Raw genomic sequence first — 72,089 nt, forward strand, 5'->3', positions numbered from 1 at the left:
ACCCTGTGTGCACTCCTGCAGACTACTCTGTACTCTGTGAGACATGTACCTTTGAAGCGCTTCAAATAAATAACCAACGAAAGACAACGCTGCTTGCTTTCACCAGTTTATTATTGATTACTCTCATTGTACATCTTTACAGTATTGACGAGTTTAAAATATCCACGACAATTTGGTGTCAGAAGAGTGGGATCTCTGAAAGCTCCATCGGGGACACCTACGGACGCTGGTGGTCGCTCCGGGATCCTCGGATTCTCCTCTACCTCGACAGAAAACGTACGGGACGAGAGGACCAGCGCCGGGATGAAACCGATTGACTTCACAAGATCCAATGAACTCAAAAGGCCTTCAATGCTCTGTGAGATGTACAATTTATAATTGTTTAAAAGTAAAACGTAATTAACCTCCATGACATTTATAAGGCGGGCTGCTCAAAAGTAGGATATTTGGTATATCCGTCGTAAAAGGTTTTACGATCAGTTTTTGTGTGATTTGTACTGGGGAACAAATATCACATCACCGACGGGTGAAAAATAGTGTTTTGGTAACACTTAAAGACTTTCTCCATGGGGAAAAAGCAGAGTAGGGGGGCAGGCCAACCTCCTGAGGGCCCAATTGTAGATGTCATGCGAGCAAAATATGGTGAAGACAGCTTATCAGAGTTGGAAATATGGACAGAAATATGACAGGAACGGATTTCCAAAGGGAGGTTCTTTGAGTAAAAAGTAGAAATGAAAGACCTAAAGGAAAAATTACAAGTTCATGAGGATGGTATGAGGAAGAAAAATAAAGTTGAAGTAAAAGAGTTCGATAAAATAGAAAGTCACAGAAAGTGTTTGAAATATTGGGAGGATGAAGCAGAATGTCGCAAAAGGAGGCAATAGCCTCAGTGTCAAAGAAAATATTAAGGTTGAAGATGAATGTGAAGAAAAGGAGGAAAAGAAAGAATTTCCAAAAACATGTAAACCCCAGACATCTCTGTATCTTTCCATTGCAGGCCTGAATGACCCTCTCCTCGACTCTGGGTATCCTTTCCCTCCCCCGGCGTACAACCCTGGCAATCCGGCTGGCCCACCTCCCCCGCCACTACAAGCCCCAGCCATGCAGTCAGCAGACTCCAAGCTCGTCCACCCCCATCAGGCCCAAGTATTCCGGGACAACAGCGGGATAAACAAACCTGATGCCCTAGGGGACCAAGCGGTCGTTTGGGAGACACACCTCAGTAATGCCTTCCTTAACGGACTCACAGCCACAGCGCAAGCCGCACAGAATGCTGGCCGCTCACAATACCGAGGGAGAGGCAGAGGAGGTTTTCCGAGGCAGAGGACGAGAAGCAAGACCTTCAAACGACGAAAGAAGTTTCAAGTGTGGCAGTGTTGAACATTGGATCCGGGACTGCCCACAGAACACTGGCAGCGGAGGCAGAGGGGGACAGCAAGGACGGGGTCATTCACAATCAGACTGACCTACACCAGAAAAGGGAGGAAGGAGCCCAATCGAGCGAGACGGAAATTCAGCCTGCAGCTTCAAAAAAGGGAAGTGATACACACACACATTATGCAAGCTATTGATAGAGTAGAGTGCGCACCTACACCCACTGTAAGCACATATGTAAATTATGACGAAGCCTCATTTAAGAAATGTCCTACACTCACACTGACAATTATGGGCACTGATTTAACTTGTCTGGTTGACTCAGGGGCCACACACTCCGTGATAAAAATGGCAGATTTGCCAAATTGTAAATTTAGTAGTATTTATCCACTCAATAGGAGCAAGGTGTAAGCGGCAGGTGTAACCATAAAGGAGAAGTTTTCAGTACCAGTCCAGTGTAAAGATAACGGTGATGACAGCCACCCATTTCCCACATCAGTCAAACACAGTTTCCTTCTGTCATCTGTCTGCCCTATACATTTACTGGGCAGAGATCTGATCCTCCGGTTTGGCCTTGACCTTATTTCTACAAATTAGGGTCTAAAAGTCAGACGACCATCTCCCACGTTGGTCCAAAAACTCTCCTTTGACGAAGAATTGTTGTATGTGTATCAATGGCTTGCAACATTTCCTGATTCTCAGAAACTGTTGTGTTTGGCCCTTCAGCGTGTCTCCTCACTGGCTGTATTCATGGAGGCTTCTCATTTACATTGCACTGCTAGCGTTTCTGATGATACATGCAAATACTATGATGAACAGTTTCTGTTGGAATGTGTAAATGATAACATCATGCTTGAAACAATGTATTGGAGCTCCCTGCGCAGCGCTATTTCTGTCACACTCACACCCACACAACACAAGCTGTATCAAATCCCAGGGGCGGTCCCGCACATTTCACTAGCAAGGGGTCCCACTGATAGATGGAGGGATTGGGGTCCACCCGTTAAAGTTTGGGAGTCAGTCACTGATTGGGCACCTACACACACAGAATATGTCATGTACTCTATGTCACGTGACGTGTACAAAATGAAAATTTGCACGAAAGTAGCCGTTCTGCACACATTGCTGTTGGTTGAGGATGATGACGTTGGTGATGCCACTTTTCCCACCTTTACGGGTATTTCTCATATTTCTGAGCTTCCTGCCACGCTTTCAGATGTGCCTCCCACACTCTGGGCAGCTCACAAATATGAAGTAGGTTTAATCCGCTCTCCCGAACCTGTTGTAATCACTCCAAAGTCTACGTACCGTCCCAACCAACCCCAGTACCCATTAAAAACGTGAAGCCATTGATAGCATTCGTCCAGTTTTTACCTCTCTGCTTAAACAAGGGGTCATTGTTGCATGTAATGATTCTCAAGTCCGCACTCCTGTTTTTCCGGTTAAAAAGATCCGTGACAAACTCCCTGACGGATGGAGATTTGTGCAGGATTTACGAGCTGTAAATGAAGCTGTACATGCACGCGCGCCGCTCGTTCCAAATCCTTATCTCATTCTTTCTCAGGTTCCAGGCTCTGCAGCATTTTTCACTGTTGTAGACCTCTCAAATGCATTTTTCAGTGTCCCTGTACACAAAGACAGCCAATTTTGGTTCGCATTTGAATATGATGATAAGCCATACACATTCACACGTTTGTGTCAAGGCTACTGTGAATCTCCCACTGTGTACAACCAAGCATTGTGTACAAGTTTGGCCTCTCTACAAGTTTCCAAAGGCACCGCTCTCATACAATATGTTGATGACCTCATAATTTGCGCACCCACGGCAGAACAATGTGAAGCTGATACCATTTCCTTGTTAAAACACCTCACAGCCGAGGGCCACAAGGCCAGTTTGTCTAAACTTCAGTATGTGCAAAAGACAGTTACATTTCCGGGTCACATCATTTCAGGAGAGGGAAAAACGTTTTCAGATAAGCGTATTGCATCATTGGCTGCCCTGCCAAAACCTGTCACTAAGCGACAGATGATGTTATTTTTGGGTAGGTGTTAATACTGCAGGTCATTCATTTCTAACTATTCTCCGCTCGAACAGCCACTCCGTACAATCACGCATGTCACCGGTTTGAAACCTGCAGATCGCCTTGTATGGACGCCGGAAGCAGACGAAGCCTTCATTAAAATGAAGCTGGCTCTCCAATCCCCGCCGACGCTAGGTCTACCTGATCCTACCAAGCCTTTTACACAGGCAGTGGATGAACATCGCGATGGGTGTATGACCTCAGTTCTCCTTCAGGATCATGGGGGAAAACAGAGGCCTGTTGCCTATTTTTCCTCCAAGCTAGACCCTGTAGCTGCTGGCCTGCCAAAATGTCTCTGTGCAGTTGCTGCAGCTGAAAAAGCTCTCAACTCCTCACGTGACATTGTAGGTTATGCACCTTTAACGCTGTTGGTTCCACATGCTGTTTCTCTCATCCTCTGTGAACAAAGAACATCACACCTCTCTGCTGCACGTTGTCTTAGGTATCACACATGCCTGTTAGACATGCCTAATGTTGAAGTCAAACGCTGTACCACTCTGAACCCAGCATCTCTTATGCCACTCCCAGAAGACGGTGACGAACATGACTGTGTTGCCGAGCTTCTTATTGTATGTACTCCCAGACCTGACTTAAAAGATGTACCCCTGACCAACCCTGACCTCATTTTGTATGTTGATGGGTCCGCCTCTCGTGACCCTGTGGGCACTAATCGGGTGGGTTTCTCTGTTTTTTTTCAGATTCCGCTGTGCTCTGTTCCGGACCGCTCCCATGCCACCTCTCAGCACAAGCAGCAGAGCTCGAAGCACTCACTGAGGCCTGCACTTTTGCAAAAGGCAAATCTGTAAATATCTACACTGACTCACGTTATGACTTCGGGGTAGTACATGATTTTGGGGCTATCTAGAAGTGTAGACAATTCCTGAAATCTGACGGTAAGCCAGTGCTTAACCATGTCCTAGTTGTAAGCTTATTGGACGCCATTCTGCTCCCGTCTGAGGTTGCAGTATGTAAATGTGCTGCACACACCAGCAACACTGACCCCGTTTCATTAGGAAATGCTGCTGCTGACTCAGCTGCAAAGGCAGCCACTCTGATTCCTCTCGCACCACACGCACACTCGTTTGTTAACATCCCTGTTTCCTCCTGGATTTCATCGAACTTAGTCCATCAGAGGGTAAGAAACACTGTCTTGTAATGGTTGACATGTGGTCCAAATGGGCTGAAGCATTTCCGGTAAACGCACAGACAGCAAATGCTGTGGCTAAAGCTTTACTAAGGGAAATTATTCCTAGATGAGGGATACCAAGCAAGATCTCTAGCGACAATGGTTCACATTTAGCTAATGAGGCCATTGCACAGATAGGAGAATACCTTGGCATGGACATCAGAAAGCATTGTGCTTACCATCCACAGAGTGGTGGTGCGGTGGAAAGAGAAAACGGTACAATCAAAAACAAGCTAGCAAAATGCTGCGCAGACACAGGTTCATCCTGGACACAAGCCCTGCCCATTGTGCTGATGCACATGAGAATGCGGAAACGAACAAGGAGTCAACTCAGCCCTTTTGAGATCCTTTTTGCAGCTCCTCCACAGATTGGGATCAAGGCGCCAGGATGTCCTCTCCCCTCCACAACTTTGTGTGAGGATGCTATGTTGTCATATTGTGTTAACCTGTCATCCAATTTAGCAGATATCAGACGCCAGGTAGCGGCAGCTCTACCTACCGCTGCTACTGGTCCACTCCACCGTATCCAACCAGGCGACTTCGTGCTGGTCAAGGACTTCCGGAGAAAGAGCTGGAGATCCAGCCGTTGGCAAGGTCCCTACCAGGTGCTTCTCGTCACCCAGACAGCGGTCAAGGTCGCCGAGAGAGCCACGTGGGTCCACGCGAGCCACTGCAAAGCTGTCATCTCCGCCCCAGTCTAGCCGGTCCAGTAGAAACAGACAACGACAAGTGACGTGCCAAGTCACCACCAGCACCAGACACGCAGCACATACACCCTAGTACCACACACAAGACTCATGGGCGACGGCCAGCTGTGCTTTTTCATATGCCTCTGGTTCCTCGTCTGTGCCGTCATGGTGTGGGGTTTAATTGACATGGTCATGAAGGCACGGGCTCAGTCAGACTAGACTAATCCACGAAGCAGACGACAACACCAAGAACATAAACTTTGTGCCTGATCACTGGCGAGTGATTGAAGATGGAGCCCCTTGGACAAGAATTAGCTAACGCCCACCTGGAAAGTATGATCTCCTCTGCAGTTGTACAATACACCGCTCTCCTTCAAACAACTGACAATGTTACGACCAACCCACAATCAGCCCCCACTGATTCCGACACTGAAGAGTCAGACACCGAACTGTAAAATTGTGTGTAAAATTGCCATTCCCGCGTTTCAGTATTCTTTTGCTTTCCACATACAGAGTCTGTCCTCCACAAAAACAGCCACTTTCCATGATATGTTTATTTAAACCAGGTTGTATTCATTGATGTGTTATATTAGTCTATCCTGTCATTTGTTTTATTTTCATGATTGATCAGAGTATGATCAAAAGGGGGGAATGTAGTGGCCATTTCTTATATTACTTTATATAGTAAAACCAAATGATGATATTATGCTTAGAAATTGTTTGGTCAACTCGACCTGTTGTACCACACGGTAGCTTCCCGCTAAGGTCGTATCTGGAGGATGTTGCCCTCCCTATGAGAGCATTGTAAGATAACAGTTTTCTAAGGAAAGTCTTATCTCTTTTACTTCCTGCACAGCAACAGTCCTCTATAAAACACACACACACACACACATTATACCCTGTGTGCAATCCTGCAGACTACTCTGTACTCTGTGAGACATGTACCTTTGAAGCGCTTCAAATAAAGAACCAACGAAAGACAACGCTGCTTGCTTTCACCGGTTTATTATTGATTACTTTCATTGTACATCTTTACAGTATTGACGAGTTTAAAATATCCACAACACCCTCGAAAGGGTTTTGGAGGTTGATGCCTCGGTGAACGTGAGTTGAATGGCTTTCTTGTCCGCAGCAGCAGAAAGCATTTTCGAATGTTTGAATGAATCAAAGTGGGTCGCCACCGTCGATTTTCTCTTATGCTACAACACACAGTTGCACGGGGTGCAGAATAGTTTCCCCCCACTTTTTGCCCGGTCTTTAGTAGAAATGTTCGTCGGTAAATGAGATGGATTAGATTTTTTCATCTTGGTGTTTTCTTCGTGTGAGCTCCACACGTTCACTCTATACAGTGTTGTTTACATTCTGTGATGCGCGAGCTGATGACGTCACGTCAAGACTAGTTACCTTTTTTTTCTTCTCAACTTTGTGTGGAAAAATGCGGGGATTATGCGGCCTTTTGATAAATATGCGGCCTTTTCAAAATCTGCGCCATTTTGCTGATTTGGTCAATTCTGCGATCGCAGAATCGCGTTTTTCTGGAGGGTCTATACCTCGTTGGGCTGCATGCTCTGTAAACAGAGGAAAGTATTCTTCTCTTCACAACTTATATGTTTAAGAATACAAAACTAACGGAGCTGTAAGTATCCGTGCATCTTACTTTGAGGGTGCGTCTCATGTTCTCGCTCTCTAACTCACGCGAGAACAGCATAACGAGACGTGAGCTTGAGCTTCAAAATAAAAGACGAAATATGGCACGCATGAAACATTACGACAATAATAATTATTACACTTAGAAAATACACATTACAGTTAAATTATGAACATGTAAAGGCTGCACTTACAATATCCGTATTTATTTATTTCTCCCAGTTATGTTTTTGTGTGCACTGAGGAGTCTCAAACAGGCGTTTGTTAAATCATTTTAAAATTGGCTTTAACCAATGTTTGAAAATGAATTTTTCATATATGATAATTGAGAGGTAACATTTTATTTATGGTATTATTTCCACATATTTCTCTCCATTCTTCCTTCTGCCAACGGTGTCGCAGTTTCTCGTCTCTCCCGTTTTTGTGCTTAGTGCGTACGCATGGGTTAGTTTGCGTGGAGGACCGCACGTTTTCCAGTTAGTATTTTATAAATCGCAAACATTGCGTAAAAACTGCCGCACGCCATTTTTTGAGCGTATATCCCTTTATAAATGAGGCCCCTGGGCATTCTGATGAGAGTGATAGATGCAAGTATGTATTAAGGTAGATATGGTGCAAAATGCGAGAGCGTGTAAAACCTGATTTGAGCACTTGCAGAAAAAAAATCGGAGTTTGTGTGCATACATTTACACTTGTATAAAATATCCACGTAACTGTGAACCAAATGTACACTTGTATAAAATATCCACGTGACTTTGAACCAAATCTGAAGTCACAGAAGCTTGTAGAAAAAAAATGAACTTAGTGATGAAATATTCACTTGCAGAAAAATACATATTTTTTAAATATATTTTCCATTACAACTGCAACTTGGTTATTACAACCTCTCAAATCAGTCATTACAACTTGACGAAACTTCTTGCGATAAATGTGTCGCAAAAATCATTTTCACCTGTAGATCAGCTGTAGATGTGGGGGGAGGGAGGGAGGTTGGAGCGAAGGGGCGGAGCTAACGGTTCGTGTCGCTACCTTTATACAGTCTATGGTCGCTACCAGTCCGCTGACATGGCGCGTCAATCAACGGTAAATGTTGCCCATTACTTGCCCAGTATTACTTCAAATATTATTATTGTGATTGAGGATTAAATCTGCTTTGAAAACCACCGTTTTATATCGTGCAGTTTAGCGGCAAAATAACGTCAGTTAGCCAGCTAATGCTAGCTTTGTTGGGTTTATGCTAGCTAAACAAATAGTGGTTGTAGTCTACAGCAGTAATTAATATATTATAGCCTACTGCTTTGGCACTAACGGTTGATAACTGTTTATGAAAATAAAATCAATTGAACTGTAGTGAAATAATGACACTTTTTATAATTGTCTTGGGCTCCTGCTGTGTTTTTAAAGCCTTTGTAAATTATCCATGCTATTTTCTATTTAGAACGAAGACTTCAGAATCTTAAAATCCCTTGACGTTTGTATGCAATTGTGCTAAATTCAACTCTGGAATCAAGTACATATTCATATGTTTGCTTGACATTAGTTATTTATATTTTGCCATCACTTAATTATACGTTTAATACATTTAAGTCAAGCTAAGGTACATGTGATGGTAGCTAGTTAGTGCTCTTACCTGTGAGGCCTCCTCCAAACAGCATAATAACCAGACTGTATCATTAAAACTAAGTACCAGTTCTAGATCCTTGACTTTAGACAAACAATTCAAGAGACAACATGTATTTAAAGACCAATCTTTATTTGAAGGTTTGGTTCACAGTTACGTGGATATTTTTATACAAGTGTACATTTGGTTCACAGTTACGTGGATATTTTATACAAGTGTAAATGTATGCACACAAACTCAGATTTTTTTTCTGCAAGTGCTCACATCAGGTTTTACACGCTCTCGCATTTTGCACCATATCTACCTTCATAGTATGCCAGGAGGTTGCAGTTTCAACGAGCGTTGGCTAGCAGAAGATAATACATTCAAGCCATGGCTAAAACGAGGGTCAAGCCCACGAGTCCTGCAAAGTTTGCAACAAATAACGATGGGAGAGTCTGCGCTGACGAGCCACACGAAAGGTACGCCGTAGTAGAGCATTTTAGATTACGCTAACGTTGCATGTTACGTTTGTTTTTTGTTGTTTGTTTAAATTACAGTCGCCATCCTGTGGTGTTCAGAGGATGAAGCACTCACTGTTGTAATTCAACCCAGTCTCGCGACATTTCGTGTACGTCACGAAATATAATCTATTGATTAGACACAGAGCGATTTTGAAAGCAATGTATTTTCTACTTGTAGTATGTTTCGTGCCTAAACCAAATGTGACTTGCTCTATTGAAATCAGTCACATTGACCCGAAGAAACATTTTCGTTTGTATTACTGGTATGGGGGAAGCTCGCAAGTGTGTGTTTGTGTATTTTTGCGTTTGTGTGTATTGTGTTTGTGGGGAAACACTCACAAGAAACACAGGCTGTTGTTATGCCTGCTGTGACGTTAATTTACTCCGTTCTCTGCTTGTAATTATGCCGTTACAAGCTTCAAAGTTGTATTTATCATCTGATTTTGCCAAACAAGTTTAATATTCTGAAAGCCAATACTTTGTTTATTTGAAAACAAACTGTCCCGGACCCTGCCGTGTTATCTATGATTACTATACGCCTTTACTTCATGATTTCAGCGGAGGGAGGGGTGCGGGTGAGGAGGTGCTGCGGAAGAGCAGGGTGCGAATTGAGAGGTGCCTCTTCTTTCCTTTAAAAGCTTTAAAAAAAAATATTTATCGTGAGATTTTGGCCATAACAGTTTCATATTCTGAAAGCCAAGACTTTGTTTATTTAAAATCAAACAAAAGACCCGATTCCTGAAAAACTAGTTTTTTTACACAAATCCAAGTTTATTTTTTAAATGAGCCGTTGCGACTTTTGACTGATTTCGATAGAGCGGGTCACAAATAATAACAAATTAGAAGGAACAAAAAAAATACAGATTTCAGTATTCTGAGGCTCTGAGTCCCATTTATTTTTCTCACAGAGGGCAAAAAAAAGCCCGACATTATAAGATTTAAAATAAAAACAATAATTGTGGCTTGATATTGAGTAAGAATATGTTTTTATGAACCCCACAGCTTCCGGTCTTCCAAGACCCGAACGGACAACATTGTTTTTAAAATCGTTGTGTGACACGAAAAAAAGGGGAAAATCGTGTTGGTGAACACGAATCAATAGATTACATTTATTTCGTGACTATAACACGAAATGCCGTGAGACTTGGTTGCGTAATTATGTTGTTATAAATCATAAACTGAGGATTTGACCGGGTCGCTATGGTTGATACTTTTAGAAACAGGCTTTCATATGAAATCTTGAAGTATTATACAAGTAAAACTACATTTTGCTTTAATCCCATGTAATTGTAGAATGAACACAGCCTTCCTTTGAAGATGTATAAGTCAGGTTTCTTGAGTAGTCTAAATGAACTACAAATCATTGTACACATTTGTAAATATTATTTTCCACTTACCATTGTGAGTCTATTTTTATGCAGCTCTGCGTGATTTTGTGGCTACAATTCAGGCTAATACCTACCAGAAGTGGACTAAGTACTCAGATATTGTACTTGAGTAAAAGTAGAAGTACTCAGATCTTGTAGTGAAAGTAGAAGTACTCAGATGTTGTACTTGAGTAAATGTAAAAGTACCAGAGTGTAGGAATACTCTGTTACAGTAAAAGTCCTGCATTCAAAATGTTCCTCAAGTAAAAGTAGAAAAGTATTATCATCAAAATATAGTGAAAGTAGCAACAGTAAAAGTAGTGATTGTGCAGATTGGTCCATTTCAGAATAATATATATGATATGTTTTATAATGATTGATCATTAAAGTGTTCTCAAAGCTGGTAAAGGTGCAGCTAGTTTGAATGACTTTGTATACTGCAGGGTAGCTTGTGAATTTATTCCAGGTGGAACTAAAGTCTGATTTAAGATTTGATTATATTTCACATCATTCATCCACATCTGTAGAGTTACTAAAGGGATTAAATACATGTAGTGGAGTAAAAGTACACCATTTACCTCTGACTTATGTTTACTGCCAACCTAAAAGTACCTCAAAAATAATCAATAATGTATTGAAAAGTTATTTGGCTGATTATTTTATATTGGCTCAGCCAGGTTATATGGGATGCCCAGTCTACTTACAGATGGTTTACTCAATTTTAAATTATTAAACTTAGTTTTATTTTCTTTAATTTCTCATCCTCATGTAGAATGCTATTATGAAACACACATTTGGTTGTTTATAGCATAAAGAACATCTGATTTAATGTGAGGTAGGGAAATAATAATTTGAGTATAAGTATGTGTATATAAATATGTAATTTACAACTGCTGTAAGATGCTTGAAAAGCTTGAACCTTGAAAAAGCTTGAAAAGAGCCTGAATTTGACTTTGGAAAAGGTGTAAGAACCCTGATAATAGGTAGTAGAAAATATACAGAAAAACGACATAGTAATATTCCCAAAACATTTTTAAAACAGTATAGTATGTCGAAAATATGCAAAATAAGACATGGTATAGGATGTCGAAAAAATACATAAAACAGACATAGTATAGTATGTCGAAAACATTCGGAAATATATACACAAACGACATAGTATGTAAAAAGAGTGTCGAAAATATGCTAAGAAAATATTTGTTAAAAGGACTTAGTATAGTGCGTCCAAAATATGCACAAACTACATAGTATGTCAAAAAATATAAAAAATAACGACGTAGTATGTCCAAAATATAACAATTTTTTTTAATATGTCGAAAATATGCCCAAAAAAACCTAGTATAGTATGTCGAAAATGGAAGACATACATATCCAGAAATAGTATAGTATGTCAAAAAATATTTTTAAAAGACATAGTATAATATGCTGAAAATATTTGAAAATGTACAAAAACAACATATGTAGAAAATATGCAAAAAAAACTACATAGTATAGTGTGTCCAAAATATGCAAAATATGACATATTGTAGTATGTTGATAATATTTTACAAAAATGAAATAGTATAGTATGTCCAAAAATATTTTAAAAAAACAACATAGTATAGTTTGTTGAAAATATGCAAAAAAACTACATGGGATAGTATGTCAAATATTTTCGAAAATATACAAAAACCACATAGAAAATATGCAAAAAGTGACACAGTGTAGTACGTCGAAAAATACTGCAAAAGAACCCAATATATTATAATGTAGTGTGTGGAAATGTAAACAATGGAGACAAACATTAATAGCAAAACAAGCTGCACTACACAGAGGGTGCAGCAGGTGGAGGTGCATAACAGCACATGATGCAGCAATTGAGGACAGAGCAGGGAATAATGGCAGTATTTTTCATGCACACATTACTCTATAATGAGCCTCTCAAACAACTATTGCCATTTATATAGTGCTCTCCACAGTGGGGACAACAAGTGTGTAGAACTCAATACCTCTGAGTCACGAGGCTCTGCTTTCTGCTGCAGACTTCATTAGTAATTGATTGTCTCGTGGTAAGTGTGTCTGGCAGCAAAAGCTTATGTGTCTTTGTTGTCTTTATCTTTGCTCACACTTACAATTCAAACCTACATAGAACATATGCAAGAAGTATGTATGGGGAGCTTTGACTTTTAAACAGAGAAATTAGAAATACTTAAGTAATGTGCTAGAGAACATCAAAAGAATAAACTATAAGGCCCGTCAGTTATGTTTGATCGTGGAGGCCCAGCATGTCCGTCGTGGATCGGCCCTCTGTTGTGAATGTGTAGGTGCCGAGTTGTGCCTGTCAAAACAGCTGGCAGCCGCTCACGCCGCTCGCTTATCCTGACAGGATCTTTTTCATCCAGAAACACGACTCTCATCCAGCAATGATTCATTCAAACAATGTGCTGTTAGCAGGCCAGAGGCTCACTCGTGCATTCAATATGTGATCCAGCCATTGTCTTGGAACAGCCCAAATGTTGATATGACTTATCATCATGCAGTATACATTCATTCATGTGGATAAAACTAATTTGTATATTTTGGCTTGTCTCATTGCACTGTTTGTCTAGCATCACTGAATAGAAGTTTAACATTTCTTATCTTCAAACAAAGAAAGGTATCAGCAGTGTCATACAATATTGAAAAATAAGTGCATTGATTTAAGACATGAAGCAAAAACAAACACCAATTGCATGCAGCATAAAGGGTGTCCAATCATCAAATGCTAGCAAACATATGTGTACCACCAGTCAAATAAAAACTGGACATTGTCGCCCGCAGAACCTTCAAAGGACAGTGAGGCAAGCCCCCAACATTTAGTTCGTTTTATATTTATATATATACATATAAATATTCGTTAGCTTAGTCGGGCGAATGTGGCTCAGTAGTAGTAGTAGTAGTGTGCTCATCTTCAGATCAGGAGAGCGCTGGTTCAATCCCACCTTGACACCCACTGCAGTAAGTATTTCTCTTGGGAAGACTTCACCCCAAATTGCCCACAGTATTGAGTGTATGTAAGTCGCTTTGATTACAAGTAACATGTTATGCAATGTCAAGTTTCAAGGTCCTTCTCTCAGATTAATTCTGTAATTCAAGGTTCATGCAGTGTCATTCCTGGTAACTTTGAAGATCTTTTAAAATAAGCATCATTACTAAACCTGCAGCACGCATCACAGCCATAACAACAACAAAAACGCAGAATTTTGAACGATCTCAACTTGCCATGAAGGTTAAGCTCCCATGTGTCAAGGTTAAAGGCAGATCCCATGTGTTGAGGTTAAAGAGACACAGTGTCCCTCTGGTCAGGGTGTCCTTTAGGGGATTAGCTGGTGTTGATCCTAAACTGACAGTTAATCAGACGTGGAATCAATTAAACAGCGTTCGGATTAGGTTGCTGCTCCACTGCTCTGGACGTTTTGTGCACCGCTGACCCCCGTGACTCAAACACACACACTGTCATGGCGGGCAGCCGGTGCCAAGTTAACCACTGCGCCACTCTGGACCGCTCCCCCTGCGAGGTGACACTCAATTATGGAGGACCATCATTAGAAACCAGAGCCGCCGGAACACAGGCTCGCCCAGACTGACACACACACAAACACTGTGATGGGCACAGCGATTATTCCCAGAGACACCCAAGACTATTGAAGTGCTAATGGAGTAACACCATCCATTTCATTACATAACCACTGCACCTGTAACCCCTGTAGCCTCCAGGTGACCAGCAGCATGCATTTTCCATATCAGTATAATTATTAGCAAATTGAAATCAGTGTCAAATTATGATGGTATCTGGAACTTGATGTTGGACGCAGCTGCATATTCGTCCTTCCTTGTGTCTCGGCTATCATAATCCTTCATTTGTTCTATGAAAAAGTGAACACAAAGCACACATCTCTCATCAGTCATTAACACAGGGATTAAGCTGTAATAACAACGGGGCCATCAGATGACGGTCATACACACAAAAAGAAGGTTTCAGCTTTCACTTTAATCTATGGCTATGTCAGTTTTCTCCATCCACGTCTCAATTATCTCTAGTCATTTTAAGCCTGACAATGGCGAAATGATCTCAAAAACTCTGGATAGATTGCCCAGACATTTTATACAGACATAGTGTAGCCTACACGTCTTGCTCAGAATTCATTCCTTTCAATTTGATAATCGCAAAACCTTTCATCTACCAGCATCAAGTAACTTTTTTCAAGTGGTTGAATACCTTGGATTATGAATACAAATAATTAAATACCTGCCAAAGTAGCAGCACTCTGTGGTTAGTGCTAACTAGCAATTGTTATAATGCTATAATGCTAAACGAAGATGGTACATATGATAAAACAGTGAATGCATTGTTAGCATTAGCATGTTGATCTTGTATAGAAAGTCAGTTTGACACAAAATCATGGGACAATCAGCCACTAGCAGCTAAGTATTGATTTAGGAGTTTTCACTTCACAAAACAATGAGGCTAACATCTTTAGCATTAGCTAGATTAGCATAGTTGTTGCTAATGTCTGTACTTTTGGTGGATTGGCTGTTTGGGGAGAAAAGTGTTGTCACATAAATGACAACACTTTCTCCCTGAACACAGCTTCCTGCTGTGTGAATACAACATCAAGGGGTGTACAGCAAGTGCACATACAGTACATACTTTTGAAAGAAGAACGTTGATTTACAATCCCATGTAAAGACAGAGAAAGTCTGTGTGGCAGTGGCGGTTCTAGACCAATTTGACTGGGGGGGGCCACTGGGGGGCCAGTTATTTTCTGAGGGGGCACAATAAATGCCGGACGAAAAAGAGAACTAGACAGTATGAAGTAATTGCGCATAAGAAAACAATGCAATACAGTTATTGGTATTTGTTTCAGTACACTTATTTATTTCAGATATATCTTATAGTTATTACTGTTAGCTTCAGCTTAAGTTATAGTACCATTTTTGCACTAACACCATATCATATTTATATAAAAATAAAGGCAATGAACAGTTACATCTCTACTTTACATCTACAATTACACGGATACAGTAGTTAGACCCTCCAGAAAAACGCGATTCTGTGATCGCAGAATTTACCGCAAAATGGCGCAGATTTTTAAAAGGCCGCATATTTATCAAAAGGCCGCATAATCCCCGCATTTTTCCACACAAAGTTGAGGGGAAAAAAAGTTAACTCGTCTTGACGTGACGTCATCAGCTCGCGCATCACAGAATGTAAACAACACTGTAGAGAGTGAACGTGTGGAGCTCACACGATAGAGAAAACACCAAGATGAAAAAATCTAATCTATCTCATTTACCGACGAACATTTCTACTAAAGACCGGGCAAAAAGTGGGGGGAAACTATTCTGCACCCCGTGCAACTGTATGTTGGAGCCATAGACTGTATATTGGTTGGAGCATAAGAGAAAATCGACGGTGAGCATCAACCTCCAAAACCCTTTCGAGGGCTACAAGAAACGAAGTGAGTAGCCTACAAGATTGAAGCTGGTCAGATAACGAATGAGTAAATGACAACAGAATGAGGCGGAGAAGTGTGTGTGTGTGTGTGTGTGTGTGTGTGTGTGTGTGTGTGTGTGTGTGTGTGAGATTAAAATAGCCCAATTGCTTTTACAATAAATAAACATTGAATGTGTTTAATTGAATAGTAAAGGGGTTTAACGTTAGTGGCAGGTTGTGTGTGAGAGAGAATAAATAAGACAGCCCAATATTTAAAAAAATTGTTATTCTTTTTCCCCGCATATTTAGCATATTTCGCAACTTTCCGCATATTTCGCAACATCCCGCAATTTCACCGCATAAAATCACATAAAAACCCCGCATGTTTAATCGCATAATCAAGGATTTTAGCCCGCATAATCAAGGATTTTTGCCCGCGTTTTTCTGGAGGGTCTAAATAGTTTAACTCACCTTCAATTATCGTGGTAGGCTCTCGAAACGTAGGTTTCAATCAGTCTTTCTTGGATGCAACAGCCTCTGATGATCCGAGATGAAAACTGTTTCTTTTTCGCGCTTCAGCCAGACAGTGAAAGTGAGTGCACCGCTCTAATGAATGGGTCCTGAGTGCACCGCTCTAATGGGTCCGACTAGAATGATGAATAACGTTAGTTCCGCCTATTCCGTCATTCAATATATCGTGTAATAAATCATACATTTTTCATTTTTTCACTTTTCATTTTTAGGGGGGCCACAGGGGGGTCAGAGGTCAGTGTTAGGGGGGCACTGCCCCCCCCCCCCTGGCCCCCCCTAGAACCACCCCTGCTGTGTGGCCTTTCTAATGAGTAACTAACTAAATCCCAAAATGACAAACATCAGAGGAAGCAGCGCAGACATGTCCAGGCATGTTAGTTTCTTTAACAAAGTCAAACCAATTTAAACACACAGATTAATGACTACCCTCTATTGACCACAACTGTCTGTATCTATAGCTTCTCACCAAACGGGGCATGACCATGGCTGAAGCTTGAATGCAACTACATTCTTACGCAATCAAAACTGAGGGAGGGAGAAACTGAGCCGAGTTACGTGGAGGGAAGATGTCAGCATAGCCAAAGGAGAGAGGTGAGAAAGGATCTTAGAATGAAAGAGTAGAAAATAGGTGGAGAAGTGTGCTGAGGTAAATAGTGATGCTGTTACAAGTTATTGAATCATCTTTTTAAATACATTTGAGTTGGTATAAGAAAACTGATTCAGGCTTCAGCCTCAAAAGAACAATGTTATAGTGCTGAAGATTTCAAGATTTAAAACGTTATTACAGGGATAAAGTCGACCCAGTACGTATCATATGTCCCTTGTGAATTGCTTCCTCTATAAAGCCAGAAATGGATGGACGGGAAAGGAAAAAGCCTCAAAATAAAATGAGTTTTTGAGTCATTTAGGACAACTACCTGTCTCAAGACTTATGGATAATTGCGTTAGAGAAGAAAATTGGGTCTTCCAGGTCTCTAAATGTGTGACAGGGACTCAAACTCAAGTGTTAGGACTTCCTTTTTGTGGCTTAAGTTTGACTGGAGTGCAAGTCTCAAGCCTTCCACTGTTTGAAAATCTCTTCGTTTCTAGGACAACCGTAAATAATTGGTTGAACTGACTCGCAAACTATGGATAGACTTTCACTTTGCTTTTGGCTCTGATTTGTTGGGGTCTTTCAGAGCGAGGTCACTACACAAACGTTCGTGAATCCTTGGTCACTGATTCAAGGAAACATGTTTTCAGAATCAGAAACTGGTTTTAAGTCCATTTGATGATACTGTTACAAGATCATGCGCTTCTGGCGGAACAATGGTCAGTGTAGCATGTGTACGCAACATTTCAGCAGCCATGGATACATCCTTATGTGCAACATGCATAATTAATCACTTTTCCATGCCATGTTTGTCCAATTCTTACGTGCATGCACTATTCATATACAGTAAGAAGTGGTAGTAGATGCTGTTCAGACCCGAACAAATCTCCCAAATATTTTGTAGTGATACACTGCATCTGTATTAGTGCTTGTGTTTTTTTTTTAGAGAGCTATACGTCACAGGATTACACAGATATTGCCAAAATTGGTTGTTGGATAAGAACAAGAGCCTTTGTATGTGGCTAGTTGACCATTAACCAGCCATTCTTGTTTAGTGTACTGCCATTGAGCAGTGTGAATGCGTTTGTCTGATACAGTATCAGAGCTTACTGGTTCATATCACGGTTAAGTAGCAAGAAAGGTAACTGAGTGGGGGATGTATCCATCTCAGTGGGTTCAATCTGTCCTCATTGGGCAGAAAGAACATGGGCCATACCCCAACACACACACACACACACGAAGAGTATCAGGTAACAGATACTCAATTTTTTAGCAGCTACGAAGAGCGTAGGGAAGCAGCAACCAGATTCCTCCACCTCTCTGCAGCACATCAGAATATTAATGATCCAGAGAAAGAAGAATGCAGAGACGATGGCGTGTGAGGGCTAAAATACTTGTCACAGATTTTGGGGGAAAGATTGTTCAAGATTAAATTAGTTTAGCAGGAGTATGACAAATCACATCGATACGCAGTAATCCAGTTTTGTGTAGTGAAAAGCTAAATACATAAAGATGGAAATTCAAAACTGTTGTTTTACTGGAGTTGGCCTAATAAAGTAAATATTAAAAAGTGATACAATTTAATGAAACATTAAAAAATGGTTTCCAAGTTTAGGTAACTGCCATGATTTGACCTTGAAGCTATTATGGTTTGTGTCCATACCACAAAACACTATAAGAGTCATCCCAAACAGTTTTGGTAATACTAATAAAATCCTGAATAGATATCCATCATCAGAAATGTTTTAAAGGTCCCATGTCATGCTTTTTCGGTTATTACCCGTCCCCTTGTGTGTTATGAAGGTTTTTCTGTATGTAAACAGTCTGCAGAGTCAAAACCCTCAAAGTACACCCTGTAGCGAGTAAAACTCTAACACAGAAAATACCTCCCCAAAACGCCTCGTTGGAGATACGTCACTGTCCATTGATTCTTCCGGGTACCGCATGATGTCATGCGTTTCCCGGAACCAAATGGACCAATCCGTGGAGCCGTTACGTTACGTCCGCGGAGCCGTTACGTTAAGCCACCGCTGATTGGTCCAAATTGACCAATCCACGGACTTCCTCACACACACACTCAGTGCAGGCAACTCTGCTGATCTCTCCTCCCTGGCTGCAGGCTGATAACAGACAGTTGGGATCGCGGCGAAATTCTCTCTGCAGACCCATTCTCACGGCGTTTATCAACCTTTTTCTTACTCAATATCAAGCCACACTTATAGTTTTTACTTCGGCTGTGACTTTGTGTGTGCTCAGGGTGAGTTTGGCTGTGTTTCGCTGTCGCTAAACAAGGAAACCACACCTCCACGGAGCTCAGCGCGATTCACAACGTCACAGGGAGGGTGGGGGCTGGAGCTATTGGAGCTACAACGAGCCGTTAAAGGCAGAGAGTGAAATTCAGTGAATACATGTAGTTTACAGAGATGCTGTATGAGAAACCAAAGTGGTTTTGGAAAATTGCACAATATACATATATTCTAGTAGACCTCAACAATAAAATTATGATCAGTGGAAATGGCCATGAAATGGGACCTTTAAATGTATCTGAATCAAAGTATTTGATCCATTAAGCTAACCTTTTTTTTTCTAACTCTGCCAATGTCATATGAAATAAAAGGAAATTACCTGACCACAGAGAAATTAATACATAATAGATGCTATGATTAGTTAGTCAGTCAGGACTCATTACCCCCACGAATGTTTGCTTTCATTTTGGCTTATTGGTCTGATTTTCATTAATTTGTTGGAAGGGTAAAGCACTGGCCAAAGAAGAAACCTTTAAATCTTTGAGCAGATTTGAATCAGGGAGATTCATATTAACAAATCGCTGCAGTTGAATGTTAGCTTGCACTAACACTGTTACATTGCAGAAATGTTGATTAATGTGCATAAGGTAATGAAGCCTGAAAACTCGGAACATTTCTAGTTTGGTGGTCAACATATCATTAAAATATCCAAAGTGTGTATGTTTGGTCATATTGTGAGGAAGTTGATACCCCAGTTGAGCATAAAAGGTAGAGAAAGTAAACAAACCCCTGTTTTCAACTTGAGGAACTTTGCAAACAACCAGCAATGAAAACGGTTACAGTAGAATTGATACTTTTTTTACTTTGACTTTAAATGTCAGTACAAAAATGGGTTCAGGAGCAGTGAATACAAATAGATCCATACGTCTACATTAAACATGAAATGGTTTAGACCAGGGGTGTCAAACTCAAGGCCCACTTCATTTTATGTTGCCCGCAAGAACTTTGAAAGAATATAATACGTTTATATGCCGCTTTACAGAAGCACGTTGCCCATAAACTACATGTCCCACAATGCATATACATAATTGTATACATATTATATATTTATATATATATATATAGTCTTAAAGTTACAACTGGCCCTTTGAGTTCAACCATAATGCTGATGACATTTAGTTTGACACCCCTGGTTTAGACCAAATGGCTCTACCTAAGCCTTTTAAACAAAGGTAACATTACAATTAAAGAGCTTAAAGGTAAATGTTTTGGCACTGCAGCATATAAAACACTCATACTGTATGTGGTATGTTTGGTTGGGAGTCCTGTTTGTGAGCAAGGCATGAATGGAACAGTGAAGAAGCTGCCATTTACACCTGTTTCTGCTACCCTACCTCTACTCAGTATTTCATAACTTCCATCCCTTATCCATCTTTTCTTTCATTCACCTTTATGTTGCTAGTATTTCAACACAGGTCAGTATTTCTAATCTATTATCTAAACATGTGACTAACCTCAGTACTAACTTCTCTTCTCGCTGCAACATTTCCTGGCCACTATCACTGCCTTTCTATCGCATATCTGTCTCAGTAGTCCATGCTGTTTAGCTGGTTCTTCCTATCCGTCTTCCCCTGAAGGGCTGCAGGGAGCAGTGGCAGGTTCAGGTCTGCCACCCGCCGCTGGAGAGATGATCGTAACTGAACTGAGTTCCTCTTCAGCCCTCCTCCTGCCGTCCCTCTGTCTCCTGCGCCTCCTGCTGCTGGTGACAGATCTTTTCTCTTGTCCCTCTCCTGCCTGAGGCTCTTAATAACCAAAGTATGTTGTCTCTGTGAGGGGAAGGCGGGAGGTTTGGACCCGTTCACCAGAAGTCCTGGGGGTCCGGGTCGGGTCAACCCTACCCACGTCATCTTCCTGCCTCGTCCGTCTTTCACCCCCACGTTGCGCAGGCGGGGCAGTTGGGCAGAGGTGGACGTGGATGTTGTCTCCATGGTACTCAGTTGGTCTTTTTCTGTCTTTGTGGGGTGTGCGTCCGCCTCCAGGAGCATTCTGGGAGAGATACCATTCTTCTCTGAGGAATAAAATGTCTGCAGCTTCTCTAGACGCTCGTTGATGCTCAGGTGATGGGAGTGGTCGTCCTGGTGGCGGTTGTCGTGGAAGCAGTCTGACCCGGGGTCTGCCGCCCCGTCCGATTGAGTTGTCCTGAGCAGGTGTGTGTGTCGAATCGGCCTCGACGTGCTGCCGTCTCTGATTGGCTCGGCCGGTAAAGGGACTTGGCAAGGGGCGGATTCACAGAGTTGCGATGCAGAGGCTTTAGGAGGAGAAAGACGGACAAGTTCCCTGTCCCCGAAAACAGACACTAGAACAAACAAACAAACAAACAAACAAACAGATAGAGCATGTCACACACTTTACCTAGGATATGTGCTGCTTCTATTCTATATTATTTTAATACTGACCTTCAGGAAACAGCATCTCTCTCGTGTCTAAGCTGATGGTGATCTCCTCATCAGTGGCCCCGTCCTCTGTGCACAGGGGGCCAGGGGAGGGAAGACGGGGGGGTATTGAGGGGGAGACAGAGTGAGGAAGCTGGGGTAGGGATGGGGAAGGGGGACGGTTTTCTGCATCCTCTTGGCGGCCCTTTCTAAGCAAGTCCTCAGGCCTCTTCCTGTTGATGTGATATTCTGTCGTCTGTTGGGCTTTCAACGGCCGGCTGGACGGCTTTGAGCTTTTCTCGTTGGTCTGTTCATTCTAAAACAATAAGTGATCAGTTGTTAAAAGGCCCAAGAAAGTTTTGACAAAAGACATCCCATAGTCTTGGAAAGCTGCCTGAAGATTAAGAGTTGAATTGAACTACACTTGTGTGTTTCATTCGATTGTTGATGGTATTTTACTTTGATATTGTATGAGCTATCTCTAAGATTATCTGTAATAAACATCAGTGATTTAGAACATTGTATTGGGCGGCATCTTACGACCAGAACATTGGAGCTGTAGCTTATTTTCAATCCTACATCTATCTTCCCGCTCCATTAAATACTGACTTGTGCAACAAATAATAATTCCTCAAAATAATAAATGTTTTCCTCCTGTTTGAGGTACATTTTTGAGAAATTCTAGTAGATATTTCGAGGATTTTTCTTTGGTAAATGAAATATTTATGACTTTTTAAAAAAACTATATATTTAGGTTTTCATAGGACCAAAATTGGAGTTTGTTTATTTGTATGTTTATTTAGGATCCCCATTAGCTTTTTTGTCTTGACAAAAGGTACTCTTTCTGGGGTCCGACACTTAAAACAACACAACAATAATACAACAATACAACAACATTCAAGATACAACAACATCCCCAACATCATCAACAATCTCATCCACTTTCAACATCAAACTCATGGATGACATCAAGGATGAGTGCACCAGACCAGTACAAAGCATGAAATAAGATTCAATTAGGGTTCACAATTCACAAGGGGTACATGCTCATTAGTAGATGGCCCTTCAATCTCTTCTTGAAAGAGGCTCTGGACTCTATTTCAGCAAAGTAGTTTGGCAATGAGTTCCATTCCATTATAGCTCTACACAGAAGATTTCAGAAGATTTTTCCTGGGTTTAGGTGCCAGTAGATGGCCTGATGTAGCTTGTCTATTCATGCTCGTCTCTTGTTTAAACTATTTGATCATAAAAATAGAGCTAATCTGGCAGCCTTGTTTTGAGCTATTTGTAATTTCTGTATATGTGTTTTTGCTGCTGACATAGAAAGGGAGGCCAGAAATTATTTAGAGAAGGAATTATAACATTTATTACACCTCTATTTCAAACACAAAATACCACTTTACTTTTTAGCTTTGGTCTCCGTACACGCTTCTATAGTTTTTCATTTTCCATTTTTTATATTCTATTTTTATTTTTATTTTTTTATATGCTAATAATTGTTTTACTATAAACCAACCAACCAAATGTGAACAGGTGTTTATTTGACTACTTTCTACTTTTGGGATTGTTATTGGGAATCCTTATCCTTTAATAGAATAATATCACATCAATATATCTATAAATGATCATTGCATATATTTCAATGACATTACCTGAGTCTTTGAGTCAGCGTCATGCCTCTCTCTCCATGTATTCTTGCTTGGAAGACTCCAGTCATTATTCTCTAGTTTCTTAAAATGAATCATTTTAAGCTGTTAAAACTTCACAACATCTTTCTTAAAATGTAATATATGTTTATGCATATAATTTAAAAAAAAATTCACCTTGGCCTTTGTTCCCTTCTGGCTCCTGCTGAGCTTGTGGAGCAGCAGGTGATAGGAGGCCATGATGGCGGAGGGTCTGTTGATGGTGAGTGTGTGTATGATTTCAGAGAGGGAGTAGCCCAGCGTGTCCGTCATGTATCCCAGCACAGAGGAGTTAAGATCCTCTGGACCCAACCTGGGAAATAACAAGAGAGGTGGATGGAAAAACCGTAACAAATATAAAATGTGAAGAGTGAAGCAGAGAGAGAAATGTGATAGTCATTAAGGGTTTGTTGGTTCTGAAAAGTACGAGCAGTAACTGAAGGATTTGGTGTTGATGATTTTCAAATGTGAGCAGAACAGAGCAGTACCTCATTCATGTGGATTCAAGAAGATGTTATTGCCAAGAGGAGCGATACATGATTGCATTTCCACACTGCGTAAAGTGATAAAAGCATTTCAGTCATGCTCTAACACACGAAGCTGTTACTCTACTGACCACAAAAACGTTCTCTTTGTTCGAAAAATTGCAGTGATTTCCCCCCTCTGTTTCCCACATTGTAACGTTTGCTGCAGAACAGTCTTACTTTGCCCTCATGTTGCAAACAGATATACTATAGCAAATCGGAAAGTATAAAAGGTATTAACATACCTTTTTTTTAGGAATATGAAAGTCAAACATTACCTATTTTCCAATATTTAGATGGGTTTGAAAGATAGGATATAGATTTCGAATATAAAAAGGTAGATTTTGAAGTCTGAGAGTAGATACCTGTTTTTATGAGTGAGTGTGTGTAGTGGTTTCTTGGCGTATCCCTCGTTGATCCACCTCTCCTCCATCGCAGCTCTGACACTGGGTCTCTTCGCTGGGTCTGGCTCCAGGAGAGACAACACAAATGCCACCGCACCTGAATCAGGGGCAATGATAAAGCAGTGTATTGTTTGTTTACCTAGTTTTCAGGATTTTCAATTATTCTGTTTCAGAATTCAGTTTAGTGCAAGTTCACATTTCCCTGGAAAATACAGAGATGTTTAGCCTCCAGCCTGTAACATGTGCTGTTACAGTTCACTCTTACATCATTTTTGTAATTAATAAAGGGAAACATGCCGAGCTATCCAGCATCAAACAGGTTGTGGAGACCAGAAACCAAGCTCAAAGTAGGTTCACTAACATTCAACAGGTTTAATTTCAGATTATAAAGCTATTATCATCGACCCTAACTAGCATAAATAACCATGTAATTACAAAGTTAACCATTCTTAGCATTTACCCTGGGTTCCCTATTCACCAACTCACCCACGCCCATGTGTCCTGCTCGTCGGGAGCAGTAGTGGGCTAAAGAGCCCTATTTCATTCACACTTAAGTTGTGTATTTTCCAGCCTGGCCAGAAGGGACCCACCTTACTTAAAGAGCCAATGTTTCTGACTGATGTCACTAATTGTCACTTCACTGAAACTGTATCAGAGACAACAGAGAGGTAGGATTTCCCTTCAGCACAACCAATTCAAGCTGTCAGCCTGGGACATGGAGCTGTCCTGTGACAGCCAAGCGACGCCGGTAGTTTGACTCTAGATGGGGATTCCTGATAAAATCCACTTTTGGAGGCGCAGGTTGATGGCCTCATTCACTGATATACATAAGCCAAGACTGCTTCCATCACTTTGCTACTTACTATCAGCTGTCTCAGTTCTGTTCAACTTAGTTTGTTTGAACTGATAGGATCTAGTTAAGTACTAGTATGTTGTTGCTCTTAAACTGGGTATAATAGTTACTGAACACACTTAGTTTGTCTGCATTGATACAAATGTAAAGATTGGTTAAAGAAAACTTGTAGTGGGAACAGTTTTTTTTTTATATCTCCAAAAAATACAAAAAAAGACCTGTGGCAGCGATACAGCAACTAATCCGATCTTGTCACAGTTTCAGAGCTTTAGAGCTGTGCCGGTTTTCCCCACAGTAACAGGAGCTATGTTTGTCTGCAGTGACATGGCGCCATGACACAGTGTAATGGAGTGACTATGTGTGAGAGAGACAGAGAAACAGAGACACTAAGGCCAAGTGGAAGAAGGGAGAAATAACTAAAACATTTTTTCCATCCGATTCTCCGTGTCATGACAGGTCTGTGGTCTGTGGAGAGAAAACTGTTTTATGTTCGTAAAGAGTCATTTACAAAAGCTCAAGTGCTGACCGTGTAACGGAGTGAGACGCATCCAAATGGATATCCAATCAGTTTAGAGAACATCTCTCATTTAGTCTTTGAAATTAGGGAAATATATTCTTGTTAATTTAACCACATTATGACCATGTCCATATTTAAAAGTACTTCTCTGTAGTTTAGTTTTGAATAATGTCATTCTGGAAATGAATTAATGTAATTATATTTATTCAATTTAATTCACTGGCTATGATATCAAGGCCTCTGTATGTATAACAAATCCTAATGAGTTGAAAAAGATATTGAAATTTTTTTTGGAATACTCTCTTAAAATATTAAGTCATAAATGCAAATGAAACTCTCAGATGGTCATATATTTCTAATATCTTTTTTTTTAAATATACCACTTTATTTTCAGAGACTTTGTTAACGTTTTATTCTTAAATGTATAGAAATTCAGATTTCTTTTCTGAATATTACCACCTTCCCCAGTTCAAAATATATATTTGTTTGTAAAATTATGAATAATTCTAATTATTAATATAGCAAATAATAACAATGTCCTTAACCAACCATTATACATTTGCAAACAGAAAGACTTGGTGTATATACAGTCTTTCTTTCAATGAAGAAGTGCACTCAGGTGAAGAGTGGTGCTACCTTTGCTGACGTCACTGGGGATGCTGCTGATCTCTCCGTTGACCATCTTCTGGTGCAGCTGCTTGATGTTAAAAGGCTCAACAGTGAAGGGCAGAGTCCCGGTCAGCATGGCAAACATACTCACACCTCTGTACACGAGAAAAATTGGAAAAAACAAGGACACGTTTACAAAATGCATACACTGAAATGCATTTCTTTCAAACAGCAAGTAACACCACAGTACTTCTACACTTGAAAGCAGGCCATCACGAGACTTTGTCACTTACACGGACCAGACGTCCACTTTGGGTCCATACTTCCTGTGAGCCAGCAGCTCAGGGGCCGCGTAGGCAGGACTTCCACACTGCGTGTTGAGGAGCTCCAGAGAAAGGGATTCAGTCTTCAGAGAATTACTCAGGCCAAAGTCTGCATGAAACATCATCATTTTAACAGATGCACTAGATAGCTAATACACAGTCAACCATGCTTGTTTGTCCAACACTTTGCATCAGTGCATCAGTACACATACCAACAATCTTTATGTTGTTATGTTCGTCCAGCAGGAAGTTTTCAATCTTTAAATCTCTGCAGAAGAAAAGAAAATAAAGAGCTGTTTAGTCAAATAGGAAAACTGTGGTTCACTGTAGTATTTTCATGAGCCCAGTCCTTAATCCTACAGGAATTTTTAAGGGTATTTTTTCCCCCTTAAAGTACTTAAAAAGACAGACACTATGGTGGTTGTTCAATTTCAGAATTCTGGCAGTGTGTGTTTTGCCGTTTTCCTGATAATTTATAGACTTTAAAATGAGATGAGACCTTCACATTTTATGTTTGAAAGGAAATCTCAAGCTAAATAAAATGTGGGTAGGGCTCAGGATGAACAGTTAATTTGGGGGACTCATTTGTTTTGGACTCCTAAAAACTCAACTCCCACTGACTTACATTTTCAGACCGCTCTTCTTGACGTCCTAGCTCTTCCCTACCACAGTCATCTCTCTGTGTTCACCTGGGAAAGTTGCCTCACCCCCCTAAAAAGGACCCCAGCCTCGCCGCCAATCACATAGCCAGCTCTAAAACTCCCAAGCTAAATGAAAATCTGCGGTTAGGAGAGAGAGAGAGATCCCCTATAAAACACAGCCTGGGAATCAGCCATGTTCCTTTCATCTGCCCTCATCTAACCAACAGACACTCGGGGTCCCGCAAAAATCCAGAAAACACCGCTCACACAACCCGAATAAAGTTCAAAGACAGACGGAGGAAGAAAGAGGGAAAAAGGGTGAAAGCAGACATTGTCATAAAGGAGAAAATGTATGCGGTAAACCTTATGGATGTGGGTGGTAGGAGGTGCATTTATGTGCAAATTTCCATTTATTTCCAGTTTAATCATCTCTGTGGTGGAGAATGTGAGCGCGAGAGTGTGTGTGTGTGTGTGTGTGTGTGTGTGTGTGTGTGTGTGTGTGTGTGTGTGTGTGTGTGTGTGTGTGTGTGTGTGTGTGTGTGTGTGTGTGTGTGTGTGTGTGTGTGAGCATGTGTGTGTGACAGAGAGAGGTGTGATTGAAGGATCGGGAGCGCCATCGTTAAGGGACTTCATTAGAGAGGAAGTCCATGATGTTGTGATGATGTGTGAATCATGGCGCCGGCGCAGGATGATGAGGTCATTGCCTGGTAATCACATTCCCACCTTCAGAAGAGCCAAGGTCTTAAACCAAAGCACAGAGCTGAGTGGAGTGTGTGTGGTTGCACTGTGACTATGTTAGTGTGTGTATGTTTGTGCTTGTGTGGGAGTATTGGGTCTCTTACACCTAGACATGCTAAAATGTCACTGAAATATCACTTTCAGCTCCCACACTGCGCCATGTGCTGCATTCCTTGCAGCTTTAGGCTGTTAATGCCCTGTAAACTACTTTGTGTGTGTGTGTGTGTGTGTGTGTGTGTGTGTGTGTGTGTGTGTGTGTGTGTGTGTGTGTGTGTGTGTGTGTGTGTGTGTGTGTGTGTGTGTGTGTGTGTGTGTGTGTGTGTGTGTGTGTGTGTGTGTGTGTGTGTGTGTGCCTCATGATTTGCTGGCTGTAACACTAGCTCAGTAAACATGGTTTGGTCGATTGCATGCCAAAAGATGTCCGGACTGTGCTTAAGTTGCTACAAAAGTGAGTTTTTTCCCCCAAGTATTAATTCATGTTACCATTGTAAGTCAAGTCAGTTCACTCACATGCATCCGACTGTGTGTGGTGCATATGTGTGCTTTTATTTCCTGTGTACACTGAGACAGATAGCGGCACCAGATTCCTAAAAAAAAGGGTATGTCACATTCACTGCCATGGACACTGCTCTGTGGGCCAGTCTGTGATGCGGCCAGAGGGGTGATCCACGAAGACTACTGTGAAGTTGAACTGTTGTTGCCTCCTTCTGTAGCGCGTTAAAATGAAGTTAAGGCATAATATTTGTTTCCAATTTATTTGTTTCCAATTTCTTTCTGTACTTACAGTTATGTGTGTTCGCTACAATAATTCACATGTCTGTTAAACAGCACCACGTTGAAGTTATACGGAAGCCGCCCTCCCGTCTGATGGAGCTTCTGGAAGAGTGCAGAGGAGCTGATTAAAGAGAACCAGGTAAATGTTCTGCTTGATTTGTGTTAAAATGTGTCTGCTGTTCTGTTTGTACATGAATATCTCTATTCTCTAAAGGTAAGTACATCTTGCCAATATGTGAAAAACCTCTTCAGTCTCCAGTTTTTAAGTTAACATTTAGATAAAGTACATTGGAATCAAATTTTACTGTATAATATTTATATATATTTTCAAACTTACTCAATTTCAATGTTTAATATTCTGATTCAAAATGTGTTTTTCAGGAGAATTGATAGTTTGAGCCTATATACCCAATTATTTAATCAGGTTTACTTCCTGTTGGGAACAAAGCAAACATTTAATAAACTGAGCTTCCTTAATTGTAGTCATACTTTGACCGTAACAAATAAGAGTTAATATAAATTCCCATATCCACACTGTAGCTACTGTGCATATGATAATAAAGCCCTTTGAAGCTTACCCCAATGACATGTAAAATCAATGGCTACTTAAATACTAAATTAAATAGCTAGCTAAACCCAATCAGTCTTAGTAAATTCACAGAAAAGTTTACAGTATTTTATGTTAACACTGATTTACATGTTTTGACAGAATGGAGACAAAGATATCACCAAAAAATTACTATGCTGAGTGTGTGATGAAGCTCCATGTCCCCCATGAAGTTCAGCAAAAGAAGACGCCACACCTCCCAACGTGTCCATCTCTATCGAGGGATCGGCGGTTTGTGATGAGGGTGAACGCCTGCCTTCTGCTCACGGACATCATCCATGCAATGAACTTAAGTAACACATCAAAGTTGAAATACGCTTCTGTCGTTTGCAGAAATCTTTCTTGAACTTAATTTCCTCAAGATTTCTCTTGAAAGTCCACATGTTTGCAGAAGCAGTCGAGGAATGTTGAGGTACTTGAGAATTTTCTTTTCGTTGCACTTTATTCTCCACTACAAATCAAATATTGTACTTTGTGCTTCACTATCTTATATAGAGTTTATAAAGTATAAGGTTCTGTTTTTTAATTTACAAAAACATGTAAATATTGATAGAAATCCTTGAGCTATTACGTTTTTGTTTGTTACTATTGGATTTTTTACTACAGGGTACTTTTTACGTTTAATACTCAAACAGCATTTAGCTAATTATACTTTTACTTAAGTAACGTTTTTATTACCAGACTTTCACTTGTAATAGAGTATTCTTACAGTGTGGTATGAATATCTTTACTTAAGAAAAGGGCCTGATACTCCTTCGACCTCTGAGTGACAGTATATCAATGTGTTTATGTGCCTGCTTTGTTTAATTTAAAGGATGTATGTGCAGTGTTTGTTAAAATCATTCTAAACTGTAGATTAATCATGGCTTGTATCAGACAACAGAAAAAAAAAAAAAAAAAATGTGTTTGTGTTGCCCTGTTGTTGAGGTCAAAAGGACACCTAGTGGGTACAAATGGTAATTACAGTGCTTTGAGTTATGTATTGTACTTTCAGTGTTGCCGTAGTTATGCAGAACTCTTACATGTATTCAGATGCACGTTTCTACTCTGCATTGTTGTCTAAGAAAAAATATGCCTGTACGTGTTTCTATGCTCTGTTGTTTCAACATTGTTTATGAAAAGTATGTATGAGGTATACATTGTTAAATGGTGGAAATATTGCTGTGAATTCATAGTTGCGATGATGTATGCTAACCGTTAGCCTTAATAGTTTCCCATAGGGGTTAGCATGAAGCTAACGCATAGTTCATTATATGGTCGTTAACACACGTGGGAAATGTATGATATTATAATGATTGCTATGCTTGAAAATAATGTACATTCTTGTGTGTCCAGTTTCACCGTTTTCAGAGTAAAACTTTAAATAGGAACTTCTGAAGCAGAGTTTTGGCGTGGTTCGCACACGTGGAGGCACACTTTGCCTGCCGACAAGTCAGTGACGGGGATTTGAAATATTTATGGTAGCAGCGATGGGAAGCTCCCCGTCATCCAGGTTGGTGGGATTTATCGCAGACCCCCCACACCATGGCAAATATGAGGCGATTAAGGCCCTTCTCCTTAAGACATTTAGCTTATCTGCGAAGGAGAGGGCCCGCCAGATTCTTGACATTCAAGGCCTAGGAGACAGCAAGCCATCTCAGCTCATGGAGAAAATGCTGAATCTGCTGGGGGGGGGGGGGAAGATCCCCGGATTTTGTTTATGGAGACGTTCCTGCGCCACTTGCCTTCCCGGGTTCAGACGGCGCAAGCCAACATGTCCATTACGGAGCCCCGCGCCTTGGCAGAAGAGGCCGACCGTTTTTTCCTGGCTACCCAGCAGTCCGGTGCAGAGGCGCTAGCTGTGACGCTCAGTGCTCCATCACCAGTTAAGAAGGCATGGGGGAGGCTGGACACGACGGTGCCAAACTGGCGTGGGGACACAGGAGAGTGTTTTTACCACACGCGGTTCGGGGCCAGGGCAAAGAAGTGTATCGCTCCCTGAAGTTACAAACGTCCGGGAAACGGGGGGGGGGGGGGGGGGCGGCGCTCGGCACGAGCAGGCTTCTCTTCGTCAGCGACAGAGTCTCAGGAAGCTTGTTTCTGTGTGACACAGGCGCTCAACGGAGTGTGGTTCCTGCGTTGAGGGAAGACGTTGCTCGTGGGGGACACGGACCGCGGTTGACGACGGCTAATGGCGGCCCCATTCGCACGTACGACATGAGGCCTATGTGTTTGTGTATTGGAGGACAGCGGTTCAACTGGGATTTTGTGATGGCAGACATTTCTTTTCCCCTCCTCGGGGCAGACTTTTTATGTGCTCACGGACTCCTGGTGGACGTTAAAAATCAACGTTTGGTTGATGCCTTGACGTTTTCCTCCCTTGTGTGTACACTTGGCAAGGCGGCGTACGACGGACTGTCGGGCTCGCTGTCGGGGGCGGACATTTTTCTCAGGCTGTTGGCTGAATTTCCAGACCTGACGCTACCCACCTTCTCCGCGCTCACCACCAAGCATGGGGTGGAGCACCACGTCACCACCAAAGGTCCCCCGGTCTACGCCAGAGCTCGGCGGTTGAACCCTTCTAAGCTTGCAGTAGCGAGGGCGGAGTTTTGGAACGTCTGGGTATAGTCCGCCGGTCTGACAGTCCTTGGGCCTCTCCCAAGCGGAACGGCGGTTGGCACCCGTGCGGGGATTACCGCCGCCTCAACGACTGACCGCTACCCGATTCAAGACTTTTCAGCACATCTTGCCGGTACGCTGGTGTTTTCTAAAGTGGACCTGGTGCGCGGATACCACCAGGTGCCCATGCATCCCCTGGACGTTCCCAAGACGGCAGTGATAACGCCGTTTGGACTTTTCGAGTTCCTGCGGATGCCTTTTGGGCTCAAGAAAGCCGCCCAAACGTTCCAGCGCCTGATGGATTTGATGCTACGGGACCTGCCGTTTGTGTCCGTCTACCTGGACGACATACTCGTCGCCAGCGCTTCGGTGAAAGAGCACCTGTCACACCTCCGAGCCCTTTTCACGAGGCTCAGCCAACACGGGTTGATAATCAATCCTGCAAAGTGCCAGTTCGGGGTGTTTGACATTGACTTCCTCGGACACCGCGTCACCAAAGGCGGTGCAGCACCCCTGCCGGCGAAGGTTGAGGCTGTTGCAGTGTTTCCTCGCCCGCTCACAGCCCGGTCGCTCCGTGAGTTTCTGGGGATGGTGACTTTCTACCACCGTTTCATCACCCGGGCCGCCCACATTATGCGGCCGCTGTATGAGGCTTTGAAGGGTACGACCCCCATCCAGGCGATCGACTGGACGGCGGAAGCTGAGTCTGCTTTTACGGAGGTCAAGACCGCGTTGGCTCAGGTGGCACTGTTGGCGTACCCATCGTCCATGGTTCCCATCTCCATTACCACAGACGCATTGGACTACGCCGTTGGTGCGGTGCACGAGCAGTATGTGGAGGGCGCTTGGCAGCCACTCGCCTTTTTCAGCCGTCAGCTGAAGCCCAGGGAACGCAGGTACAGCGCTTTTGACCGAGAACTCCTTGGCTCTGGCTGGCTGTGCGGCACTTCCGTTTTATGCTGGAGGGTCGTGAATTTAAGATGTTTGTCGACCACAAGCCGCTCACGTTCGCCATGTCAAAATTGGCAGAGCCTTGGTCTGAACGTCAGCAGTGGCAGCTGTCTTACATCTCGGAGTTCACCACAGACATTAAGCACGTTGCTGGCGAATCAAACCTGGTCGCAGATTGCCTCTCCAGAGTCATCATCGGAGCCGTCCAGTTGGGCCTGGACTATACCCGCATGGCGGCGGACCAGGTCACAGACCCCGGCGTCCAAGCCCTGAAGGAGGATGGCGTGAGGCTGCGCTCGGACAGTCGTTCCCGCGAGTTGGAGGCGCTCCGTGTTTGAGGCAGTGCACGACTTGTCACACCCCGGTGATAAGCCTTCGGTGCGCTTGGTGGCCGCGAAGTTCGTCTGGCGGGGGCTGAAAAAGAACGTTAGGACTTGGGCTTGTGAATGCGTGGCTTGTCAGCGCGCTAAGGTACACCGCCACACGAAGGCCCCTTTAGAGCGTTTCCTGGTGCCTTAGAGGAGGTTTGACCACGTCAACATTGACCTGGTTGGTCCATTACCCTCCTCTCAGGGATTTTCATACCTCCTCACCATGGTGGACAGGACGACCCGTTGCCCGGAGGCGGTCCCTCTCATGTCAACTTTGGCGGCTGACATAGCCCGGGCTTTCATTGCGACGTGGGTGTGTCGGTTTGGCACCCCGTCAGACATTTCCTCGGACCGGGGTTCACAGTTCGGGGCATGTGTTCATCCGACACGACGCGCACAGAGGCCCCCTGCAGCCCCCTTACGATGGGGCTTTCCGGGTCTTGGAGCACGGGGACAAGAACTTGGTGGTCGACCTGGGTGGCAGAGCCGAGCACGTCTCGGTGGACCGGGTGAAGGCCGCTCAACTGGACTTGGGGTCTCGACCCCTGTCACAGAATTGGGGCCTGCGGTTCCGGTCCCTTCTCTTCCAGCGGCCGCCCCTTCAGAGGTCGCCTCCCCGGCTCCCGTTCTTCAGAGTCGGGGTGGTCAGCTTGTCGTTCCTCTCCGCAACACAGACTTTGTGTATTAGTGAATTCTGGGGGGGCTTGTGTGGTGACAGTTACGGGACATAATTCACTGAGTCACATAGTGTGTGTTCCCGGACCGGAGAGTGAGGGTACCGGGGTTTGGGGTTATTCATGCTAGTTCATCATACAGAGCAGCACATGTACTTACCTCTGGTGGATTAACGGATGATAAAGTGTGGAAGTCCATTCTGAATACACCGCCTCTGACTCCCGTTCATCGGCTCTACACAGTGTTTACTTTAGTAACAAAGACTTCTTAACTGTAAGTAGAAGCTACTCGAAACATACGCTGTTAAATTTACTTCGATTTTCCTAAGTAAATCTTAGCTACTCCCTGTTTTTTTCAGTGTACCCTACTCCTAAAGAAGGGAGAACTTTGTTTGGCTAACCGAAAATTAAACGTTATTCTGTCACGGATTTGGAAAGTGTAGGGCCAAATTTGATTTGGACCCCTATATTTTTGTATGGTTAATACTGTATTTATGTTTTTAGGGTAAATATGTGAACTAAAGGGCTGGAGCCCACTATCAAATAATGTATTGGATACGCGCAACAACTTCAGAGCCTCCAGGAAACCACAGCAAAAAGCATACTTCACAAAGTGTCCAAATGTTCTTTGAAATCAAGCTTTCTGGTGGAAATAGATTGTGTATCACCTGTGTACGACGCCGTGTTTGTGCAGGTGTTCCACTGCAGAGAGGATCTGACGGGTGTAGCGCCGCACCTCCCTCTCATCCAGCCGCTTCCGCTCACAGATCCTGTCCATCAGGTCTCCTCCAGCACACAGCTCCATGGCCATATAGTAGCTGTTCTCCGTCTCCAGGGTCTTACAAACACACAAGCTATGTTTAACAGTGCCATGTATAATAACATTTATATAACCACCTACAAATAATATAATCCATGCTAAATTGGCCTAGATTCAAGCAGGTGTATGTAATTTAAGACCCGATCATTGCTTTATTAGGACTGTTAAAATCATTCTGAATTTGTGTGTTTTGAGTTTTCTACCTCCAGCAGGACCACGATGTGAGGATGTCGGATCATCTGATGGATCCGAGGTTCTCTCTTCATGTTCTTCAGCACGTACGAGTCCTGCCGCGCTTTCTTCTTGTCGATCACCTTAATGGCCACCTGAACACAAACACTCAAACGGTTTATGTTTTTTCTTCAGTCTTTGCTCTTTTAAAAAAAAAAAAACGTTGATCTCCAAACACATGTTCATTTGTCAACAGAACCACAGTCCTCTACACCAATCAGATAGATGTTTCAGTAGTTGTAGCTTAGGAGCTCTTTTCAAAGGCCAAAAGCCACCATCTAACTGGAACATTAACCATAATCACTCCATACATAATTAAAACGTAAGCTATATTTAACAAGGTAACAAGCTATCAAGATAAGGAACTGGAGAGAAATTGGTACTTATAGGAATTTAGAGTTCGAATGAAGCAAACGGTAAACAAAATGCCCTGGGTAACTGATAGAAAAGCTGTTTCTAATCAATATATTGCATTGGGAGATAACTAGGAAGTCTAATCCTATCATTTATTGTTCTTAGTGCAAGTTTAAAGGCTTTAGTCATCTTGGCAATGTGTGTTCTCATCCCATATCCATTCAAGAGGATGAGTGGAAAAGGCATTTGGACGGGCATTATCATTCCTGAAGGTGATATTGATATACAATTATTAAGCTCCTTTGACAAAAGGATTTTACGGACCTTTTGTAATTTACAGTAAATTGTTGGTAAAAACGACAGGACCTTTCAGTTTATTTCAATTGTATATTCCTTTAATAATGCCTTAACAGTAAATATTTGGTGTTGAAACTAATTTAACTTAAATTTAGATTATGATTCATTATGATTCTAAGGTCTACTTTGCTTCCGTTCTTCACCTCCACAGCTCTTGTATCAGGAAAGGGTAATGAGGGTTAAGAGGAACAAATACCCCCAGAGATGAGTTTGGTCATTACTATGGCAACCAGGTCATGTACATATGAGCCGGGGTCAGGGACTCGATGACCGGTGAAGGAAAGTTACATATACATTGAATCACCCACAGACACAAAAATGCAAACACACAGACACACACACAACCTGCCTCCACTTGTCAATAAGTGCACGTCCATATATTCACAGCCACGGCATCAAATAGATAAATAATAAACAAAAAAATATAAACATTAACATGGATGTAGTCCCTTTTTATTTTTTTGGACTTGGACATCAGGGAAATACTTTTATATATGTTGTCTAAACAATTTGTATTAGTAACGTAATAATAACTATTACTACTATATATTTTGCAGTTGCTGCATCTATTAGCCATTATGTTTTATAGAAGTCCAGATATATTGAGCAGAAACGGTTCAACTTTGAATCGTCTTCAGCTATGCTGAGCAAATGTTTTGTTCCTGTACGTAGAAGTAATTACCAAGTTTTGTACACATAAAAAGAATAATAATAGGCCACTGCCCTCTACAAACACAAGTGAGTATAATAATCAGTTACAAGTTGTAATCAAAACATTGTGTGTGTGATCTGGTGCTGGCCATCCCTCTGGTCTGACACATATCTCTTCACTCTTATTCTCTTAGTCAGGGAAGAGAAAGCACAAACCTTTTCCCCCGTGCCGATGTGCAGCCCCTCCATCACTTTGGCAAACGACCCCTTGTTGATCATTTTCCCCACCAGGTAGGATCCCACCCGTTTGGAGTGGGGGAAGCTCCGCAGCAGCTCCCTGGGGACCTTCAGGGAGGGCAGCCGCTCCCGGCCCGGCCCCGCAGCTTCCCACTGGGACGCGTCGCCCCCTCCTTCTGCCACCATGTCCTCCGGAGCGGGATTTAACGCTGCAGCTGGCATCCCTTACAGGGCCAGGACCCCATGTGGCCCCCTCAAGAACACACAATCAAATCCAAAAAACGGACGGCCCACATAGAACACACATACTAACGCACAAAGAGAGAATACTGCTAAAAAATCCCCAGGTGCCTTTCCTCGGACGCAGGTTGTTTGTCCTTCCACTCTATGGTAAGTATATCCTTCAGTCCAAACTGTTTGATTTAGACTTGTCTCTTCCTCTTACCTTTTAACGAATGAAGGTGTCTCTTTCTCTTTCAGTCTAACTTTGTTGAATGCAACCCTGGATCTCTCTCCCCCTCTCGCTGCCAGTTAGTGGATGATTAACTGGTGTGTTCTCAGGTCAGCTCCAGTGATGAGGAAGACATTCTACACCGTAATTACCCGCCCCCCCCCCCCTCCTTTGCAAACACTAAAGGTACACACAGATACTCACAGTTACACAGTAACTATTCAAACCCTTCACTTACTTGGGTTCTCCTTTAAAACTAGATTTTATCATTCAGTTTCTCACCAATACACTCAGGTAATTTTCTCCACTGTGAGCACAGATCAGGGTTGTTATATGACGCACTCATGTGTGAGAAGGACCGGAGAGAGGGATAAGTGTCCAGAATATGAAGACTTTGAATCTTAAACCTTTTGGCAAAAGAATATTATTTTTCTGATGATCTTGAAAACAAACACTTTTGTCATTTTTCATGTGTATAGGGCATTTCACTAAAAAGCATTTTTTGCTCTCTCGCCGAGGGTTGGATGAGAAGATTGAAACCAGTCCTGTATCTGCAAACACACAATATGAAGCTACAGCCAGCAGCCAATAGCTTAGCACAAAGACTGGAAACAGCTAGTCTGGCTATGACCAAATCTGACAATTTGTGGCTAAAACTACTTAGGGACAAATTGTAGTTTTTATGAAATCAGTTCCGTAAGGATTAATTCAAACAAAACATGTGAGCTTCTAGCAGGTGAATTTAGTTTCATTTGGAGAAGGCTGTGCTAGCTGTGAGTGTGACAAGGCTATGCTAGCTGTTTTTAGCCGGTTAAATTTCCTCTTGCTTCTATTAAATTAATAGCCCATGTAGCTTCATATTTATTGTATAGACATGAGCGCTATGCATTTTCTTTGCTAACTGTAAATAAGAAATGTTGATAAAAGCATATTTCCCAAAATGTTAAACTATCATTTTCCAATCTGGAATTGCATCCAAGTTAAATGGCTTTGTAAGCAAGCACATAATGAAAAATAAACTGATACAAATATATAGGTGGGAGTGAAGTTAAATGTAATAAGCAACAGAGTGGGAAAAACTGTTTTAGCATATTCTATTAAAAAAAATCCCAAAATAAAGGATTGCTTTTTACATTTTTCCCTCCACATACATTTACAACTCGACCTTCACTGTTGACCTCAGTAAGGTAGTTTGTCCCTTTGTCTGACCAGGAGAGGTCAAGGTCAACAACCGTGTGTACAGCTAGAAGAGGGTTTCTGAGGATCCCTTTAGAAAGGCAGATAATGGCTGGCTTGATAAAATTAAATCTGCCTCAAAGCCCGTAATAGTGTAAGTGTTTTACTGGAATGTTGAATGTACATGATTATTTTAAGTTCAAACCAAATTTCAGGTGTTCAAGTTCTACTGAGGATATAATCTAATACCAGAGCGACAGATGTGTGTTATTATCAATGGAAAGCAGCTGTGAGGTTTTGTGCTGGTGAGTGATGGGCAGCATTGATGTGTGTCTGCTTTCTGCTACTGTGTGTATTAAAGTCTGTGTGCACACGTCAGTGTCAGATTGCAGTGTGTCGCTGCTTGATTCTTCCTCACTCAGCTGATGAAAGGGGGGATAGAGCCTTATATCCGCCATGTAACCCAATATACTCGCACACTCATAACAATAAAAGCAAGCACACACAACCTTACACAACCTTTAACTGGGCGACTGTAGTAGCCAAGTGAAGCTTATTACTGTTACCTTATTCTGTTTTAAAAATGTTGATACTGTATAACTTGATTTGGAGCGCACACGCAGTTACAGCGGCCAAGACAGTTTTCTTCTCTTTTGTGCGCACCGAGGCGCCATTAAACTCACTGTAATAACAATCAAAACACTTTGTCGACCGCTTTCCTCCATTAAGGCGACCAAGCCAACATTTAAAAATATTTTTATGAGATACAATCAGCGACATTGACCGACTCAAATTCAACCGGTCTATGCCATAACGGGAATAAAGACACATAAATCTGAAACACACCAATAGTTTTCCAGATTATTCTGAAATGAACCACAAAACACAGAAGCAGTAAACCCTTAGTGATCTGGATTTTATGTTTCTGACGGAGACCTGGGTCCACGCTGGCGAGTATACACCGTTCTCTGAACTTCTTCCTCCTGACTGTACATTCTTCAGCTCCCCCCGTACCACCGGCCATGGTGGGGGAATAGCATCAGTGTTTCGGGCTAGCCTCCAATGCCGATTGCTTCACCCTGTAACTAGCTATGCTAGCTTTGAGTTGCAGCTTTTTGAACTTAACCCGTCCTCGCCTATACTCTGCGCAGTCGTGTATCGTCCGCCAAAGTGCAATAAGGGTTTCATGAATGACTTTGCTGACTTTGTCCAGGATCATAGTGAAATATGATCGTGTTTTGATTTGCGGAGACTTCAATGTCAATGTGTGTTGCGAGTCCAAACCTCTGGTTAGGGATTTTTTAAATCTCCCCGATTCATTCAGTCTCATTCAGTCCGTAGCTGGCCCAACACAAGAAAAAGGACACACTTTAGATTTAGTATTATCGTTTGGACTGTCTGTATCTGTGGATGAAATCTGTGTAACAACGCGTATCTCAGACCATTTACCGGTTCGAATCACGAGCTCCTGCGCGGCGTCTGCGTTCGATTAACCCCTTGACTGCCTCACAGTTTTCTGATGTTTTTAATGTTTCCCTGATCTGTAAATGAGATGTGAACTGTGCTTTTAATGCTGATGAGCTTATCTCCATGTTTGACTCGACATGTACACTAATTTTGGATTCTGTTGCTCCTTTTACGCTTAGACGCACCAAAGTTCTCTCAGAGCCTTGGCTAAATGACTGTACTCGTGCCCTCAGACGCGCTTGCAGGCGCGCAGAGAGCAAATGGAAAAAGGATAAACTCCATGTCTCCTTAGAAATCCTTCGTGCTTGTCTTTCCGACTACCAGACGGCAGTCAAAGCAGCCAAAACAGAGCACATTTCTCTGTTAATCTCCAAAAACAGCCATAAACCTCAGGTTCTTTTTAATGTCCTCAACTCGATCATTAATCCCTGTGATGCTTCTCTAATTGTGCCATCGACTACTCTCTGTGATAAGTTCCTTACATTTTTTATCGAAAAAGTATCTGCTCTTCGGCTAGCCCACACTAGTGCTACCCCAGATCCTGCTCCTTTCCTGTGCCCTGCTGTCCTCGACCACTTTGAGCCTGTATCCCTCTCTTCTCTCTCGGATGTGGTCAAGCACCTGCGGCCGACAAACTGAAGCTCAGATAGCATTCCCTCTCGCCGTCTCAGAGATGTTTTTAATTCAGTTGGAGCAAGTATTTTATTACTATTAAATACCTCTCTTGGCTCAGGATGTGTCCCAGCTGCCTTCAAACATGCCGTGGTAAAGCCACTACTTAAAAAGAAAAATCTCGACCCTTCCATTCTCGCAAATTTTAGGCCCATCTCCCAGCTACCTTTTTTATCCAAAGTTCTGGAGCGAGTAGTCTATGCCCAGCTGCAGTCTTTTTTAACCACGCATGGAATCTATGAAAAGTTTCAGTCTGGCTTTAACCCCATGCACAGCACTGAAACAGCCCTTTTAAGAGTTTTTAATGATCTGCTCCTAGCCGCCGACTCAGGTAGCCCAGCTGTCCTGGTGCTGTTAGACCTGACAGCTGCCTTTGACACTGTGGACCATAGCATCCTGTTGTCACCGCTTGAACAGTCCGCTGGCATCACAGGCTCTGCCCTTGCTTGGTTCAGGTCCTACCTGACAGACCGTAGCTTTTCAGTGCAGCTGGGTGCCTTTTCCTCTGCCAAAGCCCCTCTTACCTGTGGGGTTCCCCAAGGCTCGATTCTGGGCCCCATCCTTTTTCTACTTTACATACTGCCCCTGGGTTCAATCCATACAAAACACAATGTCCCCTTCCATTGTTATGCAGATGATGTACAAATCTATCTGCCTCTCAATTCCAATGCAAACACTTTACAGATATTGATGGACTGCTTGACAGAGATCAAATCCTGGCTGAGCCAAAATGTCCTCAACCTAAACGAGAGTAAGACTGAGGTCATCTTTTTTGGACCCCAATCTCCAGCCTCCCCAGTTGATACTCTGGGCTCCCTAAAAAAAAACATTCTCCCCTTTGTCAAGAATCTTGGAGTGACCTTCGATAGCATTTTTAAATTTGATAAACAGGTCAGCAGCGTAGTTAAAACCAGCTACTGCTGGTAGTGCCCCAGACCAGGCTCAAAACCAGAGGGCACCGAGCCTTCGCAGCAGCTGGTCCCAGGCTCTGGAACACTCTGCCCCTCCATATGAGCTCGGTCCAGACTCTAGGGGTTTTTAAAACAAAACTAAAGACTCACTTCTTCTCCTTGGCATTCTAGTCCGAGCAGAGTATGACTACGGACAATTCCCTGTGTTGGATTTTTATATTTGTTGTGGTGATTTATTGTCTTCTGTTCTTTGCGAATGTAGTAATGTGTTATTTATTATTTGCATGTACAGCACTTTAGTCTCGACCAAAAATCGTTTTAAAATGTGCTTTATAAATAAAACCTGATTTGATTTGATTTTAGTGGTTTAACGTGAGTCCAATCCAAAATATAACATTCAACCAAATCCCTTAAAAAAAATCAGTAATTTTCCAACACAAATTTGTATCTGAATCTTTCTCCTTCTTCTTTTGTGTGTGTGTGCTAACAGGCCAGGAGCCCTGCACTTCATAAACAGGTCTTAGGGCTCCAGAGTGTGTGTGGGAGGAGGTGTTAACACACCCTCCCTAATGCAGGGGAAGGGTGTCAAGCTGTATCTGGCTCTGTATTGGACGGACACAGAGGAGGGAAGAAAGAAAGTGTGACAGAGAGGAAGCGGTGTGTTACGTCCCGTGGCCGACAAAGTGACGGATCAGGGACAGGAAGTGAGAGACGGAGAGAAACCGAAGCTCACAGCTGAAAAACAAATTAATAAGAGTATTTTTTATATAAGCTTTTAGTTGCAGAGGCTTTTCTGTGTTTGTGTGTGTCTATGCATGTGTTTTCATTGTTTAGAAAAGGTCTTATTCTCACTGCCAGGGACCACAGTCTGTTTGTGGGAGATTTTATGTATACATTTGTAAGCTAAAAGCATCACAATGTTTGTATGTTTTTAAGATTACGCGTCTTTGTATCTGCACACATGAGATGCATTTAGATGCCTTGCAGTGTTCTTATGCGTGTATGTATGTATGCGTGTATGTGTGTATGTTGCATTGGCGCAGAGGAATGCTGGCTTGCCTGCAGGACTTGGCGACCTTCTCGGTGGTCACATTAAATGAGAAGAGCAACCCCCCCTTCTGCTTCCTGCCTGTAATAAATGGATCCCCATCAACCATTAAGGCATATTTTAACACCAAATAACTCCCCGAAACCACACTAGAACAGACATAGCCGACCCCCACCCTCTCGCCATCTCTCACTCACTCTTATGTCTTCTACCCTGCTTCTTTCATTTCTCCATCTACCCTTTTTGCTTTTATAAAAAGAAAAAAAGCTAAATGTTAAACTAAGATCTTTTTGGTGCCGTACTTCACAGTCGTACTTTGTAGCCTGTTAGAGTGTTTAATGAGGGTTATAACTCTTCACAGTGAATCAGTAGCATTGAGTCTTTAAAACTGGCTTTTTCTTTCACTTCTTAAAATGTTTTTGCTCCGTGGACCATTAAGCCTGTGTTTCATTGGGGATACTATACAGATCGAACTTTCAGCAGCCTCACACAGATCTCACGCAGTAATGAATTCTGGTAAAAAAAAAACTGGTAGTAATCTCCGTAGTGCTCTTTGGAAAACCTACTTCAGTTAAAAAAACTAAATAATATAGTAGCGAACATGACAGGGAGTAATAAGGAAGAAATTCAGCAAATTCAAGGTGTATTAATGCCAAAAATGAGATATAATACATTTATCCATCACAAGTGGATATTCTGCCATTGTTCTCTTGGGGTTTAGCACTAAAGATTCCGTGGCCCCGCATTGGTCTGTGGCCCATAAGTTCAGGAATCACTACTGGAATAGGACTGAGTAAAAATGGCTATGAGTGCAGGTCAGACTCTGACGCTATATGAACACACTGTTCAAGCCGCAGGAGAAAGTGTCATTGTCCTTATAAGACTCAAAACTAAAAGTTGCCTAAATGCTATTCCCACATATTGCGTACAGTACGGTCAAAGACCAAAAAAAGGGGGGAAAAGGGGCATTCAAAAACTAAACTATCTACTACTCGTGGATGAGTGTCTTTGCATTAAACAGATTTTTTTTAAAGTGCAGTTAATAAGAAACCAGAGGGATTAATAGGAAAATATTTGAAAATGTTATCTTAACTTTGACATGATTCTAATTTATATTGAATAATTAACAATGTTGTTTTAGGATGATTCACGGGAGGGCTACATCCCATAAGCTATGCTTCAGCCCTCCCGCTTCTACTAATTTTGTTCATCTTTGTGTGTATGAATTATACTTTTTTTTTTGGATGAACTAGTACAGTGGTCACCAACCTTTTTAAGCCCAAGATCACCGACCTCGGCCTAGGTGAAAGAAGAGATCTACCTATTGCAGAATTGAGTGAAAAAGACGGCCCAGACAATGCTTCCAATTTGAGGCCTTTTATATAGGCTAATTGCATCTGAATTACTGTTACAATGAAGGCTCCATAATCAGCTCACGGCATATAGGCAGGGGTAAAGTGCTATTGGGGGGAGGACCTCACCTCCTCAAGGGGGATCCTCACCTCCTCTAGGGGGGTCCGGGGGGATGCTCCCCCGGGAAGATTTTTTGTTGAAAGCATCAATCTGGTGCACTTTGAGAGCAATATGAAGAGATCTATGGATACCTCTCTCAGCACCCATATGAAACAGAACTGTAAACAGATTTTCTTTTTCTTTATTGATATTTTACAAATCATTCCCCTTTTAAACTGTATTCTTGTTTTACTGCCATATAGTAGGCTATCTCATACCTGTTTTTCATTTATTCTCTTATTGTTTGTATAACTATAATGATCATATGAAGGTGTGCCGCGGAAATAATCTTTGAGACAAAACCGTTCTAAACACTCAGAGTCCTTTAGCTCACCTGAGCCCCTCAGTCTGACAGGAGAGGACCCTCCTCCAGCTTGTTGTGGAAACAGCTCCTTATGTCCGTTAGTGCAGTTAGCTAACCAGATACTAACATCAAGGTCCCCGCTGGCACCGGTCCCTCTCTCTCCCTCCCACTCTCTCCCTCTCTCTCCCTCTCTCTCTCCCACACTAAATGCGCTATTGCCACACACACAAACAGCCGAGCTTGAATGACACAAGCACACGTGTATTCCCATGCAACTCTCTGATTGATCTGGTGTCTTGCCTCTGTTGCGTTCACTGAACACGGGAAATTACAGTCATGCCGTTGTCTCTTGTGTCATGATGAGGTTCACGTAAAGCACTGTTAATGTATTATATTATTGAGGTGTCTCAAATATACGTCAATCAAGTGGCACCTGCTAACGGGGTGGTGGATGATGGGTTTACATCTAAAAACGTATTTTTCGAACATTATTATTTTATTTTTCTTTCTTTTGTTACTTTTTTTTTTAACGGTCCGCGATCTACCCGCACCACACTAGCGATCGACCGGTCGATCGCGATCGACTGGTTGGCGACCACTGAACTAGTAGAATACAAAAATAAATATATATATTCTACAATATATAACTTAGAGGGTGAAAAAAGCATGTATCCTTTTGTAAAATGCAGGCCCGGACTGGCCATCGGGAGGACCGGGAGGTTTCCCGATGGCCTGGCCTGTTAACTGGCCTGCTGCCCTGAGGAATCTTTTTTTTGATGTACTGTATGTATTGTGAACGCAACGCTGCGCAAATGTGGGTCTGACTCTGCCTCACATGCGGCTTTCACACCAGCGCTTTTCCCGTTCTAGCTCCGTGCTAAAGCTTTTCTGGTTCGGCTCCGGTTTCCCTTTTCTGCTCCCGCTTTGTTCACACCACCCAGAGCCCTGCTGCGTCATGACGTCACCGTTTACATCGCTGATTTGCTCCCCAATGGTGTTACTACGCTCACAACAACAACAACAATAATGGGGAAGTGCGTCGGGTCGATAATCGTGTTGCTTTTAATCACACGAAACCAGATTAAATTAAATAACGACTTCTCCAACCTTATGCTTTTCTCCAGAGTGCCGTGGTTCATTGTTTATTAATGTGTTTCAGCGGCATTTACCGACCGCTGCAGTGCTGGCTGCTCTTCCACGGGAGTTTATTCTCCCGTTAGCTCCCGGTTAGCTCACACTGCAGTGGCCGCTCTAAAGTATTCACTGTCCGACTGTCACACAAGCAGCTGATACATATCCCCAGTTCCCCTTAAGTGAATGTGTGTCAGTCTGAATTGACGCTGTTTGGCATCACAACGCTGTTATGAGAGTTTCTCTGGTATAAAATGGGTGATGTTAAACTGACTACTTGCTATTGCTATCCTATTGTGGCATAAACCGTTTTCTACAGGCACATTTTACCGGCGTATTTTTATTATGATTCTACTTGTGATAGTCGGACACGACAACCTTCTAGTCACTTTGCTCAACACTACTGCTTGTAGGCAGGCATGACGAGACTCTTCAGTCGACCCATGTTCAGGGGAGGTGGGTTTAGTTTCCTGCACGCCTCGACGTAAGAGAGACGTAAGCGACGCCGCCTCTTAGCTCCGAAGCTCTTGCTTCTAGACCGACAATTTTTTGGAGCTGGAAGTGAACCGGATTCCGGAGCTAAGAGGCGGCGCCTCTGCGCTCCGAGCCGGAGCTGAAAATGCGTTGGTGTGAAAGGGGCAACAGAGGGTGACTGGCTGTACATGATGTGGCCTGCCGACATGGCCACTTTCATACAGATCATACACTAATGCCCTCGATTGGTCTCTGAGTGTCATTCAAGCTCGGGAGGTTGTGTGTATGTGTGGCGCGAGCGAGCGAGAGAGAAAGCGCGCGCACCGGTTACGTGTAGTGTTGTTGTTAGCATCTGGTGCTAGCTAGCTGCGCTAACGGATATAATGAGCTGTTAACAAGGTGGAGGAGAGTCCTCTGCTGTCAGACTGAGAGGCTGATAACGACAGCTCAGGTGAGGTAAAAGACTTTTGAGTTTTTAAATAGTTAACTTAGTTTAAGTTCTCTGTGGGTCTCAAACGGTTCGGTCACCATTTATGTAAACACATATTTCCATTTGAAGGGGGAGTGATTAGTAAAATATGCATGAATAATGAATAAAAACATGTTAACTACCGGTAGGGGAAAAAAGGTAAGATGAACTTGTTGAGAGCTAAAACTAGTCTTTGCTGCTGCCTCAAAGAGGAGCAGGGGGGAGAAGGGTGAGGCTGGTTCAGGTGCCCAGACACACTCACAACTATAAATGAACCAAAAACAAATAAATAAACAAGTTTCAATGTTTTTTCATATTGGATATGGTATGTTATTGGTTATGGCCATGTTCTTATGATTATTTAAATGTATACATTTCTGTTTCATATGGGTGTAGTCTCTTTATTTCCCCCTCAAAGTGCACCAGATTGATGCATTTAAGTCCAACATTTAAAAAAGAAATCTTACCGGGGGAGCATTTCCCCAGACCCCCCTAGAGGATTTGATGTCCACCTCCACTTAAAATATGTTCACATGGATAGGTTCCTAAATAGATTTGCACTTTAAAAAAAAAATAGTAACCCATGTCCATATGTTTATTCTGGGGTACTAGATTTAAAGTTTAGGGCTATCACTATGGGCAGCAATGCTGTAAATATTGACAAATAAATCTAGGAAAATGGCACAAAAGAAAACTGGTAGTGGCCTGGCTGGGTGTATAATTCCCGGCCTGACTTATTGTCCCAGTCCGGCCCTGGTAAAATGTATATTATCAACAATCTTGATGGTAGAGAAAAATGGTCCATTATTAAAACCTATTTTAAAACGTATGACCTGTTATAATACATTATAAAACGGACAAGTCAAATCAAGCAATCTTATTGGTTCTTAGCCGTGATATAATGAGCGTATATCACGGGTAGAATTTTAGTTACTTTTCACAACAAGTCAGTATCCCTCTGAGTCTGAGAAAAGCTAGAACCGTTACAACTGTTACATTACGTCCGTTACGAAACTAACAAACTAACAAAGCTTAAGATGGAAACATTTAAACCTGTTAAGCCCCAAGGTCCCCGCCGGCGGGTACTTTTTTTTTTTCACGACACTGGGGATCTTAATATTTAAGAACCTATTAATGTGTTATACCAGATTAACGGGAATAATCTCAGCTAACTAACGATACAAACCATTTTTACCAAAACAAAACACAAGTCTCATAAGAAGCATCTAAATGACCCCTGAGCGAAAAATGCTAACGCACTTTAGCACAGAACTCAAGATAAAAGATACCATTATTACTTATCGTAGCTGCACATACAAGATATCCGATTAAAGCTGAGGTTCCACAGATTATTTAGGTATATATATCATCACTGAGTGATCCGAACTCGCGACAGGGGAAGCAAACTCAGACATCACAACACGTACCTTTACATAGCTTTTAGAGGAGATCGTCTCACCGTAGCTGTCAATCTGATCAAAAGACTTGTTCAATGGCATTAAAACGAGAAAAAACGCGGCTGAATCGGTTAATCCATAGGTTGATAATGTTTCTGGGTAATACTTTTTTTAATTTATAATCCATAATTCCATTTTTATGTAAAAATCGGAGAGTAAAAGTTAGCCACCAGAGCTTCCGGTCTTGGCTATGCGGCAGTCTCAGACACACACATTACCAAATAAGGAGTATGTGGAAATTCCCCTCGATTCCATTGGCTCTGACGGTTAGAAAGAGATGTCAATCAGCAAAATCAAACAAGGGGGGCCAGAGATAGGTCAAATCCACCCAAATGACCCCAGAAGTGTTTTTTGTGTGCTAAATCTCTCTAAAAAGGTCAAATTTCACTTGTTTTGCATCAATCTTGATTCAGGGTACTTATTATTATTTAGTCTACCATCCCATCATTCAAGGGTGGTTTTCACTATAAGTAATTTTTTTTTTTTGGACGGACACAATCATTTACATTTGTTAACTGTGTTCAATCTAAATTTACTTTAAAATAAAAACATCTATATTGATTCTGACAATTCTACATCCAACCCACATGTGTAACCTTGCTTTGAGAAAAAAGATTATTCATTTAACCCTTTTAGAAGGGAAAATATGGTCATTTGTTCTGGGAATGTCATTTTCGAGCCTGAGACCTGACAAACAGGCTCGGGGCTTAAGATTAACTTCAACCTCCGGGGTGGCCTTACTATGGAGGAGTGGATTAAGCAGTTCCTATCTCCAGAAAAAAAAAAGCACCTAAATGACGACATGCAGAGCTACGTGAAGAGCAGGTAGACCAACTGGAAAAGTACCTCCATTCAAAAGCTTTCTGATGCGGGTCTTGAAACAAAGCAGAGACATTATGACCGTTAGTGGCCACAGGTGCAAAAGCTCTTTCCAGAGCTACTGGAAGCCGAATCTCGGGGACTGGAGAAAGTGGAGCAATATTCTCGCCACGCCAAGCAACAGCCTAGTTAGTACAACCTCAACCTATACAAGTGACCACGTAAGCCATTCTACTGATGCTGGACAGTTTCTCAGTGCATGCACAATAAACGGCAACATACAAATGAATGTAAATAAATAGCCAAATAATCTATCAACGCTGTCTGTCTATGTTCGCTAGCTGTTAGTGTTTATTTTGAACATTTACTAAAAACTATTTAAATTAGTGTGTATTTTTCTTCCATATTGCCACACTTGGTAACCGTTTTATAAAAGCAATAGCTCACTTCAGGCTGTGATATATGGTCATTATATCACAGCTAAGGGGGTTGTTGAACCACGCCCCTTAGCTGTGATATAATGAGCATATATCACGGCCTGTCGTGAGCTATTGCTTAAGTATATCACAATACTTGTGTATCAGGGTTACTCTCTGTCCACTGTAAAGGTCTCAGAGCTGTCCCTGTCTGCCCTCCAGTGGACAGAACACACAGATGCAAGGACACTGCTCTCTGAACAACCCCTCTACTAGAGGAAATCATTTATTAGAAGATACATATATACAAGTGGTTATTGTCTGTCTATTTCTACCCTCTTTGCTCTCTTGTGTTGGAAAAAATAAACAAATACAATTTTTTTCTGAGGCAAGAGATTCAGAAAAGTTATCAGATGCCCATCAAATAGGCTTTTTTAAGTGATCAGTCACAAATTACTTTCTATAAATGAATACAAAAAACGCAGTAAGCACCTGTTAAAAACAAATAATACACTTTTTATATTTGTATTAAATATTGTTTCTTTTTTTTAATCTATTTTGTATTATTATTTTGTATTTATTTGCCTTAATAATTGATGACCACAATTTATGTATGTATGACGGTATGTTATTTTGATTTTGAAAACCGACAAATATTTTGAAATTATAGATGATTTAACTTCTACGAAATAGCAGAAAGTCATAATTTTAGGTCAAGGCAGAAATATAATCTCATGATCTTTTGTCTCAACAGAGCAGGACTCACTGCTTTGCAAACAGTCAAGTGTTACCCTCTGGCTTTAAAGGCCTCCCTCTCACCACCTGCGTACAGAACCCACAGCTGAGTAAAACAAGTGTGTAACGTGTTAACGCTCGCTGTCTGAGGCTGGTTGTTGTCAAAAGGGATTTGGGGAAATGTAGGAAATACTTAACAGAATTGAACAATTGCAGCTTGAGGGAAAGTGAGTCACTCCATCACAACCTAACTCCTGCGGTGGACAAGTCTTGCTAATATAACACTTTTCAAACAAAAAAGAAACTCAGAGTGCTTTACATAAGCATTAACGGACAAAACAATTAGTAAAAAGGAAAGAAGATGGCTCAAAATTAACTTTGGAAATGCTATAAATTCAAAAAATGTTACTGAAAGTTTCTAGCCTTAATTTAAAAAAGATGGTGTGCAAACTTGGGATTTTATGTATCTAGATCAATGCCGTTGTTCAGTGACATAAAATTATATGGTTTAGTTGTTGTTCTTGGAGTGTTGTCTGCAAAATTATGGTAGGATATTTTGTTGTTTTTTCAAGATGTAAGCAAGTGGGAGCAAAGTGATGGAAGGAGATACATTAGGGCAGTGGTTCCCAACCTTTTTTCCCAAGAGGAGGGGGGGGGCGCAACAGTGGTAATTAAAGTTTCAAAGTCTCAAAAATGCTACAACTACTGTCACAAACTGGATGAATGTGAAGTATTTTGTTAAAGGAGGATGAAAGCGTAATTAAGGAGCACTATTGGAGTAACTTTGAGGGTTATTGGACTTAGGATTAATTCATTTGGATTCCCGCTGTATGAAGAAATTAAAGGACGCCGCAAGTGGAAACAATTCACAAAGAGATTAAACTGTTTAAAACACATGCTCAAAGTAAGCTGGATTTTGCCGATGTGTTTATGTGGATTCAAAAGTCGTAAATAATCTACAAAATGGAGGAGACGGATCTGATTGGAGCAACTGTGACAAATAATCCAACTGAAACCGGCATGGACAATGACTATGTTTTAAAAATGCGCTTATCCAGACAAGCCTGGTTTGGACACTTTAACATTTCTATTAAAGAAAGAATTATACATTGCTGTCTTTTTATGCCTTTAATAGCTACTAACTTGAATTTGTATTCAAATTAATTAATCAATTATTTGTTATATGTTATTGTAATGTAGAGACAAGGCATTTAGTGACAATCATGTATTACGTTACAATTATATATAAAAAAAAGTTTTAAAAAAAGTCAAGATTTGATATTTGGCCTCAAATCATCTGAGATCAACCCCCCAGGTTGGGAGCCACTGCATTAGGGAAAACTGCAGAGAATAATAAAGAACTCTCTAAAAGGAGAGAAAAAGAAAGTGTGCAGTTTGTATGCTTTTAATTGACTGATATAAATAAATAAAAATGTCCAATGATTGGACCCTACTGTGATGATGTCACTGTCTGTCATCTTCATCCGTGGCCTCCTTGACGTGTCATCGCGTGTCAGTGACGCCCGCCATCAGCTCACCGTGTCATCATCAGTCAGGGCAGCGTAGCTTAGCGTGTCATCAGTCAGCGCCTGCATGTTGCTGCGGTTTAAACCCTCTTGTGTTCTGCGGTCTGCGCTTCAGTGATGCTGATTGGAAATGTTTCTCCATGGTTTCTAAACAGACAAACACTCCAAGACTTTAAGCTGCGTCTCTCCCACATCACATGTACTGTGAGAAAAGAATCGCCAAACCATAGCTGCCCGCAGAAACATTTCAATGAGATCAGGTTGCTTTATGCAGTGATGGTGCTGAATTACCTCTCTAAACAGTTAGGGGAAGTGTTTGGAGCCAAGGATAACTGAAATAAAGAAAAGGACCAAAAAATGTAAAAACACTCGTAGCATGCTTTCATTAAAGGCTGTCTTGAAATCTTATCTCGTGTCTAGATACTAGTAGGAGATATTTAAATCTTGACTTATCAGATAAACTTTTCTGCAGCATCCCTTTCCCAACAAAGCAAATGTAAAAAGCTGTTGAGATAGCAAAGATCGAGAAAAGTAGATCCAAATAAATAATACGTCTTTACCCACGCAACTTGCAAATTAATGTTTTTTACACATTTGCTCATTTAAATGTTGAGTTTTAGTTTCTAAGTCTGGTACATCTCAACACTTAAGTTCTTGACAAAAGTCAACTGTCTTTTTCTGGCAGTAAAGTCCTGCCTGAAAGGTCAATGTGTGTGCAGAGTATAACAAAAACACACACACACAATTCAAATCTATAAAGAATTTCTTTCCCAGAGCTTTACTCCATCACACTCCGCTAATCCCACACAATCCTGAAATGGGAGTTTGTGTCACGGGTGGTTTAGAGGTTTTCTACTGTCAACAAAACACTAGCAAATGAGGGAGACACACAGAGACAAAAAAGAGAGAGAAAATACATGAAGAATGAGATGAAAAAGAGCCCACCCCTTTCAAGCTGAGAGGCTGAAAACGTTGTTGTAACACCAAAAAAGTGCACTCCCACGGCTGCTAATGTGGACCGTGTGTGAGCCTGAGAGTACAGATGTGCATCCGAGTGTGTACGTGCAGTGTGTGTGTGTTGTGTGTGTGTGTGTGTGTGTGTGTGTGTGTGTGTGTGTGTGTGTGTGTGTGTGGTGTGTGTGTGCTGGAGCAGCCTGCTGCAGCACTCCCAAATTGAAATGTGAAAGAAACATGTTGGAAGGTGATGACAAGAGTGAAGTGAACCAGTCGTTTCCTGAAGGCCCAGGCCAGATGTGTCGCACACAGAGCCTCAGAAATCTGCAGCACATTTCTGTTTAATAACCAGGATATTTAACCAGGGAGGGGGGGTTGAGGGTGTGTGGTTTGTATGTGCCTACCTGTGTGTGTTAGATGTTTGTGTTTGCAAGGGGATTGCATATTAGTGTGCATGTGTGTGTGTATTTTAGTGGCTGGATGGGATGTGTTTTTTATTACTTTAATTGGACTTTTTCAGACTGCAGCGCTGCAGAAAGTGAAGGAAGGAAGGAAGGAGAGGAGGAGCAACACTGCAGAGAGAAAGAAGCCTGACGGACCGATGGCCACACCTCCAATCACCACTCAGGACACACACACACACACACACACACACACACACACACACACACACACACACACACACACACACACACACACACACACACACACACACACACACACACACACACACACACACACACACACACACACACACACACAGGGTCTATTCCTTACTGTACTGCTACTGACCACAATGCCCGCCACTTCCTCCAGGAGCAAGCCCTGGCGCCTAGAATAACAAAGAAAATATTCAGTTCCATACAGTCTGATGTCTTAATATTTCCAAACCCTCTGTTCTCATATATGCATGATTCATGGATTATGACTTAGAAATACAATCAGATCCTTTTCCACTGATCCTTCTGCTAGTTAAATAAAGCTATTGGAGGAGGAACTGCAGGAGGAAATAGTGCAGGGGTGTTGACATTTCTGCTAAAGCTAGTAAACTTAGGGTACAGTATATTTACCAGGCAGAGAGTATTTCAAGTCTTAAAAGCAAAATGACCATCGTGGAGACCTCGGCCAAAGCCAATGGGGATTTCTAATGGATGATCACAATTCCTGAGATTGGAAGTCGTTTTTCTGACTTTGGTATTGTTTATGAGCTTTAAGAAGTTATGTAGAAACAACATGTTCCTATAAAATAATGTGTTGTCTTCAATTGCCTAGAGAGCATTAAACTAAATCTTGATAGCTGTTTCCTGAGTTGTTGAGTTCATTTAAAGGAACAATTTTTGGCCAATATGTGATTCATTTTTAAGATGTTACATTAGAAAGGCTGGTTCTGTCTAACTAAAAAAGGCAAGTTTAAAGTTTGGAATTAACTATTCGTTTAATTGTTTCAAGGTTGTTCAACATGTTAAATCATTGCAGGAGTATTAGCCGTTATAATTGATTGTCAAACAACATATTTGAGCAGCAAAAATGTAGCCCAATTAGTTGGTTTGGGCGTATTGTTCGAGGTACTAGTGAAACAATGAAATACAATCCAGGAAGTCCAGTTTAAGTAATATATAAATGTGGTATTAGGCTTATCAGAAGCCAAAACAATGGTTTGTGATATCCCAAGACAGGAGTCAAAACTGCATTTTTAAAAAATCTTTTATAGAGGCTATGAGGTATATTGTAGAAAAGCATTACAAATAAATCTTCCAGGAATGGGCGCTTGTATGTATTTGACAGGCCAATGAGTTGATTTCCCGTCGGCAAAGTCAAAATTTTTGCTGACATTCCTCAGAAAGGAAGAAACAAAATAATAAATCTCCCAAATGATTCTTCTACTGTTTTAAAGTATCCAAAATATGGTATTCATTACTGAAAAAAGTAAAACATTATCCAGACTGTCAACATTTTTCAGCCAAAAATTGCCTAAATCTGCTGTTAAAGGACAAAAGCACACTGATCCTTTTCGGGTGTTGACATCGGCCCAATGCTAGTTTACAGGCGGCTAACTGGAGCTAAATTCTCAGGCCAAATTGGAATTCCACAGTCCCCAAATCCTTATCAATCTAGCAGCCATTTATGGGACATAACAAGCCTACATTTTGCCCTTTGGTGCCAAAACACAGCCACAATTGCAGTTAGTCAACCACAACAGAACCAACACAAATTGTGTTAGCTTCTAAATGTGGATGTAATATTTTCTAACCCATAGATGGTGTGAATGGCCACATTGTGTGTTGGAGAAGAAGAGGTGCAGTTTGTTTGGGCAGGAGGAAGCTGCTATTTACACAAAAAAAGGTGTCGGACCAGCACACATTTAATTGCTTTGGCTTGTGCGTGTCTGTGAGAGTGTGTAATGAGAGTGTTTAGCTGTGTAAGCCTGCGTGTGTGAACATAATCGCCCATGATATACAGCGCTATGGCCGTTTCTTAATAGCAGTGTTTTAAGAACGGCCATTAATGCAGCTTGTAAAATATTCCCAACACCACGCCAAACACTCCCTTCAACCTCACCTCCCTCTTTCTGTCTCACTTGCGAGGTCTCTCCACCCTCTCTCTTTCCCTCACCTCATTTGTGGGAGAATTTATTTAACTCGTTAAAAACAATTCTCTGAATATTCCCAGCTGATTGATCAGGCTTCCGTTTTTTATTTTCCCCCCCTTCACCGTTCCTTTTCTCCGGCTTTCTTTTTTTCCTCTCTTCTCTTAAACTAACCTGTATAATGTTGTCAGAACTGCTTGAGAATGAAGTGCTAAGTGTTGCTTTTTATGGGGAGGAAACAGACTGGAACAGCGGGTGTGTGTTTTCTGATGCCTTCTAAACACACACACGTACACACACACACCCCAGAGTGAATATGTTATGAATTACAACCTGTTCACTGATGATATAGCCCTGAAGCTTGAAACTAAGAGATCATTAGCGTTTGTGAGCGTGTTGCATTTTGTTATGTGTGAGCATGTATGTGTGTTTTTTTAAGGGGTTGACAATATCATTACAGCACCTTGGCGAAAATCTGTTCTCAATTGTTTGTGGTGATTTCTGCTGTTTTAATTTGGACAGTAAAGGCGCTGCCAGCTCTGCCCGCCATGATGCCGTGACCACTTAGCAATGTTAACTCCATTCCCACGCACACTAACCCTGCCTTCACACACAGATCGGTACATAATTTGTTTTCCAAAATCATGATGTGTCATGAGCGAGGAGTCTTTGTTTAAAGGGTGTGAATAATGTGAGCACAATTACTCTGTAAACTGTATTTCAAAGCAAAACCCAATGCCCTGCTTGTTCTCTGTTTTAGCTTTACAGCTTTTACAAAAAGGAAACTAAACTAGTACAAAAAGCACATACGGAGACAATAAAACAACAAAATGGAAGCACAGTAGAACTGGCCATAAATCTAAAAATGCAACAAATATAGGGAAACATTTAATAAAAACATTTAATTCCCTAAAAATGTGCTGCAGCATCTCTTTTCACCCTCTGTCTGAAACCAGAGCCCAGTCTGCTCTGATTGGTTTGCTGGCCGTCTCTGTTGTGATTGGTCGACCACTTAGAGAGGTTTCGCCCGTTAGCCTATCACATACACTGTTTTGGAGCGCTAGCCAATAGAAGCACAAGTGTTATATAGTGATGTCATAATGTTACGGAAGTAAACAAAGGAGTCCAATCGAGGCGTTTCAGGCAGGGGGGAGGGAGGGCTACAATGGATTTTAGCCTTTGCAGACCATTTACATGCACAACAACCTATATAACACACTACAGAAAAGGGAAAACTAAAAGTCTCAAATCTTGCAAATCTAATTTAATTATAATTTTAAATAAATCAACTGCTAGGAGCAATTTGATGCAGGATCTGGAGTTGAATGTAAGTAGTGTTGGCAAAAAGCTGACCAAGGCCATTGAGTGCTTTAAAAATAATGAGTACAGATTTCAGTATTTTTGCCTGAAAATTAGCTTTAACAGTGGTTCTTTTAGATGTGTGCATTCATGTTTTTGATCATTGTATTCATATGTTCAAGTGACCCTTATTCTGCGCTTAAATTTGATCAGAACTTTATTTGCTCCCCTCCCTTAGTGGTTCACAGCTGCCTACAAGCACCTCTGACTCAACGTGAGGATGAGATAAGCTAAAATACGATTGGATGAAACCTAAACAATAGAAACAAAAAGAAAAACATGAATACCGCAAAGCAAATATCGCAATTACAATTAAAACGAAAATAAATCCACTTCTTATTAAATGTATTAAAGCTAAAGCTTATTGTCACCAATAAACTGCACCCAGCGCTCTGATGTTTGCCAGCCCAGGATTAAGCATGTAGGACGTTTCTTTTCCTTTAGCTTAACTTTTAAATTGATTTCCATGGTCTAAAAAAAGCCGCTCATACATCATGTTGGAACATTAGTGGGGTGTAATGGTAGTAAGGGTGCTGCTAGTGCTGTTGGAGCAGTGAGGGGTCCCGGGATTCAAACGGAAACCAGATGGATGCTTGGATGACTCCGAGTTCCAGCACCTTAAGCAACAGGAAATGGAATTACGGGCGATTATCCACGCTGCTTCTTGAAATCCCAGTTTACGTGTCTGTGATATCTTTGTTTTGAATTTCTCAGGAAACGCGCATGTGTTTCTGAATGTGTCTGTGTGAATGTGATTAGGGGTGTTGGCCGTTAAACAGAGCTAATAAAGCCTGTTCCCTTTCATTAGCCCGTGTTAAAATTGCCAGGCAAAATTTGTTTGTTTGTGTGTGTTTAGGTGTAGCTGAGTTCGACTGTGTCTGAGTGTTTGTGTGAGTGTGTATTCATTAAGCATGTGTTATGTTGTTAATAGCACACCTCGTTGGCCAGGCAAAATGAGGTCGTAAAACTTGTGTACTCTGACTTAACAAAGACTGGTCTTGTGAACGTAGAGTGTGTGAGTGTGTGAGTGTGTGTGGTGTGTGTGTGTGTGTGTGTGTGTGTGTGTGTGTGTGTGTGTGTGTGTGTGTGTGTGTGTGTGTGTGTGTGTGTGTGTGTGTGTGTGTGTGTGTGTGTGTGTGTGTGTGTGTGTGTCTGCTTGAGTATTGCTTCACCTTCACACAGCTGCGCTGCAGCATCTGAAATGCTAGCATGATGCATTGGCAGCTCTTGAAGGAACGGTCCCTTTGTTCTGCTCTTTGACTCAAGCACCATTTTTCATTGTTAAAATGGTTAGAAATGTTTGTCTTTGTTGAATTGCAGATAAGTCTGACAGATCAACAAATCCTGAGACAACGATTCCTATGAAATCTTACCAAATGTCTTTTTGCTTATAGTGTGCGTTTTCCTACCAATTTTCGATAAATAGTAATAGCCTACGTTTTTAACATGAATACATGTCTGCATTGTTTTTTGACCGATCAATCCACCCTGACCTTCTCAAGCGGACTTTGTCACCCTAAACACTTCGTCACATTACTTCCTAGTTGCTTCTCACGCCCTGGCTCACAATTCGGTATCATTACTTTCATACACATTTATCAGGTGGTTTATTAACGAATTATGGATCATAACTTATCATATGTAAAGGAACACACAGTGACAAGTCAAGATTATAAATGTGGTTGCATTAATATTGATCCCTTGTTGGCCACTTGGGGGCAGTGTGGCTAACACAACTACTTACATTATCACCTATCAAGTTGATATGGCAAACGCTTCAGCAATCAAATACCTGTTTACATACCCATAGACATGGAGTGATATATGAATGTATTGGCAATATCAGTCAATAACATATTTACTTTTAGCTCAGTTTAGGGGCTTATCTTCTGAAAGCAGAAAAAAATGCTAAAAGACCAGCTAGTCCCTAACGTGAGTCTGTCTGTGATTTTGATCTGGGCAGGTAGAGTACAGAAGGATTTATGAGGTTTTTCAGCAAAAACAGTTGCCTGCTGTGTCTGGAAACAAGAGTGAACCAAAAGATTGAAGTTTGTCAAATTAAAAGATTGTAGATCGCTAAAACTGTCTTTAGATCTGAAGACCGCAGAGCCGCTGAGCCAGGTACACATCTGTGGATTCAGCACTAGGAAGGACCCCCTTTCACAATTGACATATTCATATGGCATATTGTGAATATAAAAACAACTGTGATGAGAGCAGCTTAAACTTAAACATGGTAGCAGGTATGCGGAGGGCGGGACTAGTTTTTCTCCGATCCTGCCTATCACCAGGAGCACAGATGATGATGTGTTCACACAGCTGCAATCTCAGATGTGGCCGTTTTAGCAGCTCCTAACTCCACACCTCGCAACGGGTTACACTTTATTACAACACACACACACACACAAATGTTCACGCAGCACCCCTCCCAGTCATGCCTGGCAACTTTGTAGTTTCTCACAGCTCTGTTCCCTGGAATCATAAAAAAAAACGAGGCCAGAAGAATCTAATCTGGATACCTGTGACATGCTACAATAATTCGCTGCCCTTTAAACAGAGAGGGAGGTGAGAAAACAGAAAGTCTTGAATATTTTTAGTTTAACCAACTCTAATCGGTGTGCTTTTTAGGAGCTAATTATCCAGGCTAATTAAGACGCAGAAAGTTACATTACAGGAAAACAGGGCTGCTGCTTTTTCTGAAAAGTGATCTGTTCAGCTTTTCAATTATATTCTATTAATTCCCACCTAAATTAAAATCTAATATAGTTTGATTGTTTCAAAATGGCTGAAAATAACTCACTGGTTGATATCCCAGTTAATCTAATTTCTTCCGCTACATGTGCAATTTTCTTTCACCTAAAAAAGGTATTAAAGGTTTTATATATTAAACTATTATCGCTGGAGAATTGCTCAAATTAGGTTGGATATTGGCTATCCTTATAGTACTTCATCAAAACAGCCTCTTCAGATGTGTGCTGCATAATAAGGATGCTTGTGTGCCAAGTATAAAAGCTGCGATCATGAGTCAAACTTTTACCATCTGTTAATGAAGACGGATGCAGCTTGCCTTTAATTTAGTGCAACTTTTATGTCTGCTTTTAATGAGTCGTACACCATGTGCGCCGATGTCATATGCTAGCTTGGGTCTTTCCCGTGCAGCCTGCCTGCCCGTCTTCCAGTGCTAATGTGCTAATCTGCTGTTTAGTCCAACCAGATGGGCTTCTCCCCCTACACTGGGGGAAGATGGGGGAGAGGAGGGCAGAGGAAGTTACCTGCAGAGATCTCCCCTCATTAAAATCCCTCTGCCGAAATTACCCAACCCGCCCCTCCCTTGGCTTGTCTTTCATTCTTACCTCCCCCTTTCCCAGGAAAACCGAGCAAACTTTTATTAGGCATTGACAGGCTCAGACACCCAAAATCTCCTTCACTTTTCTCTCTCTGCATCTCACAATCTCCTCTTTGCTCTTTTACCATTACTCGCTTGAATCCAACTAGAGCTAACGTCTGATAGTTAGCCCGAATAGAGTCGTCATATTTTGGCATCCACATCACAGGCTAACAAATTCCTTGCCGTAGATGATAAAAAGAAAGCTGGAGATGAAAGCAAGCGAGATCTGAGAGCTGGGTTGATATATAGGTGTAGAAAACGATATGTAAAAAAGAAAAGAAAAAAAAGATGGAAAACACATTTGAAACCCAAATAAGGGGGACCACACATAGGCTACTCTATCCATTATTCACACACATGCACACATACAAGAACATGTATCAAGTTCAGACCATCATGCATGAATGCATTCAACAAGGGAAGAGAGGTGTAAGCCTCTAAAGGCCCGGACACACCAATCTGACAACAAAGAACTGACACAGACGGACCCCGACAATTGCGTTGCCTCGCGTCTCTGCGTTTTGGCCATGTGTCGCACTGGAACACACTGCAAAGACTTCAGCCAACGGCCACGTAGGAACTGCGTGAGTGGCAATAACTCTCCTTACCAGCAGGCGGCGGTAGTGTGTATTTGTCATTCAAAAGAGGCAACAACCGGAAGACAGACTGCGTGATAAGAGAGAGAAGAAGAACAGACTATGTGATATAAACAAACAACAAATAGCGTGTGCGTTCCATTTTCACTCTACAGAGAGAAGCTCATGGGGCTTTCCCGAACCTGTGTCTAGAGCTGGAGTTCAATTAAATCTTAGATTTGCCTTCTTAATAGTTTGTTTGGCTCTCTCACTTCCGTGTATGTCGAATCGGCGGCGGAAGGTGTCGGCACGGCCGAAAAGACACAACGGTGCAGTCACACCAATCTGAGTAAGGCGACACGACGCTCATCGACGGCCTGACATCTATCGACGCCGAAAATCGGCTCGGTGTGTCAGGACCTTAAAGGCCCGGACAAACCAGGCCGATTATCGGCGTCGGTGGGCGTCAGGCCGACGATGAGCGTCGACACGCCCTACTCAGATTGGTGTGTCCCGCACCGTTGGGTCTTTTCAGTCGGGCCGACGCCTTTTCGGCCGAAAACCTGCCGATTCAACAATCGGCGGGCAGTCGGCCAAAGGCAGACGGCAAAATAAATCACTCTGATCGGCTGTTCCGCTAGCGAATCAATGCATGAGAAGCGAAACGGAAGTGAGGGATCCAAACAAACTATTAAGAAGGCAAATCTGAGATTTCATTGAACTCCAGCTCTCGACAAAGGTTCGGGAAAGCCCCATGAGCTTCTTGTTGTAGAGTGAAAATGGAACGCACACGCTATTTGTTTAAATCACGTTGTCTGTTCTTCTTCTCTGTCTTCCGGTTGTTGCCTCTTTTGAATGACGAACACACACTACCGCCACCTGCTGGTAAGGAGAGTTATTGCCACTCACGCATGCACAGTTCGTACGTGCTCGGCTGAAGTCTTTGTGGTGTGTTCCAGTGCGACACATGGCCAAGACGCAGGAGAACACGCCGACGCAACAGTCGGCGTCGGCGAGTTCTCCGGTGACTGCTTGGTGTGTCAGGGCCTTAAGTCCGAGGAGGAGGGGGGAGAAGGATGGAGAAGAAGGGGATGTGGGGTGTTAAAACATCCTTGGTGTAAAAAAGAGAGGACCTATTAAAAGCGTGATTAAAATGATGATGCTTCATTACTATTCTCTTTAAGTGTGCTGTTGACGCAAAATGGACAAAAAAAGTGGAGTGAAAGAAAGAGAGGAGAAAGGCAGCGCTGATTCTGAACAGTCTGTTTAACAACGGAAACTCCACTTAGAGAAAATCCCACAATCTTGTTGTGAAATCTCCCCTCACATCATGAGAGAAAAGGACAGAGGGAGAAAAAAGCTGCCGAAACCTTCATATCAAATGTTGAACTCATAGAGAAACGTGACCTAGGTTTATGGTGGCCATCTCCAACACACATAGGCTCCATCTATCATCACGAGACAATGATCTCTTTTCCTGGACTGTCTACACGCTCAAAACCAAACCGCGGCACTAAAAACGGTCCTTGTCATAGTCTATCAGGAATACATTTGCTGTGTCCACAGTTGTTTCTCTCTTTCCCATTTCAGCCCCTTTTTCCCTTTCTTTATTGCTCACTTCTATGCTTCTTGCTCAAAATACTGTCTCATAAAGTAAAAGGTGTCAAAATAAGAAAGCATAGTGCCAGTCATTATTATAGACCAAAATTGTCATCAAGATAGCACAAAACCAACACGATAAATAGAAAGAAATCCAAAAAAATTAATAATCCAGTTTCGATGTGAAAACACACTTTACATCAGCAAGATGTTCACTAAAGTCCTTCTCTGCTGACATGCTGCTGGCTCTATGGCATAACATTGTCATATAGATCTTATAGACTTCCCAAATGGCAGCTGGTCCTTTTCCAATGATTGTGTATGTAAATCTCTAAAATTTTTGTTTCATTAATACTGGGAGATTGGGCATTTGGCCTTAGCAGATGTCTGCGTATACTTTGGCTAGTATTTCAAGGGTAGAGTGTATTAGGAAATTATATTATTAGCAAAACACTTTACTTTCTGCAGGTGAACATCACAGACTTTTCTTCAACAACTACACACAACTTTTACCACTTCATGTTCTGCATGAAATGATGAGATAATATAATATAATTATAATATAATCGATACTGGAAACCAAGTCATCCAGATTGCTACTCTCACTCATCAGCAGCAGTTGTGTTGCAGACAGGGGAAAATATTGTGACTTGTTGCTACGTTTTTAAGCAGAGTGCTTCATAAAGTCAAGGTTTCCACAACATTTTCAAATCAGGACTCGTATATAAAAGGTTTTATGTCGCTTAGCCAAGGCTGATGAAAACATATTAAAACTCAGCAGAAAATAAGAATGACCCATTTAAGATTGTAAACTGTAGTTACAAATCCAAGCTTTAAATCACAGGTCTGACTATGGCCCAGCTTTAAAGGAAAATGTATTACATCAACACAATAAAGCATTTATTTGCCTCGATATTTGTCTGTCTATCTGTGCACTGGTTTCTTCAGACAGGCTTGTGTGGAAAATTATATTGACCCAAAAACATGTGGACAGCCACAGAAAACATGTCCTCAACAGTCCTCTTGATTTATGAAATAATTACAGTATCGTGTTTCCTCACTGTAGAGACATAAGCAGCACACTGGCATACATGAATAATGCTGACCCATGGGAAAAGAGGGGACAGATAGAGGGGGGCTACTGAAAAAGAAGGAGGGAGATGTGACAGAAATAAAAAAGACAGAAGATGGTAATAGAGGTAAGGATAGATACTCATTAGGATGTTAGTCACTAATACAAGGGATATTTTAAAGCTGCAACACTTGCTTTTTCCCAGGCTAGTGAACATACATCCCTGTGCAGCCCAAGAGACTGCCTGTTGTAATTACCTGGCCCGCTCAGAGCCCATTATGAAAGGGAAACAAACTGTCACATACACCATTAACTGTTCCTACAACCCCCAGTATTACACGGGTGTTTCTATAAAACCTATAAATGCTGTTTACATAACCATAGAGTCAAAGGACACGGACACTGATACTCCCTGACAGTAAAGTCTGCTGCTAATCTGCTTGTCTAACCAAAGGACTTTTTCTTGGCTCCGAAGCGCTAGGAACCTCTGAAACTGGGCTTTCATAGCACCACACAGTCAGGACAGATTTAGCCAAAAACGTCTGATTCTGAACCCTAATGCTGTGGCTTTATGTAATGTTTAATTTGTAAAAGATGCAATGTGTGTGAATGCATGTGCACTCATTACACGAGCTCTGCTTAGCTTCCTTATTCCGTCGAACACAAAGGTCTTTTGCACCTCATTTTGATCCATGCAGCAGAAAATGAATACAGCTAGGCTTTATCACTGAAAAATTGATTTGTGAACAATATGCATATGGCACCGAGCAAGATAGACTGGCGTATTCCAACATCATTTAGATCCAGATGAAATTAGCCAGAATAGGATTGTATTGTAGATATCACCAGATTTAATATAGTGACACACTGCACAAATCATTTCCTATTTATGAAATGTAGGATTAAAGTTACATTATTTATTATCATTTTTATTTCACGCTAACTTTGAAATGAATTGGGGTGCTATTTTGGCTGTCGTAAAACAAGCTTGTTTTTAATGCTTTAAACCTATCAACTTAAAGGTTAGCTATTGTGCAAAATCTACTTTTTCATGTCTTTTAAACATAACTGTGTGTCTCCTCTGTGTAAAGAGATTTTGAAAGTTTCAGGAAAAAATATTTACTCACTTTTTGTCCTGATCCATTAAATAAAAACCTGTCTTGAAAAAAACCTGATTTTGGCCACTTTATGATGTCATAGCGATTTGTTGGCTTGTGTAACCCTTAGCCAATAACCAACCAAGGTAACCCCCCCCCCCCCACCTTATCACCTGAATCTCCTCATAGAGCACCATTAGGCGCATTCACACCGCAGTACTTTTCCCACAAAGGTTCATGAGAACTTAGTTCATCAGAACTCTTTAGTTCTGATGAACTAAGTACAGATCGCGTTCACACCGGAATAAGTCCCTGGAGGTGGATTAGGCAAATGAAGCCGCTGACGTCACTTCTTCTTCTTCTGCTTTGGGTTTACTGGCAGGCCGCAAACAACTTCACGGCGTATACTGCCGTCCAAAATCCCCGGCCGGAAGTCTCCGGTTGTTGGGGACTGGCTTCAGTAGAAGCTGCTGGGACTCCCAGCAGCTTCTACTGAAGCCTTCCGAGTAAATCGCCAGAACGCCGACACCTCCTCATCTCCACCGCTCCCATGTTTTATTTTGTGTTGCCATAAATTAATCTCTCTGCGTTTCTGCGCTGGGCTAATGCTAATAATGCTAATAAAATGGTGGCTTCACAACACTTTTTTTTTGTTTTACGGGGCGTGGTTTGCAATCCGCCCAGCCAATCAGAAATATAGCTCTTTTCTCACAAGAGAGCCGCATGAGAGTCTCTGCTCTCTAGCAGGGACGGAAAAGGGGGTAAAAAGGTTCTCTTGAACTAATTTTAGTTCCGGCTCTTTTTGGTGTGAACGCGACATTTCGGAACTATATCGGAACTAAAGTGGGAAAAGTACTCCGGTGTGAACGCGGCTATTGTGTTCTTTTTAACCAAATATCTCTCAGAGGGGCGTGGGGAGTGGCTCCTTATTTTCATCTAAAGTAACAGACAGAGAATCAGCACTTTTGAAACAGGGCTGAAACAGAGGGGATTATGGGATGCTACAATGCACAATCTGTTTGGTATTTTGAGGCAAACACTTCAGAGACATGTTTTGTATATATCTGAGACCAATAGTATATTAGTGAAAAACATTATAATAGGGGACCTTTAAAATCACATTGCTTAGAGCAGCGGTTCCCAACCTGTGGGCATTATGATTTGTGTGGAAACATTTCATTGTTAAGATTTTTTTTTATTTGAACCTCTTTTCCTTTGTCTTTCTTGATCCTCCTTAGCAACGGTCATTACAGTCCTTGACAGCGGTCTGTTCTACTGGATTAACAACGTGTCACATGTTCTGAATCGACCAATCAGAATCGAGTATTCAACTAAACTGTGTAATGCAAATGTCTGTTTGTTACTGATAGCCAGCTCATTTTCTAATTAAAATAAAAAGTACTTTATTTAGCCCCCCGTATTGTTTATGGTTGAATTTGGGCCGCGAAATTAATTTAGATTCTTAAGTGGGCCCTGAGTTGAAAAAGGTTGGAAACCGCTGGCTTAGAGAGTATTTAGATAACTGAATGTTGAACAATTTTCTCGTAGACTTCTATAAATTTGACTTTTTTTTCTGAAAGCCCACAAGGTCCCTTCTGGCCATTAGAAAAAATTTCAGTTTAAAGCAATTCCACAGTGGCGTTACTTCTCAGACAAAGTGGTTGCCGCTTGGTTGCTAACTTTTACTGCCTGCTGGTGGTAGCTACTGTGGGTTGAAAAATGGGGTAGAAGACAATGGAGTTTCTTGGCTGAAAAACCAAAACGATATGTATAAAAACACTACTTAGGGCTGAGAGAAACTGCAGAGGTCTGTAACATGTGGGTACACCATTACTCTCTTAAAATATTCATTTGATCCAGACGGAGGTCAAAGGTCAATAGCCTATCAGGGGTAGGTGCTGCTGGAGCTGGGAGGGGCTAAGAGAATATAAAGAGGGGTTCTCAGACTGCAGGATGATATCTTTATAAACTAGCCGCTCTGCTTTAACGTGGTAAAAAAACTTCTTCCAACACAGCTAGACAACATTCAAACAAACAAACATCTTGCACCTTGGTGTGTTGTCGTAATGTAAGCAGGTGTGGTCAGCTCCGTCCAGCTGCACAATCCTCTGAAGGGGTGTGAGCATGATCCTCACAGCCTCATTAACAAATCATAAAATCCTCACATGGGCATACAGTTGGGTGTGAGACAATGTTCAGATGGTCAGTCCATGTGAAAGATGAAAGAGTGAAGCTACACACTCATACACCGCAACACCCCAACTGTGTGAAAATGCGTTTTCTGGAGTAATTAAAAGGGGTTTTGAGTGAGGGCCTGCCAGTGTCACAGCTGGTGTGCGGGCAAAGTATAGCCAACATCTCTTCATCTTAAACTACATGAATGATGCATGCACAGATGGCCCAATAAAAACAGAAAAGTAATGGAGGGATGGATCGATAAATGATGAAAGCATGGATGGGCAGAAGAAAGGCCAAAAAGCCTCATGAACAATTCTTATTCTCTGCTCAATTGTATAATACTGTATTAGTACGGAATAGAGAAGAAATGTCCTAATAATATTCCACTCTATAAACATCCGTCATAATCATAATCCTAGTAAATTCTTCGGCTTTAATACAATTCCTCTGTCTGTACATGTTGATCATTTATTTGTCTCCTTTCTCCCTCCATCTGTTAGAAGCAGTCAACATCTTCCGAGTTTATTTGGAGCCACAATGACACGTGGCAGTTTTGCGAGGGATGAAAAATATCCCCCAGTCCTTAATATATGGGGAAACCCTATAGTTGTGAATACAGAAACTGTATAAAACGCATATATACGCACACCAACATGGCGTGTACGACTGGGCTATAATATGTTTGGACAGAGCAGGATGCCAGGCAGTGCCCGTTAAAGGCTCTAATGTGGCGGTGGTTTCATGGTGGTTGGCACAGATCAGCAGGAAGAGGGCAAAGAGAAGGGATATAAAAAAAGAGGGAGTGATGGGAGAAAGAGAGGGGGCTGCAAGCTAAAGAAAGAGGGCTATAGTTACAGAGGCACACCACATGCATCAAACAGTGGTGGATATATGCATTTCTCTCTCCGTGTCCTCACTTCATCCCTCCTTCTCTCTTTCTGGCCCATTCACAGTATGGTCCTCGGGTGATCAGAGTGGACCCTGCCCTCTCTCACTCCACTCTTTTCATCCCGTCTTCTCCTCTTGCCATGGAGGGAGAGAAGGGGGGAATCAAAACAGTCATACTTCCCCTAAACTCATCTTTTATTAATCAGACCTCAGCGGCGTATCTGGGGGGAAGAGTGACGCATGCTGCTTTGCGAGTTTAAAATGTAGCCTGTAGTGAACACGAAAGAGCACACGGACACACACACACACACACACACACACACACACACACACACACACACACACACACACACACACACACACACACACACACACACACACACACACACACACACACACACACACACACACACACACACACACACACACACACAACTGACCGCCGACAAATGCCTCGGGGTGTTTCATATTTCCTCCGCTGCATAACAGGCCATCGCGCAAAAACACCAGAGGGCTCAGTTTGTGCCTGAGTATGTGTCAAAGAGAGAGAAGGAGAAAAAGGAATTAGCGAGACAGATGACTCGGCTGCAACACACGACCTCCTCTGTCATTCATAAACCTCTCTTCTTTTTTCCCCTTACTATCTCACTTACACACTTGCGCACACACACACACACACCGGCTCACAGGCGGAGCAGAGCGGATATTCTGGGTGGTGTTATTCCAGGTGTGGAGTCGTTGAGGTCTCCATGCTGTGACCCTGTTATCCTGGGAAGAGGGAGAGTATTAGAGGCATGCCGGGAGAGGAAGAGACTCTATATCAAAAACACATTTCACCCCGAGGCTTTATCACTGCCGCTTATATGGCTACAAATAAAGACATGTGCACATATGTATACACGTGCAAACACATTTGTGCAAAAATGTGCATGCAATGTGTATGTAAGAAACATACTGAGGGACTTTATCCTGCAATAATAGGAAATTGTTGATCAGGATGTGAAGAAATAGTTTCAAACTTTACAAAAAAGGGGAATGACATGCCATTCACGTATATGTAAATGTACCTGGCAATAAACATGATGATGGTTCTGACATGGTGAAAAACAATGGTGAAGACAAAGGATTCACAAAAGATCTACTATTGAATTGAAATATATTAGAATATCAAGAATACTGGGTTTGTTAAGAGTATATTCTGTCTCAAGTGCACAGCCCATGTTTAGCAGTTATTGTTCAAAAATATCGTTGCTCGTCATGAATGATACATTAACTGAAGCAATATGTAAGATACAGGATAGTCATTTTTGTTTCATAATGCATTTTGTAAGACAGCGTTCTAATTGTTTTAGGGGTGTAAACAAGAAGAATAAAGCTGGCATTGGTGTTTTTAATCACTTGTCAATACTGAATTCCTCTTATTGTGTGTATATAAATAATATATAATCGGGCAGAAAAAATCCTTGTGTCTGTATGGCATGCGATTAAATATGATTACTCATGTGATCCCCTGAAAAGTCACTGGTACAGTAAAAGCTGCTGGTTGATTGCTATCATTGATAACAGACAGCAAAGCTCTGGCAATGTATAGGCGCTAATCAAACTTCACTGATGTCTGCATTATGGTGCACACAATGTGTATTGCAGTACTAAGTGTGCCAATTCAGGGGGAAAAAAGGCCTGTTCTGGATGTGAGTGTTTTTGAGAATGTGTAACTTTGATCAATGTTCATGATGCTTCATAAAAGATTTGATGTCATGTTAGAGTTTGTTCTAGATTTCCACAGTTAAGACATTGTAATTACGACCAATTAGATCCTCGGAAAGGCTTAAAAATACTAACCCGCCTTGGGGAAAAAACATTGAAACATTATTTTTGGAACCAAATGTATGTTCTGTGCTTGCTTTAACACAGACATTTCTTAAATATAGCAATAAAACAGCATTCCGTAAGTTTGGCTAAATGCTAGTTAGCTCTGGGCTTGGTGCTGAACGCAGGCAAGAAGGCTTAGCGGACGCCTTCACCGCCAATTCTCAATTTTAAAGACGCCGTTCTTTGATTAAAAAACGCCTAAACGGTTCCAGTCGAGGCAGAAAAGAGAAAGGAATAAAACCAACATCTAACAGATGAAAATAACCGTTGTTCTCTAGTTTTAAGAGGCACGTGTGTTGGGGTCGGCCTGCGACGTCAGTTACGAGCTGCAGATGTTTGTATGGCTTTTTATGATTGTTGTTATTTTCAAATTGCAGCGTTTCCGTGATGAGCTTTGCACTCTTTAGTTTGTGTGTGTGTGTGTGTGTGTGTGTGTGTGTGTGTGTGTGTGTGTGTGTGTGTGTGTGTGTGTGTGTGTGTGTGTGTGTGTGTGTGTGTGTGTGTGTGTGTGTGTGTGTGTGTGTGTGTGTGTGTTTACATGTGTGTGACTGAGAGGGGAACATCCAATGAAAAAAGTCTGGAGTACTTAATTAACCAATCTGAGTGCTTTTTAGCAGCTCATGCAGCCTAATCACAGGACACTATGGAGGTGATTACCCACATATATACACACACACACACACACACACACACACACACACACACACACACACACACACACACACACACACACACACACACACACACAAACACACACACACACACACACACACACACACACACAAAAGCCTTCCACACTAGAATGCCTTGGCCGTGAACAATGGGGGTATCAAAATCTTTGATGACCTAATGCACACACATGCGCAAACACACACAAATGGCCCAGATCGAAGCTTTGTGGTTTCACGGGTTATGAGAGAAAATAATTGCTTTCACCTCTTCTTCCCAGGAATAAAGACATAAAAACAACACCTGCTTACTTGTTCTCATTCACCCTTACACCCCCTCCACTCTGCCTGTCTTCAAGGCACTGAGGTAATGAGATGAATTGTTTTGTTGCATAAAACAGCAAAAAACGTTGTATTCCTCAAAAAGGGATTGTGCTTGCATTGAGTCAGCTGGCAGCAAGAGCAGTAGGTATTGACACAATGGGCCTGTTTTGCACTGTGCTCAATGCCAGAAATAAATAGTGTACTTCCGCAAATAACGACTCATTTTTGCAATTAATAGACCTGAGATGGGCCGGAAAAATATGTATAACTTGGTCTCCTGCTGACAGGGTAAATATGAGTGGAGCCAGTCCTGCAGAAACGTTTTGACCTGAAGTCAATGACATAAAGCTACATTCTACAGAGTATCGTCAAGGACAACTTGTACAATACTGCAGTCGTTCACACATTTTGAAAGTATGGCATTCTTGCATAGTGTTTTCTAGAGTTTTAGCACCCCAACACACTTTGGCAGCAAATGCTTAAGATATAAGTTTGCCTGAAATCCCCAAAATGTGCATACTTTGGGCAAATCACCAACAGAATCAGTTTTATGTTTTTATGGCAATAGTGATTCCTGGTACGGCTAAAGGAAAATGGGTTTTCATAGACATTTTATTTACCAGAATATCAAACTAATCTCTTTTTTAAATCATAACAACAAAGCAACCTCTAGATACCTCTTCTCTGTTCTAGTTTTCTCACTTTCTTACTAGCCAATCTCCACAAGACCGTTCTTTTAGTACCATAAAATGTGGAACTTTTAAATCAGTAGCAGAGTGCTTGTATGATGAGCCAACAAATAACCATGTCAGTTGGATCTCACGATAAGCCTTTATCTCATTATAACCCTCCATCTCCAATAAAAAACAGAATTCATAACAGCTATCGATGTCAATCAATACCAGAGTCAATTCTGAATTGGAGAGAGGAACACTAATGTTTGATTATCTATAGATATTTAGTGTTTCTCCTAAAACGACAAAACAGCACCAATATGCGTGTTTCTAAAGGGTAAATGCCCAGAAATGTATTTATGTAAATACCTTAAAATGTGATGGATATTACACATAAGGCTGCAAACAGACACATTGCAAAACTCCTTTTCTTTGCTTTCATCGTTCTACTTTAGACTTTCGCCTTCTCTCCCGCACACAAGTCCAAATCACAGAGATTTTTCTTTCCAATGAAAATCTGATCTTTTTATTATACCCTGACTTTTGGCATAGTAGATTGTATTTATGGACAGTGAAAGAATCGTCTTAAATGTATTTCAGTTAGATGTCGTCAAAATAATGATGTGATAGGCTGTGCAGTAACAGACTTGGCGCAGATCAACAATGCATTTTTGATCAGTGAATACGAGGATGAATCCAACGCCAGTGCAGCAGCTTCAGGCTGTTGCACAGAATTTAGTCATCTGTGTCTCTCTTTTTCTATCTGTGTGTGTGGTGTGTGTGTGTGTGTGTGTGTGTGTGTGTGTGTGTGTGTGTGTGTGTGTGTGTGTGTGTGTGTGTGTGTGTGTGTGTGTGTGTGTGTGTGTGTGTGTGTGTGTGTGTGTGTGTGTGTGTGTGTGTGTGTGTGTGTGTGTGTGTGTGTGTGTGTGTGTGTGTGTGTGTGTGTGTGTGTGTGTGTGTGTGTGTGTGTGTGTGTGTGTGTGTGTGTGTGTGTGTTTGTGTGTGTGAGGGAGACAGGCATTTGCAGACAGAGCAGGAGTTCAACTTGAATAACATCCGAGGCGCACATATAGGCCTGAATAAACGGCGTCACGACCAGAACTGGCTCGTAAAAAATTCAATAAATGTCATAGATCCATCAATTCCTATCAAGCACGTCAGTAAATACCACGTTTTCAATGCAAGGTTAACTTTATGAAAGAGCGCAGGGGTCGCTTCACTTGGATGACGAGGGACTCTGGGCCAGCATAAGCAGGATGTGCTCACAGGGGCCCTGGCGGCCGATTGCTTTGCAGTGTTGGCACAACTGCAGAAAGACATGGAGTTCAGGTTATGACTTCCCCAATGAAGCCATACAGGGGTATCCGGCAGTTCTTGCCTTGGATTTGGCCCCCCAGGGTGGGGCGCTTGGGTGACCTGGGGACCCCTGGATGTGGCAGATGGCTGAGTCTGCATGTTTCTCTTTTGAAATCACTCTGACCGTCAGATGTTTGACTACAGATCCAAAACACTTACTTTTAATTTCCTCATGACAGATCAAAATGACACGTTACAAAAATAAGAAAGTTATCACTTCTGAAACCTTTATAAAACACTTCATTTTTATTCTCTCTCTCTGTCTCTCTCGCTCTCTCACACACGCA

The 72,089-nt window shown here is 41.9% G+C and overlaps 1 protein-coding gene and 2 long non-coding RNA genes across 3 annotated transcripts; 2 read left to right on the plus strand and 1 right to left on the minus strand.

The window, feature by feature from the left end:
* The first annotated feature begins 385 nt into the window (after positions 1-385).
* LOC307015456 lies at positions 386-6,343 on the plus strand. The gene is made up of 2 exons (XR_013801541.1): positions 386-4,024; positions 4,154-6,343. It is a non-coding gene; the product is annotated as an uncharacterized lncRNA (long non-coding RNA).
* Positions 6,344-19,942: 13,599 nt separating this feature from the next.
* Positions 19,943-41,212, minus strand: LOC307015457 (hormonally up-regulated neu tumor-associated kinase). The gene is made up of 11 exons (XM_079644086.1): positions 36,623-41,212; positions 35,017-35,139; positions 34,662-34,831; positions 26,852-26,907; positions 26,610-26,748; positions 26,344-26,471; positions 24,299-24,434; positions 23,548-23,722; positions 23,377-23,454; positions 21,749-22,040; positions 19,943-21,648 (listed from the first exon to the last, which is right to left on the minus strand). Exons 1-11 carry the CDS (start codon positions 36,863-36,865, stop codon positions 20,879-20,881), a joined length of 2,310 nt encoding a protein of 769 aa, XP_079500212.1. The 5' UTR covers positions 36,866-41,212; the 3' UTR covers positions 19,943-20,878.
* On the plus strand, positions 27,134-30,333 carry LOC307015458. Its single transcript, XR_013801542.1, has 2 exons — positions 27,134-28,931; positions 29,502-30,333. It is a non-coding gene; the product is annotated as an uncharacterized lncRNA (long non-coding RNA).
* Positions 41,213-72,089: the final 30,877 nt, after the last annotated feature.

Source organism: Notothenia rossii (assembly GCF_949606895.1).
Source record: "Notothenia rossii genome assembly, chromosome: 8".
Lineage (NCBI taxonomy): Eukaryota > Metazoa > Chordata > Actinopteri > Perciformes > Nototheniidae > Notothenia > Notothenia rossii.

Coding starts and splice junctions, on each gene's coding strand:
- LOC307015457 (XM_079644086.1), bottom strand. CDS start 36,865: ATGCCAGCTGCAGCGTTAAATCCCGCTCCGGAGGACATGGTGGCAGAA. Junction 26,908..34,661: donor AAACACGGCGTCGTACACAG/GTGATACACAAT, acceptor TTTCTTCTGCAG/AGATTTAAAGATTGAAAACT. Junction 23,455..23,547: donor AGAAGGGAACAAAGGCCAAG/GTGAATTTTTTT, acceptor ATTCATTTTAAG/AAACTAGAGAATAATGACTG.